Consider the following 72,089-nt stretch of genomic DNA (forward strand, 5'->3'; position numbering starts at 1 on the left):
TGACACTGAGTCCTTGATGGAGTACTTCCTCATTCCATTCCACATTCTGCTGGAAGTTTTTATGGCGTCGTAAATTAGTTAAATTAGCCTCCCCGCATAAAGCGGTATCTAAATTTTCTACTTGACAGATGCAACTGTCTTTTGAGCTGCTTAGGTCAACAGTGAGCTAGGCTATTAAATGGTTGGGATCTCAATCCGACCTGGGCTTTGATCTCATCATTAAATTGGGGACGATGTTTAAGCCTTCTCCTTGGTGTTTGCAATCCATTCCCTATCTCCCAGTCACAGATGATGTGGCCTCCAGGGCCTTCAGGGCCAAAGGAGATTTGGATTTCTGCCCTACAGTACCTGAAGAAGTGCTGGAAGAAGCAAAGACCACCGCATTGAAGCAATGCTCCTATGCCATGGACTCGGCTGGACTGGCCATGTTGTACAAATGCCTGATCACTGTCTCCCAAAGCAGTTACTATACTCCCAACTGAAGAATGGAAAATTGAATGTTGGCAGACAGGAAAAGAGATTTAAAGATGGGCTTAAAACTAACCTGAAAAACTGTGGCATAGACACCGAAACTGGGAAGCCCTGGCCCTTAAGTGTTATAACTGGAGGTCAGCTGTGACCAGTAGTGCTGTGGAATTTGAAGAGGCACGAATAGAGGGCAAAACGGAGAAACGTGCCAAGAGGAAGGTGCATCAAGTCAACCCTGACCAGGACCACCTTCCACTTAGAAACCGATGCCCTCACTGTGGAAGAACATGTGGGTCAATAATAGGGTTCCACAGTCACCTACATATCTACTGCCAAGACGTAGTGTAGTACTTGGAAGGCCATCATACTCGGACAACCAGGGATCGCCTAAGTTCAGTGCCTGAATTCTCAGTACTTTAAAACACGTCTTCTGGAAGTCTCTTTCTTCAACCCCTTAGGGCCTTTTCGAGATTCTTTGGTGGTATGACAAGCAGCTACCAGAATCAATATCTTTGCGTATGTGTGGAATGCCATCAGATACTAGTGTAATCTGGGGGATCAAATATAAGTATTTCAGCATCCCATGATTGCTGCAAAGAGGACCTTTGGGTTATAGTGAAAGGCTTGATGAAAAGGTGAACTTGGTGTATGGCTGCTGTAAAATTATAAGACACTAGCTGTGCCCGGCCACACGTTGCTGTGGTGTTGTCTGGTGGTGTTGGTGAGAAATTGTTGAGGTAGTGGTGGTACTGAATGTGTGTTGTATGGTTGTCTTTATGTTTAGTATGCATTTGGTTGTTTGTGTACTGTAAAAGTGGTGACGATAGAGGGGGTCTATATATAGATTGCTGTGCTTAGAAAAGGTTTCTGCAGATAACAATGCCCACAGTTCCTTAGCTACTATGGCTGCATTTCATAAGTCTACAAAAAGAACATTTCCAAGTCCAACACTCTCCTGGAATCCCTATTACGCGTAAATAAACAATAATTAATGCAACACCAGATTTTTTTCTCTCTGTATGGAATGAGACTGATTCTATGAAATACACACTATTATTCTCACAATACCCAGTCATTTGAAAAATTCAGTGTTACTTACAGTAATGCTTGCTGCATTATAAGTTTTCTTTTTGAGACAGAAAAGATTTAGTCTATGATGCTCTCTCCCCCCTCCTATTATTTCTTTGTTGAGAGTGCAACTGAACTGGTTTTATATATGGTAGTTTAAAATGGACTTGGTGATATTTACTTTGTTTTATAGGAAAAATAATTGTGGGAGTATTTGTCTGGTTTTCTTTGTTGATCTTAGGTGAAAGCTGATAGCTTGAAATAAATATAATCAAATAGTAAATAATAAATTTTACTTGCTACCTTCATCTCCTATAGTGTCAGCTCACTACAGCCGCTCCTGAATGAACACACGAGACTCTCTGTGATATCACCAGAAACTTTACTGCAGGAAACATAAACATCAGAAAAGCCAAGAATGGGAGTCTCCGGCCAACCATCCTTTATATACCCTCCCCCTCATTTGAAAAGTCTCTTCCCGCTCAGCGAAACCCCGCGCAGATTCCCCGCCAAGTCCAGCAGCCGTTTCTTCTCCGAGTCCTGAGACGCAGGTGTCTTATCAATGTCAGTGACCCTGAAACTCAGAGCCACATCCAGGCTCTAGTAGCAGGGTTCTGACATGGCGTCCTCCTCCCCTTCGTCCTGGAAGGAAAAGATTTAACACAACTATTGTTCTCCGCTGTCCAGAGTTCCTTTATACTTTTTTAACAGGCTGCAATGGAATACCGGGTGTACCTTTCCTAGGTCCTTGGGTAGCCTCAGCTGATAGGTCACTTCGTTTATTCTTTTCGCCACCCTGAACGGCCCTATATAGCGTGGAGCCAATTTCTTAGATGGGAACCCCAATTTCAGGTTTTTTGTGCTCAGCCAAACCAGATCTCCTTCGCCCAATTTGTCCCCCTCTCGGCGCCTACGATCTGCAAAGAGCTTGTACTTCTTTTGTGTTTCCCGCAATGCCTCCACCACGTTCTGCCACCCTTGCTTAATTTTAGCCGGCCATTCCTTGTCGGTCTGGCCCTCTCCTTCCTTCCACTCGGGTAGCCTGGGGAAAGGTGCCACCTCCTGTCCGTATACTATTTCGAATGGGGCACGACCTGTGGCCGAATGTACGGCCCCGTTAAAAGCCATCTCAGCAAACGGTAGAAGGTCCGCCCAATCGTCCTGTCTATAATTGGTGTACATCCTCAAGAATTGGCACAGTGTCTGTTGGGTACGTTCGACCTCCCCGTTGGTCGCGGGATGAAAGGCCGAGCTCAGGTTCCTTTCTGCTCCTAACAGCTGTAAGAATTTTCCCCAAAATTTTGCAGTGAATTGGACTCCCCGGTCGCTAATTATTTTGTCGGGGCACCCATGTAGGCGATATACATGCTTTACATACAAATCCGCGAGCTTTTCAGCCGAGGGGAGTTTTGGCAGGGCCACAAAGTGTGCCTGTTTTGAGAATAGGTCCAATATTGTCCAAATGTATCTGTGGCCTCTGCTGGGGGGTAGTTCGCCTACAAAATCCATTGCCACGCATTCCCATGGCCTCATGGGCTCCACCACCTTCTGCAATAGCCCCTGGGGCTTCCCAGGTGGTGTTTTTCCCTCTGCACATAATTCACACTGCGTGACGTACCCCCTGGCGTCTTTCCTCATTCCGGGCCACCAGCATTGTTTGGCCAACAGTTTAATAGTCCTGGTAGGGCCTAGATGACCTGCACCCTTGTTATCGTGGCATTTCCTTAACATTTCTTGTCTCAAACATTCAGGAATATACAATTTCTTATTAACAAACACCAAATCCCCACACAGTTCTCCCTGTTCTTTGTTCGTTTGTAACCATTCGTCCATTCCATATGCTCGCTTCAACTCTTCCTCCCATATTTCTCCTCCCCCCGTGGAAATGGCAGTACGTTTGTTTTCTTTGGCCGCTTGTGCTCAAGTCAGTACTGCCAGGCCCCATTGCTTATCTAGGAAAAGGCTCCCCTCAGATTCCTGAATTCCTCCCCCGTGCTGAGGCATCCGAGAGAGAGCGTCAGCGAGTATGTTGTGTTTCCCCTGGAAGAACTTGAGTCTGAAATCAAAACGGCTGAAATATTGGGCCCATCTAATCTGCTTCGCTGACAGTTTGCGAGGGGATCTCAGATATTGTAAATTTTTATGATCAGACCACACCTCAAACGGTATTCCACTCCCTTCCAGAAAGTGTCTCCAGCACTCTAGTGCTTTCAGAATCGCTAAGGCTTCCCTCTCCCAAATCGGCCAGTTTTTTTCTGTATCGCTAAACTTTTTCGACAGATAGCCACATGGCTTCAGGTTCCCCCCTCGTCTTTCTGCAGCAGGACTGCCCCATATGCCCGGTCTGACGCATCGCAATGTATTACAAAGGTCTTAGACATATCAGGGTGCTGTAGGACAGGCTCCTCAGTAAAACGCTTTTTTAGGGCTTCGAAAGCTTCCTGGCATTCTATTGTCCAGGTCAGTTTGGCCCCAGGGGCCTTCACTTTGGCTGTTTCTCCCCTGCCTTTAGTCTTTAACAAATCCGTTAATGGCAAAGTGAGGCGCGCAAAGTCCTTGATAAATGTTCTATAGAAGTTTGCGAACCCCAGGAAGGATTGCAGCTGCTTCTGTGTTCTGGGGGCTTCCCACCCCCTTACGTCTTCCACCTTCGCAGGGTCCATCGCCACTCCCTGGGAGGAAATCCTACACCCCAGAAAGTCTATCTGGTCTTTATTGAACTCGCACTTGGCAAGTTTCGCATACAGCTTCGCTTCCCTCAACTTTTGTAGGACTTCCCTGACTAGTTCTACGTGTTGCTCCTTGGTCCGAGACATTATCAATATATCATCTAAAAAAATAAAAACTCCCTTGTACAATAATGGATGCAACACTTCGTTGATTAATTGCATGAACGCGGCCCCTCCCCCGCATAAACCGAATGGGAGCATACAATAATTGAATAATCCGAAGGCGCAGGAGAAGGCCGTCTTCCACCTGTCCTCTGGGTTGATCTGCAATTTATGGTAAGCCTCAATTAAATCCAATTTAGTGAATATCTGCCCCTCCGATAACTGGGCGATCAAGTCCTTCACTAAGGGTAGAGGGTATTTATTTACAGTACTGATTGCATTCAGGCCTCTGTAGTCAATGCAGAGCCTCAGCGTTTGGTCCTTTTTCCGCCTAAACAACACAGGTGCCCCTAAAGGGGAATTCGAAGGTTCTATGAAACCCCTCGCTAGGTTTTTATCAATGTACTTTCTCAGTTCCTCCTTTTCCCTAGCCGACATCGGGTATATCTTTGCCTTGGGAAGCTCTGCTCCTGGGACTAGCTCTATTTTCACTTCAACTCTCCGCTTCGGTGGGAAATTGTCTGCTTCCTTCTCGTCAAACACGTCCACAAAATCCCGATACTCTGGGGGTAATTTATCTGCCAGTTCTGCTATTCTGATAGAGTCTTCCTCCCCCCTTTTTCCCGGCTCCCTCTCGACTTCCTGGCTCCCTTCTTCCAAACTCATCCCGAAAATCATGCTCTTATCCTCCCAGTTGATTTGCGGGTTGGCCTGCCCCAGCCACGGCATGCCTAGTATAACATTATAGTTGGCTATTTGTGATATCACAAATGACACCTTTCCTTCCCAACTCCCTATCTTACACTTTACATCTTCGGCACTGTGCCTAGCTAACGATCCTGATGCTGTGGATCCGTCCAACTGCGAAAATGCTATTGGGGATTCTAGGCTCGTTCTTTCGCATCCCAATCCCCCGGCTAATTCAGGGGAAATGATGTTCCTGGAACATCCACAATCCACAAACGCTTTGCAGGTTGCTTGTTTGCTGCCATTTTCAAGCTGAATGGGGACCACTATCATAGCTTTGTCCTGACTTACCAACCCCCCCGAATGGTGCCTCATCGGTGGTTCTTCCTCGGCGCGTTTTCCTGCCACGGCTCTTGGTTTGGGCGGGCCTCCGCCTTCCCCTTTTCTCTGCCAGCACTCGGCAGCCCTGTGGCCCAACCGGCCGCACACGAAGCAGCCACTCCTGCTGGCGCTCACATTCCCTGTCGGCTCCGCTCTCCTCCCGGCTGGGGCTGATCCCTCCTTCCGGCTCCCCTCTTTCATCTGCGGCCGTTGCTGTAGCCCTCCTCGGTGCCTCCTCGCCTGGGCCAGCGATGTCTCGACGCGCCCCGCCAGCTGAATCCATCCGCGCAGTGTGTCAGGCTCATCACGGTGCACAGCCCAGGAGAGGATCTCCCGCCTGAGCCCCTCTTTGAAGAGTTCCATCTTTGTCACTGCAGACCATTCCGGCACCTTTTCGGCGAGGCATTGGAATTCTTCCGCATACTCAGATACCGACCTCTGCCCCTGGGAGACGGTCTTCAACTTCTCCCTCGCCCGGATCTGCTCCAATGGATCTCGGAAACGGGTCTCCAGGGCCCCCATAAAGCGTCGGACTGACCCCAGACATGGGTCGCGCCGCGCGTGCAGCTGAACGTACCAGCTAGCCGCTCCCCTCTTCAACACTGCACCAATGGCCCAGATCCGGCTGGATTCCGTTCTAAAAGTGTGAGCATTGTCCTCCATATAGCCCCTCACCGTGGTAAGGAAAAAATCCAGTTCAGAGGACTCTCCCCCAAACTCGATCCTTAGTTCCTCTCGTCTCGGTAGGGGTCCCTGTGGCGGCAATCCCCAATCCTCCGCCCGTCGCAAGCCCCCTTGCGGACCAGTGGGCCCCGCTGCTGTTTCTCTTGGCCCTGTGCCACGCCCGGCATTCGCCAGGGGCACTAGGGTCTCAGCTGGGAGCGTAGCCGGGATTCTCGGAGGCTTTTCCCCTTCGTCGTCACTCTCCTCCACCCGCGTCAGGCTTGTTTGGGTCTTGGGCCGGGCGCCGGGCTCCTTTCGCATTTCCCTTCCCTTCGGTGCTGGGAGGTCTGCAAAGCCCTGGCTGCTTCCCACGCTCATGTCCCACATTGAGCCAGCCCGAAGTTCCCTTCCTCTCTCTGGCTCCGCCAAAAACGCCAGGCGCTCCATCGCCCTCGACATTACTGCCAGGGTGGTCTCCATCGCCGACATCCTCTCCTCCAGAAACACCATCCTTTGTGGGGCTGGGGAAGGTAAATCTTCCTCTCCTCCGGTGCTGTCTCCCTGCACCACTCCACGCCTCTGGGTTACCCCATTCGGCTGGGCATAAGCGGTGGATGACGCCAGGGCCGCCAGCTGGTGGAACTCAGCGTCCGGCTCGGGAGTGGCCCTTCCCGACCTTCCTCCTCCTGCGCCCAAGAGCTCTTCATCCTCCACTTGCATGTTGCACCTCACCGCTACAGCGGGATGGTGTCCGAATTCTTGGCTTAGTGTCAGCTCACTACAGCCGCTCCTGAATGAACACATGAGACTCTCTGTGATATCACCAGAAACTTTACTGCAGGAAACATAAACATCAGAAAAGCCAAGAATGGGAGTCTCCGGCCAACCATCCTTTATATACCCTCCCCCTCATTTGAAAAGTCTCTTCCCGCTCAGCAAAACCCCGCGCAGATTCCCCGCCAAGTCCAGCAGCCGTTTCTTCTCCGAGTCCTGAGACGCAGGTGTCTTATCAATGTCAGTGACCCTGAAACTCAGAGCCACATCCAGGCTCTAGTAGCAGGGTTCTGACACTATAGTATTCATGTTAAGCAAAGAAAAGGCATTTACTAAGCAAAATCAATCCTTGGGACTTAGAAAGAAAGAAACAGCTTTTTCTGAGCAGAAAACAATATCTTATGTATAAAGTGCTGGTTTTTTTTTTTTTTTTTTGTACAGACAAGATTTCTGTGATGAAATGTTATGGTATTTTCTGTATAGGAAACAGAACTTCATGTATAAATGAAAAATCCTGCAGCAAAATTGTGAATAGTATTGAAAAATTGTGCAATTTTCAACAATTTTCCCTAAACAGGAAAAAATGCTGTAATTACGAGTGGCTGCCTTTGAGAGCTAATTCAGAAGAATTTCATTCTAAATGTATTTATCTAATAGGACAGGGGAAAATATAGTTTTTAAAAGATACCAGCTAGCTACCTAACAATGAATTGCACCATTTTGTAATCATGGTGATACCCATTATCATTACTCAGGGCACTTTCAGACAGTACTAAACCACAAGTTTTAAACAGGGGCAAAAAATCCCAGGACTTCAGAAGAGGTCCACATACAGACCTGTTAGTCCTGGGATTTCCTGCTTTGTTCTGAGATTTAGAAGCTCCCAAGATGGTCGTCGCAGGACTTCTGCTGGAAATCTCAGAGAGTATTTTTAAAATGGCAAGATGCGGATATGTGGATATGTGGAGATTTGGATATGCGGATCACTGTAAAAGTTTCATTCTTTGTCCTGGCCAGAGAAACTGCCCCCAGATGTTTCATGAAGTAACTCCCACATAAACAAACCTCTTAGGGTAGGACCACTACTGCCCAAGTCAGCAGTACACAATCAAACAGGAACACACACTTTTAAGCCAGAACTTTGTCATTGACTATTTTTACAATCTGGCTGCCTGGCCATCTGTCCAGACAGATTTGGTTGTGTACTTGTGGCATCGAACAACAGGGTACTGTTCCTGAGCTATACATGGCTTTTCCTATTAGCCACCTGCATGATTTTGGCTCTCAGTATTTCCATTCCTCTCCAGCACATCCATGTCCCAACAGCCAGTACTAAGTTTTTGCCATTTAATAAACTGTACACATGTTGTCAGTATACACCCAATGAGGAACCACATGTATAACCCGGTAATCCATTCTGGTGGTTCCCTGGGACAAGTACACCACGAAACGTGTCTGCACAGATGGACATACAACAAAGTCTGAGTATTATAGTAATGATGACATTCTGATCCTGGTTTGAAAGTGTCTGTTCCTGTGTCATTGTGTACTATTTAATGTGAAAGTATTTGTTGAACCCCAGAAACTTTATTTTTCTGCCACAAACTTCATTAAATAGGTGAAGGATGAAGTTCCTCTTCCCAGGACAAAGTTTTTGCCTTCTACTCAAGTGTAACCTTCCTTTTAGGAACCAACCAATCAGGAACAAGCACCTAAAACCCAGGAACAAACTCAGATAAAAAAAAATCATGTGATTTCCAATTGCAGGGATATAGAGACATGCAAATATCCAGATATTTGGCTAAAAACCGCAATATTCTTGCACCTGGAAATCTCGAGTTTTTTGCCTTTTGTAGCCGTTGCTTCTGGGTTTACAGGGAATGGCTTCTGGCCATCCTCCTGTTTACTGCAGAAGCTCCTGGGATAAAGGTACTGTCTGGACGGGCCCTCAGATATTGATCCAATTTCCCTTCTGTTGCTAAAGATTCATTTGCAGAACCTTGTAGGCAACAAACAATGTTTAAAACTGTTTAAATTGCCATCAGACTGTTTATACTACTCTCCTGTACCCACTGAGAAAGAGAAAATGCTTGTGTGTCTTGGTTAATTACTTTGATTTGTGTACCTTTGTTTAAAGCCAGGCAGAGGTTACTTTGAGTTGTTCACAATGACTTTTCAGAGTGCTGTGTAAAGACAATTTAATTATGTAATCCATGAGGAACAGTCAGTAATTACTAAAAACCTCAAAGATTATGGTCATGTTACGTCAATTCATATCGCCTGAACTTTGAGGTATAATTGGGATGTTTCCATAGATAATTATGATCAGCAGTTGATGAAAATTTCTTCTTTTTCTGTTGAACAGATTTCTGGGATAAACTGCAATAAGATGCAGTTTGGAGAATATATTAGTCAGTCATAACCTACAAAACTGTTGTTGTCAAATGGGTTGCTGTGAGTTTTCTGGGCTGTATGGCCATGTTCTAGAAACATTATTTCCTGACATTTCGCCCACATCTATGGCAGGCCATTTTGATGGGCCGAAACTAACAAAATAAAGTTCAACAGGGACAAATGCAAGATATTTCACTTAGGCAGAAAAAATGAAATGCAAAGATACAGAATGGGGGACGCCTGGCTTGACAGCAGTATGTGTGAAAAAGATCTTGGAGTCCTCGTGGACAACAAGTTAAACAATGGGATTTTGGCCTGCATAAATCGGGGTATAGCATCTAGATCCAGGGAAGTCATGCTCCCCCTCTATTCTGCCTTGGTCAGACCACACCTGGAATACTGCGTCCAATTTTGGGCACCGCAGTTGAAGGGAGATGTTGACAAGCTGGAAAGCGTCCAGAGGAGGGCGACTAAAATGATTAAGGGTCTGGAGAACAAGCCATATGAGGAGCGGCTTAAAAAGCTGGGCATGTTTAGTCTGCAGAAGAGAAGGCTGAGAAGACGCATGATAGCCATGTACAAATACGTGAAGGAAAGTCATAGGAAGGAGGGAGCAAGCTTGTTTTCTGCTGCCCTAGAGACTGGAGACTAGAACTCATGAGGATCTTCAGTAAGTTGATTCCCCACCTCAGCTAGAATGAAAGAAATGGAACAATGGCTTCAAACTTCAGGAAAGGAGATTCCACCTGAACATCAGGAAGAACTTCCTCACTGTGAGAGCTGTTCAGCAGTGGAACTCTCTCCCCCGGACCGTGGTGGAGGCTCCTTCTTTGGAGGCTTTTAAGCAGAGGCTGGATGGCCATATGTTGGGGGTGCTTTGAATGAGATTTTTCTGCTTCTTGGCAGGGGGTTGGACTGGATGGCCCGTGAGGTCTCTTCCAACTCCACGATTCTGATTCTGGGCATCCTCAGAGGTTGCAAGATCTGTTGTTAAAGTCTATTCTACTAACACACTCTTTTTCATAATCACGCATTTTCATGTTAAAAGATGTTTCAGAATGAATTGTGTAGCTTACCCTCATGGTAATTTTTTGGCTTCCAAGGTATGATCTATAAAAAAGGTCATAACTAACCTTGTGGTATAGGATTCAAACTTGGGGCTCGCTGTAAGGGTTTGGTAGCAGATTCAACTCATGAGGACCTTCAGTAAGTTGATGCCCCACCTCAGCCAGAATTAAAGAAAGCCAAGAAGACACCAAGAGACAACATAAACATCACTATGAAAGAGTCAATATGTCGCTTGTAAAAGATAAGAAATGAAACACTGACTAGCTAATCACCTTTTGTGTCAAAAAATCAAATCACTATTAATCTTCTAGCAGCTGCAGAAACTTCTTGTTGTATGTAACTGCTCCTAAAACTACTAGATACTTTTGATTAGCTGGAATTCTTAAAATCTTAATTGCTTTAAATTAGTGGTTCCCAACTTTTTTTGACCAGGGCCCACTTTGACCAGGGACCACTCTCCAACATTAATACCAAAAGGGTTACGAATCAGTTTTTGGTCAACTTTAAATTGAGTTTGGTTATTTGGGGTGCTGATTCAGAAACTTGCATTGGATAGATCACATCAACTCTCGTTTCTGAAACGGAACATATGCCATCCAGTAGTCTCCATTTGCTCACCCACAAAAAAACACATTTAATAATTGAGAGCTGATGTGGTCTATCCAATGCAATGGTCAGCTCTGTGGAAAGGAGCGAAAATAAAATAAATAAAATAAAATAAATAAAGAGGAAGGAAGTTTGTGGACTGGATTTTCGTTCTCATGGCCCACTGCTGGGACGTGGCCCACAGGTTGAGAACCACTTCTTTAAGTGGTACACCTTGTATTTTGTCTCTTCTTTTCTTTCCTGTTTATATCATAACTATTTGCTTTTGGGGTTCAACTTCAGAACATTTGAAGCTTGCTATCATGACTTCCTTCAGTTTCTGGACAACATTCTCAAATATATTCTTGCCTGAAAGGGGGTGAGAGTAAATGGATTGTGTAGTCTCTTCCAACTCTTACGATTCTATGATTCAATATGTGTATGACCTGGACTAACTCTCCTATAACTATCTCACTCTAGTCTGTGTTTCCTGGAACAAAATTCAATTACAATAAAATAAACAATATGAAACACCCCCGCTGCTCAACCTGATATCTAGGGTGAATATATTTGAGGCAATCTATCATCAAAAAGTTACAGCTAATCTGAAGACAACACATTGAGACAGTGTAATGTATTGAAATCATGTATTTTGCAAGCGTGTTCTTATTTTAACTTGCCAGTCTCTGTCAACTTCTTGACCTTTGAAATGTTTCATACTGCTTATTTCTTGTAATTGAATGTTATTTGGTTTTCTGTTAGTGTGCTTAACATTTTACACTTATTATATTTTAGGTTATCTAAACTCTAAACTCTAAGTTAAAAAGGGAATTCTCATCAATATTGCATATGTGCTGCTTTCACGGCTTCTGTATCTTGTTTTTATGTAAGTTCTTCCATGAGAAATACTAAAAAACCCCTTTATACTGAATTGCCTGCAGATTGCTTACACCTGATTGGGCTCTCTAAAAATGGAGCCACAGAAACACAGATGGCTCAAGGGAAGCACAATTGGAAAGTAATTAGAACTCTCTAAAACCATTCCTTTCTTCTGATCTTTATAATATTAAACAGGCCTTGAATTTAGTGAGGAAAAAGAATAAGAAATCTGCTTGTGTGTTAATTAAGATATTTGCATGTGCACACATGAGGTCTGGCGCAGCTCCACCATTCACCCTCCATCTTGATCCGCTTCAAAGGAAGATGTGAGGACAGCAGGGGATCATTTTCTGGGACTGATAGGTCTGTGTGTGGACTTGTTGTCAGGTCCCAGGATTTTTTTTTGCCTCAGATTTAAAACTTGCATGTTGCCGATGTCTGGAAGTGCCCTAAGTTACATGGCTGACCAGATCATCCCAAAATATATTTTTTATGAATCTAGAACAAATTTTTAAACTTTTTTTTGATAATAACAAGACTGAATCTTATAACTTGATTTTCTTTTATCAACAGTGACTAGATGTTTTCTTTTATCAACAGCGATTTTCTACATTACCCTTTGCTTAAAAATACCAGTAAGACATCAAGTAATAATAGAAATAGAAATCAAGAATATATAGAGACAATTTTATCAACACTTTAAAACCTGGGTGTTACTTTGAAGGATAAGAGAGGAACTGAATAAAGCAGGAAGGGGGTTTAAGAACTGGATGTGAAAGTAAGGAGTGAGGAATGGAGGAAGAAGTTTAAAGTCTTGATGAGGCTCCAATGCGAAGGTGGAGAAGATGGAGGTTGGCACTGTTGGAATAACAGTAGTGGAAAGGTGGGGAATCAGAAAGATTAGGTTGCGGAGATGAAGCTGATTAAACAGTAGCTACGAAGCTAATGAATAATCACATTCCTGCCAACCTAGCAGTTCGAAAACATGCAATTGTCAATAGATTAATAGGTACCACTTCTGCAGGAAAAGGCAATGGAGAAAAAAAAAGCATCTCCCCGGTGTCAGAGATGAGCACCACCTCCAGAAAGCCAGAAATGAAAGGAGAAGCCTCTGCCTTTGTTTGTATGCCTCATTTGTATTTGAATGTAAAGGCATTGAACATTTGCCGATGTAAATACTTTAATTTGCTCTGAGTCTCCTAGGGGAGAAGGGTGAAATATAAATAAAGTGCATTAGTATTATGTATCCCATATAGATACGGGGTAGGGAGGTCATACTATATATTAATTAGTCTTTATGAAACCATAGTTTGTTGTTTTTGTTAAAGCAGAAACATATCTAAAGCTGGATTCCTGCACTTTGGCAAAATTCCTTTGACATGCTAGTATTGTTTGTGTTGACAAAGCTGATAGGTATCTGACAGTGTGTTGCAAAACCCATCTCCCTCATGTGTACTCAAGCTTTGTAATTAAATATTTGAGTAATTATTAGCAATAAATCACACATTCAAGGGGACATCATATTAAATATCAAATCCTCAGGATATGTGTGTGGACATTTTCCTGTCTGTCTCTCTTTCCCATCTCTCTCTTTCCTTTTGGGTGGAATTAAAAGTGTGAGAATGGATACAGTTGCATAGACCATCACTTGGCCACCACTCTAGCCATTCAAAGTGCTCAGAATATTATTTTTTTTAAAAAAGGAATTGCTAGCACTACTCATTGTATGCCAAAACGTGCAGAATTTTCATGGATTAAATACAGTAGAGTCTCACTTATCCAACACTCGCTTATCCAACGTTCTGGATTATCCAACGCATTTTTGTAGTCAATGTTTACAATACATCGTGATATTTTGGTGCTAAATTTGTAAATACAGTAATTACTACATAGCATTACTGAGTATTGAACTACTTTTTCTGTCAAATTTGTTGTATAACATGATGTTTTGGTGCTTAATTTGTAAAACCATAACCTAATTTGATGTGTAATAGGCTTTTCCTTAATCCCCCCTTATTATCCAACATATTCACTTATCCAACATTCTGCTGGCCCGTTTATGTTGGATAAGTGAGACTCTTCCGTAGGTGTTTTATAGTTGGAATTCATATTAGGATTTAGACTCATAATAATTTTTTGCTCTTTTGGAGTTCCTTTTTGGAGGTAGGAAAGCCATCCAAAGCAGTAAGGAAATAGCATAAGATTTGAAAAGAAATCCCCTCAAAATGTTTGTCCTCAAAGTAACAATAAAAATTGGCATATTTTGCATGGAGAAAGTAACAAAATTATTAGCTGTTAAAACTACTTTCAAAAGGAATGTTGCTACTCTTTTCTAACCTTCCAAAGTAATGTGTTATGAGTAACATGGTTCCAAGCTCTGGCAAAATCCTAATAGATCAAAGAATTATGCTACACCAGTAATCATCCCATCCTGTGCGTGGATGGTCAAGGTTCCAACATAGTCTGAAGGCCCTGGGACCACGTCAATTATCAACAGTTACTTGGGATGACAATGTTGGATTTCAAAATAATGAGCAGCACTGAATCATTCTCAAGCACATGACTGAATACAGAAAAAAAATCCATCAGTGTTTACATCTGTATGAACAAGATATGCTTGCTAACTTCTTCTTTACTTGAATAGAAGATTCTTTAAGGACCTTTCAGATATGCCTGAAATGAAAACTGCTTTTAGGACAATATCCCGCATACAGGAAAGAGCACAACACATGTTAATAGAAATGTTATGGATATAATTTATTGTATTAGAGCTTTTGATGACTAAGAACTTGTTTGATCTATAAAGCATTTTTTCCTCTGGATGATTAAGCCTAAGTTATTTTCATGTGCTTGTGATGCAAGCTTATAATTAAAGGTCTTTAAAATATCATCACTTCCATTTTCTGGTTTTAAAACACCTTTTTTATCGTATCAGAAGCAACCTGGGAACATACTGCAAGTTGCTTCTGATGTGAGAGAATTGGCCATCTACAGAGACGTTGCACAGGGGACACCCAGATGTGTTACCATCCTGCTGGGAGGCTTCTCTCGTGTCCCCAAAAGCTAGAGCTGACAGATGGGAGCTCACCCCGTCTCGCAGATTTGAACCTAAACCTTCAGGTCAGCAGTCCAGCCGGCACAAGTGTTTAACCCATTATGCACTTGCGACTCCTAAAACACACCTTAAATATATGTAACTATAAAAATCTTTGTGCTATAATTGAAACTATAACTATATCTTTCATGATTCTTTCAAAAGGCAGTACACCGTCCTAAAGACAGTTTCTTAAATGTTTCATGTTTTGTTAATTCTGTGTTTAAAAATACCCACTACACTTTTAGCTATCAGCCTATCAGGGATTGATAGAAACAGGCTGGCTAAGTAAAGATGGGTGATGTTTTGTTTTGGAGACTGTCCAAGTTCATGGCTCATGCCTCTATGTTAATGTATGGATAACCTATATGCTGCAGCCATGTGTGAAATACTTTTCAGATGCTAATGTTTTTTGGATATGACAATACAAACAGTTTTATGACATTGCCGTTCATTATAACCTTTGTTTCCTATTTTTGAAATTGTAGCAGCTAGGTCCAGTTTGGCTTATGGCAGCAGAACAACCTCCTAAATGTACTTCTTAGCTCTGGGCTTCGAAATGCATAAATCATTGGGTCAATCACTGCATTGCACATAATTAGCATCCCATGCACATGAAAAATAGACCCGTAGCAAATGCAGTAAGGGTTTTGTGGGCAAAATGTCATTAGAAGCATATGAAGGACAAAGGGAGACCAGCAAAAGAGGAAAACAGCAACTAAAACAGTTAAAGTAATGGCTCCTTTCATGTTAGCTCCCTGGTGCACAGAGCTAGTAGTCATCAAAGCAATCTTTTTGGCATGAGAGCGTGCAAGCAGGAACATATGGATATAAAGGCAAAGGATCAAAATGAGCATAAAACAGAATAGAACAGTAAAGGAAACTACTGTCACCGCTTCATAGGAGAAAAGGACCATTGCTATGCCACTCCCGGTACAGAAAGCCCAAATCACCCCCAGCATCACCAAAGCCCGTTTCAGCGTCATGATGTTATGATACCGGAGTGCATAGAAGATGGTTATATATCGATCAGCCGCGATGGCCGACAGGCTGAAGATAGATCCCAGCAGTGACAAAATAAACATAAAGTCCAGAATGTCATCCATGGTCTTTGCCAATTTTCCTCGACATTTTACATATTGCATTTTGCAAAAGATGATATAGAAGATATTCTCTACAGCCTTGTAGAGGCTTCCCAGCATATCGGAAACTGCTAAGCTACAAATAAAAATATACATGGGGGAATGCAGATTCTTATTCCTTCCCACTGCTATGAGCACAAGCAGGTTTTCTAGCAATCCTAGAGTGGCAATGATGAAGAAGATTTCTTCTGGCACAACTACTGGTGCACAGTCGGAGGTGTTCACTGAAAACTCACTGTTATTTTCAAATGAATGAATGCTTTCCTGCCCCAGGGGCCTTATTATTTCCGACGCTCTGTCAATCCTCATTTTTTTGACCTTTAGGAAAACAAACAAACAAATAAGCAAACACACAAACAAACAATAAAAAACATCCAATTACTTACTCTAATATCTCACAAAGGCAAATGTCTCAAGCAAAACATCTCATTGTGATGAAACAATTTCACTTACAACTGGAATAATGGTTAATCAATCAATAATAGCCAGAGCTTCAAAATGCTCCTTTTTTTGGATCGCAAAACCAGAAACCTCTTGGAGTTGTGATCCAAAAGAATAATACCTCAAATCCTACACCAGGAGGTTTCACCTCCAAAGCTATGCTTTCAGCAGTGTATCATCTGAACATGCTTATTTCTGTGCTGTGCGACAAGTGGAGATGCAGAGGATGTCTGTTACACTGCATCCACCTTCAGGAAGACTAGTAAACTATTTCTGCTCATTCTTCTGCTCCACAAAATAGAAATGGTCATGTTGGGGTAGAAAAGATTGGCTTTGGAGGGAATTTTGTTCAATGATTGTACAAATCAATTGTGATGGCATAAAGACGATTTACCACATCATAATTACTGCCAGTCAACATTTCCAAGATCTGAGATTAGTCATGTCAAGGGATTATGACTGGACAGGTAGCAGCATCGGCCAATTGGACACTATTGGCAGTGCATTCTGGCTGCACCACCAATATTTTCCCATGTACCAGTTTTCTTTACTCTTTTCTCAACTTTCCTGCATTGGACATGGAAAGCTGAAGCTGGATTCCACATTTGTTTGGCTGAACTTGTGTAGAATTTCCTAATAGGCAGGAGCACAGCTTCATCAGTATTCCTAGTTTTGGGAAGGTCCTTAATAAGTTCAGCTCAGTGAATGAATTTTTCCTATTCAACCTGGATAAACCAGGGATATAAGAGGTATGAAGAGTGATATTGTGGATGGGAAGGTGATATGTATCATTTCTCTGTTCTGGTATAATACTTCAACAGAGCTTTATGACAACCAGCATTCTACAAAATATATAGAAAAGCTGATCTGACCTCAGATATATTTTATAGTAAATAAAGCATTGTATTCTGAAAGCATAGAGGTCTTGGTGGGAAATGGAAGGTCACTAAATCCAAATGTGAGAAAAGGCAACAGACTCCAACATATGCAGTATGACCCTTGTATCTACAGAGGTTATATTCCATGGGGGAGGAAAGGGTATGTGGATATTCTAAACTACGGATAATAGAGAACCCTATTTTTTGACTGGGTACGTGAAACCATGGTTATTGAATCCACTGATAAAGGAGCTGTATTGTAGTCCTATATCTGTTCTGTGCTGAAATTGAGGTTGTTGCTGTGAAGTATCTTAAATTCTTCATGTTTTGTGAATTCTGTGTTTTAAAAGACCCACTACCCTATTAGTTATCAGTATGCCTTTGGCCACTTTTAAGTTTAGGGTACTACTTTGTGAGAAAGATAGTATATAACAAGAATAAATAAGTATATGCACATGTTTCAACTACATTTCTACCAGCTGGGTGGCCTGGTAGTATTTTTAGCCACTGTTGAATACACTCAAGTATAATCTTTGAAACCTTTCTATAACAACTGTTACTATGTCACTCACATTTATATTCCATCTTTTCCACAACAACAATCACGAGAAAGAGAGTGATTGAATATGACTAGAGAAGCCTAAGTGTCTTTATGACTGGAGAAATCACCATAGGGTGCCTTTTTTTACACTGACTTTCATTTCTGATGAAGCCATGTATTTATTTGTGATTTATATTTTAGGTATGTTTTTCTCCCATAGTTGGCCTAAGTCTGATTACAACACATAATATAAAAAGCATGAAGACAAAAACAACCATAATATTAAAGAGCAATAAAGACATTGTGCGGTTCTATTAAAACACCATAGAAATAATAACAGTTAAAGAGTATTTAAATATGACAAATGGGGTGGGGGGAGTACAACACCCCTCCACCCCCAATTGCTACAACATGTTGTTGTTCCCAAATCTATTCGAATACAAAACTCTGTATAAAGACATGGGAAAGAATTCCACATCAGAGAGTAGTCACCAAGAAAGCCCTCTTTTCAATCCTCACCAAACCTACCTGTGAAGATTCTGGGACAGAGACAAAGTCTTCCCTAAAGATTTCAAAACTCATCCAGGTTCTTACAGGCAGAAATTGTCTTTCAGATACTCCGGACTTCTCATAAATGTGATCCAAGATGATGTGACGTTGCAGTCTGATGAAACACAAAAATGATCATGCCATGGATTATAGTTCCCATTCATTTCTGCATATTATAGTGTGGTGACAAGGAATCCTATGGCTGATTGCCAGGGGAATGCCTTCTTCATTTTATGAACTCCGGTTGAGGAGAAAATCCTTATATAAACGTATGAAAAATTCATATCCTGAGACTTAAGATATTAATTGAATTGAAAGGTAAAAATGTCTGCAAGAGATAGCAGCATCAGTACAAACGGATATGTGTTTTCTCAGAAGTATGCTCGAATGAGATCCTTACTCCTAAGCAAACGTATATAACATCACAGCCTTCTGAATTTAATTGGAACCTCATTTAAAAACCACACAAACCCCAACAAGTTTTATAGGATGTTCTCCCAATGTGGAGATCTACAGCTCAAGAGACTGAAGAAATAGATCTAATTTTTACCCACAGGCTTTAGTTTTCCTGGAACCTGCTTTTCATTATTCTGACATTTCTTTTAAGGCTGTTGATAATATCTGAAACACAAAAAGGGGATGTATACTGGAACTTCTGTAAGGACTAATGCATTTTTACTGCCACATGAACCTCCAGTGTTCCTTATGTGTATGTACAAAATCCCCAAATATTAAATGCTGCTGCTTGCAATTTAGATATGAGCCCCTCTCGTCTGAGCCTCCGTGCAATCCGAGCGGGTGAACAGGGAGGGCCACAAAGGCCCTCCCCGTTCACCTGCTTGCTGGCGTGTGTGTTGCTAGGTAGATAGCAAGCTACATAGCAACACGCACAGGGCGCTCGCCCCTTGGGAGGTGCCCCCTGCGTGTTGCTAGGTAGCTTGCTATCTACCTAGGAACACGCACGGCCAGCTCCTTCGCCACGCCGGGTGCCGGTGCTGCTGGCCCCCGGCATGACGAAGGAGCCGAGGCACGGGCGGGCGGGTAAATGGGGAGGGCTTTTGTGGCCCCCCCCCTTCACCCACTCAATGGCTGGTCCAAACGCCCACCGAAGGGAGAAGTTTCCTCTCCATTCGGCGGGTGCTTGGACCCAGAGAAGCAGCAAGCTCCCCTGGATCCAAACCGCGGCCATGGAGGCTTCCCCTCCGTTCGGCCGCAGCTTGGATTCAGGGAAGCTTGCACCTCACCAGGTGTTGTTCATTCATATAGTGCTATGATTCCATTTTTAATGTTTTAATTCCACTTTATGGAATCATGGGACTTATAGTTTGGTGAGGTGAAGAGCTCTCTGGATGGGGATTCTAAATACCTCCTTCCTAAACTTCAAATCCCAGGATTTGATAGGACTGAACTGTGACAGTTGAGGTGGAATACATGTAGAGCAGGGGTAACACATTTTAATTTGATAGCTCTGGTTTGAAGGCAACCATAAGGATACATCAACCTTGTGGTTGCCTTCAAAGAGATGATGAATCCATTGATGGCGAACTAGTGGATACAGAGACCCAACTGTATTTTTATTACATATTGGCCGGTGCTCTTTATTTTTGATACAGTTTTGGTCCCCAGATATTACTGAACACAAATCCCATCACTTTGTTGAACAACTCCCATCACTTTTGATTACAATGTGGACTGGGGATAATGGGAATTCTAACTCAACACCTCTTGTGGTTCTGAGGGAAAGGTTAAAGGACATTTTAAAATTAGACATTGCATCTACAAACCTTGCATCTAAAACCCCACTATCCTGACTCTGGCTATATATACACACAGCTAGATACAATCTCACATTATCTGATTTGAACCAGGTTATATAGCAGATGGACTCAGATAACCCAGTTCAAAGCAGTTATTGTGAATTATCGGCCTTGATGTTCTGGGTTAAATGTCTGTGTGGAAGGGCCCTAAGCAGAACAAACTCCAGTCTTCCAGATAGTACTCTATCACAGCTCCCATCAGCTCTAGTCTAGGAGTTGTAGTTCAGCATCTAGGAGGGGCACATAAAATGATGTGGTGGGACAGATTTGGCCATGGGCCTTGAGTTTGACACCTATGGCATAGAGTGAATGGTTTCCACAGAAAGTAAGAAGCAAAAGGCTTGAGTACAATGGATCAAAGGGCACTTCCACACAGCTGTATACAATCCAAATTGAACTGGATTATACGGCAGTGTGGACTCAGATATTCCAGTTCAAAACAGATATTGTGGATTATCTACCTTGATATTCTGTATTATATGGCTGTGTGGAAGAGTCCTTAGAGTTTGGGAATCAATAGGCGATACTTGTAGACCTTGTGCCCTTGCAGTATATAGGATAAAACTTCTCCAGAGTCTGGATGTAAAGGCCAGTTTATCATATAGAACTGGAGAGAACATCCACATTTCCTGATGCTAGAAAATGTACACCGGTTCATCTTAGAAATGATTTTATAGATGCATTTATGATGTTCTTTTTCTCAAATGTAAAGTGCCTCACCTCAAATCAGCAAACTAAAATAATAAAAAGACCACATTCTATAAATAAGAGCTATGCCTAAACCAGCAGTAAAAGCTATTGAAAAAAAGATTTTTCAGTAAAGTTTAAGATTTTGTAGTCATGACAACATGGCAACAGGACGTAGTAAGGTTTGTTCATTAGTTCACACAAAATCACACATCATTATTTTGCTAAACTGTGTTTCTAATTCCTAAAAGAGCACACAAATATTGAGACTTGATTCTTGTTATGCTAAAAACAACAGAACTAGTAGAACTAGTAAAGGTCTAGTTGAGTCCTACTCTGGGGGGTTGGGCGCATCTCCATTTCTAAGCCGAGGAGCTGGCATTGTCCTTAAACGCCTTCTAGATCATGTGGCTGGCATGACTGCATGGAGCACCGTTACCTTCCCGCCGATGCCATACCTATTGATTTACTCACATTTGCAGAAGCTGGGGTTAACAACAGGAGCTCACCTCGTTCTATGGATTTGAACCTCTGACCTTCTGGTCAGCAAGTTCTGCAGTTTAACCCACTGCGCCACTGTGACCCCATATAGAAGTAGTCCTCTGGGAATAACCATATAGGGCAGTGGTTCTCAACCTGTGGGTCCCCAGATGTTTTGGCCTTCAACTCCTAAAAATCTTAACAGCTGGTAAACTGGCTGGGATTTCTGGGAGTTGTAGGCCAAAACACTTGGGGATCCACAGGTTGAGAACCATTGATATAGGGCATGTCATTTATGCCATTTATTGATTTAATTCAATTTAGTTTGAACTTCTACCTAAGAGAGTGGTTGTCAATGGGTTCAGACATTACTCAGCAAGGCAATGGTGCAGATAAGCAAAGTCAATAAATTAAGAATAAAGAAATAAACCAGATTCCTAAACCGTGCCAATCCAATATCAAGAAAACAGGAACTCTGTGAAGTACTGCAAACAAATTGCCAAAAAGGATGGTTAAAAGCAACAAGGCTGCCTAAGAGTGGCTGGGAAGTTTATAGGCACTTCACCATGTCTAAAGGCTTTACCACAAAAGAGACAGTAGCCAATCAGAATATTGACACCTGGCACGCTTAGCCAATCAGCTGCTGACACATGTCTTTTCATTCAGCCCATTACATCATGGTGCCTTTTACAAATCCGCACAGATGGGATATGGGAGTGTGCAGAAGTATATTCAAATTATTGAATCAACTCAACTGCTCTAATGAAGACGGGTGCAAGATCAAAGTTACCCAAACATTAAAACGATGACGCGATTATGGTGGAATAGTGGTTTTTTGGAAAGGATTCTTATTTAATAATCTATGAGATTGACATTTCTTTGCCGCTCCAGAAATAATGAGGGTGTGGCTTCAGCATTTTTAGCACCTGCCAGCTATTGCTAAGGAGCAGCCTCCATTCCTTGCCTCAGTCTCCAAACTCTTCAGGCTCAGTGGGATTTTCCTTATCAGGACCTACAGATTCCTGGCAATCTGCCTTCTCTTCTTCACCCAACTCCATAGGATGAGTTATGACAGTAGGTGGTTGTGAGTTTTTCGGGCTGTATGGCCATGTTCCAGAAGCATTCTCTCCTGACATTTTGCCCACATCTATGGCCGGCATCCTCAGAGGTTGTGAGGTATATTGGTAAACTACACAAGGGAGGTTTATATATCTGTGAAATGTCCAGGGTGGGGGAAAGAACTCTGCCTGTTGGAGGCCAGGGTGAATGTAGTAAGTAATCACCTTAATAGGCACTTAATGGCTGCTTCCTGCCTGGGGGAATCCTTTGTTCAGAGTCATTAGCTGGCCCTGATTGATTCATGTCTGGAATTCCTCTGTTTTCAGAGTGTTGTTCTTTATTCACTATTCTGATTTTAGAAGTTTTTTTTAATACTGGTAAACAGACTTTGCTCATTTTCATAGTTTCCTCCTTTCTGTTGAAATTGTCCATATGCTTGTGGATTTCAATGGCTTCTCTCTGTTGTCTGACATGGTGGTTGTGAGAGTGGTCCAGCATTTCTGTGTTCTCAAATAATATGCTGTGTCCAGGTTGGTTCATCAAGTGCTCTGCTGTGGCTGACTTCTCTGGTTGAGTTAGTCTGCAGTGCCTTTCATGTTCCTTGATTCATGTCTGGGCAATGCTGCATTTGGTGGTCCCTATCTAAACTTGTCCACAGCTGCATGGTATACGGTAGACTCCTGCAGAGGTGAGAAGATCCCTCTTGTTCTTCGCTGATTGTAGCATTTGTTGGATTTTCTTAGTGGGTCTGTAGATAGTTTGTAGGTTGTGTTTTTTCATCAGCTCACCTATGCGGTCAGTGGTTCCCTTGATATATGGTAAGAACACTTTTCCTCAGGGTAGATCTTTGTCTTTACTCTCATGGCTTGTTCTTGGTCTTGCAGCTCTTCTGATGTCTGTGGTGGAGTATCCATTCACACTGGCCTCCAACAGACAAGAGTTCTTTCTCCCACCCTGGATCTTCCATAGATATATAAACCCCCCTTTGCTTAGTTTTCCAATATACCTCACAACCTCTAAGGATGCCTGCCATAGATGTGGGTGAAAAGTCAGGAGAGAATGCTTCTGGAACATGGCCATGCAGCCTGAAAAACTCACAACCCAGTGATTCCAGCCATGAAAGCCTTCGGCAACAAAGTTATGACAGTAGTTAAGCAGTGACATTTGCTCTCTGCTGAACTCACATCAGATTCTTCGCCTCCTTGCTTCTTTCCAGGTTCAACATAAATGAAATAGGTTCTAGATCAAATAAAGTGGTTTGTATTCAAACCAATGTTCTGTGTCTAGTCTTGTTCCATGGTCGGTTAAAGTGCTACAGTACTTTAGCAGTATTACAGTAGTTAAATATTAGGATCATTTTATTTTTGTGCTGGCATTCTTCTTTTCCTCATTTACCACTTCATTACACAGAGAGAAATTCGCATCCTAGTACGCTGCCAGGACACTTCCTCCATGGCGCCCTCCAGATGCCAACACACAACATAAGGCAACTTCCAGAGTGGCTCCATGGTGGAATTGTCCTGGCAGTGTGCTAGTATATGAAGATAGAATAAAAAGGATTGGCTGAAAGGCCTAAGATGGTGGTCCAGAGTTTAATGCACAGGAGTTGAAAGAGCAAAACCTGCCATATCATACAGGATGTAATATTTAGAAGTCTTTGCAGATCATTCTTATTTTTGAAAGGGCACCATTGAAGCTCTTCTGAACGATTCCCAAAAGCAATAATAAAGATGACCTGGTAATTCTCCTTTCTTGTGGCCCCATTTTACTTTCTGTTCTGTTACTAATCACTGCATTTTGAAGCGTCCTGTTGCCTGATCTCTGTGTTTAATTACATTATTGTAGCTTTAAACAACATCAAACAGTTTTAGATTCTTAGTTGATTTGAGTGTTTCCATGATAGGGCAACCATACATATAACACTCAAAGGAAACAATCAATTACTCCATAGGTTTACCTGAAATTATAGCCTGACTTGACTTTCATTATAATTGCACTATTGGGCCTAATCACCCTTAAATCATCAGCTCTGATCTAATTTGGGAAACTGAGCGGGATCTGCTCTAGATATTGCTTGGATTGGAGGCTGTCAATGAATACTGTAGGCTGTATTTCAGAGGCAGGATCTGGCAAAACAATCTTTGAGCATTCCTTGCCTGATTCATGGGGTTGTCATGAGCCAACAGGCAGCCCTAGACTCCACCCTGGCCACCAGATGGGTCCCTGCCTTGCACTTTACCCACTTCCACGGCCCTTCGACATGTCATTGCACTAGCTTAGCTGCCCTATAGCTACTCAGCAGGTCTGAAGTTGAGTAACCCAGGCTCTGTTCCTTGCCATCAGTTGCACTTTATTTCACCCTGGCTCTATGTTACTTCGCTGCATGAGCCCTAGCCCAGTTCCTACAGTTGTCTTGACTCATCCTGGAATTATGTGCATTGGTAGCCCAATATCACCCAATTGAATAGTTTTGAAACTGTTTTTATATTTTAAATGGGTATATTTGTTTTTAATTGTTATTATGTTTATGTTTTATTACAGGGCTGTTGTATGTTCTATGTGGTATTGAATGCTTACCTATGTGTAAACCACCCTGAGCCCCTTCCGGGAGATAGAGCGGTATATAAATAAAGTTTTGTTGTTGTTGAAGGCATGTGCACATGCTTGTACCATGAGCAATATCAGTGGAGTCCTTGGAAACTTTATCTAAAATGGCTAATATGCTACCATTAGTCATTACAACATTGTGCCTTAATATTTTAGAGCAGTTTTTAGAGGGAGGGGGAATGTATTAGTGACATATTACTAATATATATTTTAAATACAGTATTATTTTTCACCTTCAAACTGCACATTGTTAGCATTAATGTTAAATTGTAGAAAGGGCATTATTATCCACTCATTACCTTTCAACATGATATGACTAACACCATTATTCTCTTTAACAGTGACCCAATAACAAACTGGAAGATTTCTCTCTGAACAACTCTAAACCAAACAATAAGCTTTTCAGGCAGAACTGCTATAACCAGATGGTGAAGTCATCACTATGCTGGTTTTAGTATTATGATTGACAGACCCACCTTTGTCACAATATTCTAGTAAGAAAGCAGCTACCTTTCAAGCAATATGAAAAATAAGCATTGTAAGTTGCTTGCCAGATAATGTATGAACCTTGTAGATAATAGCTACAAGCTAGAAGTGACAATTAGGGTGCATCTCCATTGTGGAATGAATGCAGTTTGACTACCATGGCTCAGTAGTAGTCAGACGCTAAACATTTATAAGTTCTTAGATTTTCCTACGAAAGTGTTGGTGCCTCACCAAACTACAAATCCAAGGATTCCATAGTATTGAGCCATGGCAATTAAAGTGGTGTCAAGCAGCACTCATTTTACAGTGTAGATGTACCTGCTGTGTATGTAAATTCTACTTAATACTATATGTAGTATTTGAAAGGTTTTTATTGCTTTTTTCATGTCAGGAGTGACTTGAGAAATTGCAAGTAGCTTCTGGTGTGAAAGAATTGGCTGTCTGCAAGGATGTTGCCCAGGGGATATTTCTACCATCCTTGTGGGAGGCTTCTCTCATGTCCCCGCATGGAGCTGGAGCTGATAGAGGGAACTCATCCACACACTCCCCAGGTTGGATTCAAACCGACAACCTTCAGGTCAGCAACCCAACTTTCAAGTCATCAGTCCTGCAAGCACAAAGGTTTAACCTACTGTGCTACGGGGGGCTCTTATTGCCAGTTATCTTGCAGCTGTGAAAGAGTTATAGGTGGATAGACACAAGCAAGGAAGCCACATGGCCATGAGTGGAGGAGGGCAACTTGGAGGTCTTGTTCACAGGGTTGCCATAAGTTAAATTGACTTGATGGCATTTAGCAATGATGAAAGAGTTAGAAAATATGTACAGAAACTAAAGTGTGGCAAGACAACTTTTGTGAGTACTTTGCTTTAGCTTGGTTACTATAAATGAAAATCCATTACTGGCAAGATATATGTCAAACTACTTAGAAGTATACTGCAGTTAAGAGTATGATGCTTACATGTTTTTTATTGTTGTATGTGTAGGGTATGTTTATTAGGAGCACTGTGTAAGTTTATAGTGGTTAAGATGTTTTAGATTGAGTTTTGTTAGTTGTTGTAGGTTAGTATTATTAAGAAAAAATGTTTGTTCTGTGAGGGGGATTTTGTCCTTTTTTGGTATTGTTTGTTTCTCTTTATATGTCTTTCCATGATTGTAGGTTGTTCCTTTGAATAAAAATGATCCAGAAAGAAGTGTATTGTACTTAACTATATTGCTGAATTAACACATTTCTCAACAGCACTGTTTAATCTTTTTCTTCAAAGATGTTCTAAAATTACACATGATGTTTTTTGTGAAATACCAACCAAATATGTCTCTATTATCTTTTGCTATTACCTAAACAAGAGTTGTCTTCTTTCATCTGCCTGCTGCCATGGATATCAGAAACGGACAAAGAGAGGTGCAATGTGATCATTAGCGATCATTGTGACCATGTTAATGATCATTAGTGATCATTGTGATTATGATTCTAATGTAAAGCTTCCTTATCTTGCAAATGCCAAACATTGATGTTTGTGATTCAGTTCAGATGCCATGGCAACATCCTATGCCACCTTGGAAAGTACATCTTAGGGAGGTAGTTAGAATCCTGCCTCACCAAGTTACACATCCAAGGATTCCACAGAATGTAGTTGCAGAAGTTAAAGTAAAATCATAGTCCTATAACTGTGTGGGGTGAAAGAGCCCCCTGAATCTATTGGCTTTGAAAATTCATAGATTATTGGCAGACACATATTTATGATGTATTATATTATATTACAAACATATTTATGATATTTTATACAATCCAAATGAAATCAAAGACATGACTGCTGTCCTTCTAATAGTTTTGTAGAAGAAGGAGTTTCCCCAAGCGTTGTGTGCATGATAATCAACCTTTTGCTGAAATATCACCTTCTACACAGCTATTAAAAGCACTTGAGCCCTCTTCTTCATTCCACCTGGAGATCTTTTTCACAGTCCACAGTCATAGCACTTGATACCACTTTAACTATCATTGCTCCAACATATTGAACTTTAGGATTTATAGTTCTGTGAGATACAGGCTGAGTGTCTCTTGTCTGAAATGCTTGGGGACCAGAAGTGTTTCGGATTCTGAATTTTGAAATACTTATATTTGCATAGACATATATAATGAGATGAGACCCAAGTTTAAACATGAAATTCATTCATGTTTCATATACATATTCATACACACACACACACACACACACACACACATATATCTTAGGCATATAGACTGGAAGTAATTTTATTGCCAATTGAAACATTCACATAGGAGGGATATATGGTATATTTATTACAGGATTGGAGGAAGTGTGCTTCTGTCTATCAATTGCTAGGGAGAACAAGAGAGCAGATGCTGCTCTACACATATCCTACTTAAGGGCATCTCAATGGCCTTTGAGTGACAGAATTCTGGTATAAATAGGCTTTTGATGGGATCGAGCATGGCTTGTTTCATGTTCACATAAAGTCTGTTCTAACTTTGCCCAAGAGAGAAGTGTCTCTTGTGTTTATTATCAAAATTGGTCAAGACTTCTTCTTTTGACTGAATGTTCTACTCTCCTTGCCTTTCCATTAAATACTGAATTAGAGCATCTGATACTAACCTGTTGGCGTAAACATATTTCAAAACCTCCGTCAGAAAGAATGTGTTCAGTTAAGTGGCTCCCTAGTTATTCTTTGAGTATTGCTTTTAATGCTTTGAATCAGTGAGTAACGTGAAGTAACCAGTTTAGCATTGAGCATTATAAAGTGTTCTCTTGTGAAAAGCACATGCAACGAGAAGGTATCTAGTATCTACATTCTTATTAATAGTAGTTAAAGGTAAAGGTTTTCCCCTGACATTATGTCCAGTTGAGTCCGACTCTGGGGGTTGGTGTTCATCTCCATTTCTAAGCTGAAGAGCCGGCATTGTCTGTAAACACCTCCAAGGTCATGTGGCCAGCATGACTGCATGGGGAGCCGTTACCTTCCTGCCGGAGTAGTACCTATTGATCTATTCACATTGGCATGCTTTTGAACTGCTAGGTTGGCAGAAGCTGGGGTTAACAACGGGAGCTCACTCCGCTCCCCGGATTCGAACCACTGACCTTTCAGTCGGAAAGTTCAGCAGCTCAGCGGTGTAATCCGCTGTGCCGCTGGGGGATATATATATATATATATATATATGGGTTATCCAGAAAGTAGATTATGTTTTGCATTTAAAAATAAACAAAGCAGCGTTGTGGTAACGATGCGCAGCTGCGGAAAGGGGTGACCAACTGGTTGAGGACACAAGTGGCAGAGTTTTGTGGGGAAGGAGTTGCCAAGCTCATTCATCGCTATGATAAGTGCCTAGATTTGAATGGCGACTATGTTGAGAAGTGGTATTTGGGTGTGGCTTTCAACTGCATATGGTAAATGTTTTCTCTTATACTTTGTTCATTTTTAATTCCAAAATGTAATCTACTTTCTGGATAACCCTCGCATATATAGATAGATATATAGATAGATAAAAACATACACACAATAAATGCATACACTGTGTACTACTTTTGTATTTGACACTGTTGTTATGCCACACTTTGAATACAAATAATAAGTAGCAGAAGAAGCTACTCTCTTAATGTGCTTCATTGGCATGAAATTATTTAGAGCTTGTACCACAGAAAGAAACAAGAGAAATGCACATGGAGTCTAGATATCTAATAGCTCTGGAAATAGTTAACTGACTAAAATATCACACCCTTACGCACTGACATTGTGCACATCTGATAAATTGTTAGTGAGGCTCGAGAGACTGCCTTGCTCTGCTAACTGCCTCCCCCCGCATTGTTTCTCTCTCCTCGGTGTCATCTCTCTGGCATTGTGACAGGCAACCATCACAGTTGGAGCTGGAGGAATAGCTCTTTCATTTTTCTCTTTAGTTCAGTAAACAGAAAACAGGCACTGCAATATGGGGTTGCAAAAGCTCTATGAAAGGAAACATGGGAAGGTAGAAACATGGACATTGTTTTGTTGAATAACTATTGATTTTGGCTTAATGCAGATGTTATTCATTCATTTGTTTAGGAGTTTCACATCCAGCACCTCTAAGAATCAATAAAGATAGTGTTGCAGCCATGCTTAAAGGAATATAAAGGTGGATGCCTGAGCTATTATTAAAGAAACTGCACATTATTAATTCACTGTATCCAGGGCCGTAGCCAGAAAAAAAAAATTCGGGAAGGGTTTTGAAAATTTCGGGGAGGGTTGAACCCCTAGCACATAACCCTCCCCACTACAAACCTGTCAATATCTGCTTGAGATAGTGCCTGGAGGGACTCTTAATGTTTTGCATCTCATAGACTTAGCATGGGGATTTGGTTAACCAGTTAAAATTCATGAGTAAACGAGATTTTTTTTATAACTTGAAAAATTTCGGGGGGGGGGGGGGGTTGAACCCCGAACCCCCCCCCCTCGCTACAGGCCTGACTGTATCTGAATATAACACAAACAGAAGCACTCCTGATATCTTCATGGGCTGTAAAGCAAGTAGATGGAGAATGAACAGAGATTATTTGGATTACACCAATAAGGTGATATGTAATATCTTAGCAGAAGAAGCAGTATCTCCTTGCAGTGGCATGGGGTGACTTGCCTTAGAAACTTATTCTGCTAGGAGGAGAGTAAAAAATTGTATGTGAAAAAGCTATAGTTTAGCACAATATTTTTGCTCTCGCTAAAATATATAAAAGCATGCTATAACTTTTCCGAACTGATTTGATTCCATCCAGGAAATAACCAGTAATGAGCAGAATCATGTAGCAAAAGACAGTATATCACTTTATATCACTGTGTATATTTGCTTGTTGCAGATGTCTTCATAGTGAAAAAAAAAAGAAAGGAAGAAAGGAAGAAAAGAAGGAAGAAAGGAAGGAAGGAAGGGAGGGAGGGAGAGATCTTATTGCTCTCCCACCAGTGAAATCACAAGACAACACAACATTGCGGGCTATGCGCACAAGCGTTTAATGAATACATTTTTCACGGCGTCGACACGACCTGGTTCATGGATTATGCGCAAGGTTTTTGGACAAATGGATTTAGGTACTTTATATGTCCTAAGTTTTGTATATTTTTCATGTGTTTTAATGCCTGATTGTTTTAGTTGCTCTGTGTTTTTTATCTACTGTATTGTTTTTATTGGCTTTGAATCTTTGCCAGATCTGCAAACCGCCTTGAGTCCCCTTGGGTGAGAAAGGCAGGACAGAAATGACGTAAATAAATAAATTAACAATGGGCAACTTTTATTATATGTTACCACTCAATCTCTTTATGATCTGCCAACCAAATTCAAGGGCATGAACAAAAACTTGTACTTGAACTTAAATTTGAACTTGAATTCATTATGTAATAAAATGAGGCAGTGGCCCTCAAAGACCAACTCATCCCCAAACAATGGGAAGACACCACAGTCCATGGATTCAGCCCACATGTTGCTCCCAAAGGGACCCACCAGGTAAATGGGTGGAGACATCAACATCAATCTCCCTCCTCCTGTGGTGCACACTGATGTGTGCCTTTTACACATGTGAAGCCTAGTTAGCACCCCTTTTCCCAATTTGGCATGGATTAAACAGTGTAGGGTAGGCAACCCCCCCCAAGCACGTGGGGGGGGGGGGATTCCTACCTGGTCCCATTGGTGACCTTTGCAGAGTACACCGTAGAGGAAGCGGGTTGGTGGTTCAACATCTTCAAAGGATTGACCTGGGCAGGGAATGCTCTTCCACTGACCCCGTCCACAACAAGTCCTGGCCGGGACTCTTTCTTGCCTCTCCCTTCACTTGAAAGGAGCAAAGCGCTTCCCTGCCCTCATGCTGAGGGCGGGAAATACATTGTGCTAGAGAGATTAGATTGATCCTTTTCTGGTGGCTCAGGATTAGGAAAGACTAAATCCAACTAGGAGCTCAGAAATATGCAACTCTAGATTTGAGCAAAAAAATGTCAACTTCTATTCTCATACTCCAGGATTCTTTCCAGCCACCGATTCCCTAACTGCCAAAATATTTTCATCCTCAAATTGCAAATTGTATTCACAGGAGTGTTGGGGTGATTTACATGTACTTTTGCCTCCTCAAGACCCACTGTAGGATTGCAAAAGCAATTTCATTAACAAGGACTTGACTAACAGTTAGCCTATGCTCTCTTGAATGTGCAGAGTCTAATGTAGGTCTTTTGAAGCCAAATGGGCCCTTTTGTTCATAAATGCTACAATACTCAGTGTTGTTTCTGTTACAACCTAATAAAACAGCTCACCTTCTGTAATAATGATGATGATGATGATGATAATAAATCAGAAACTCCTCAAAGCACAGCAGACAAAAAACCAGTACAAGAAAACCGCACTACAAACTAGAGCTGACAGCTGGCACAACAAAACATTACATGGAAAGTTCTTTGACAAAATTGAAGGAAAAGCTGATAAGGAGAAGATCTGGCTATGGCTCACGAATGGGACCCTGAAGAAGGAGACAGAAGGCCTGATCCTTGCAGCCCAGGAGCAAGCCATCAGAACAAATGCAATTAAGGCCAAGATCGAAAAATCAGCTGATGATCCAAAATTAAGACTGTGCAAGGAAACTGACAAAACCATTGATCATATCCTCATCTGCTGTAAGAAAATCGCACAGACAGACTACAAACAGAGGCACAACTATGTGGCCCAAATGATTCATTGGAACTTATGCCTCAAGCACCACCTCCCAGCAGTAAAGAACTGGTGGGATCACAAACCTGCAAAAGTATTGGAAAATGAGCACGCAAAGATACTGTGGGACTTCCGAATCCAGACTGACAACACACCAGACATCACAGTTGTGGAAAAGAAAAAGGTCTGGATCATTGATGTCACCATCCCAGGTGACAGTCGCATTGACGAAAAACAACAGGAAAAACTCAGCCGCTATCAGGACCTCAAGATTGAACTTCAAAGACTCTGGCAGAAACCAGTACAGGTGGTCCTGGTGGTGATGGGCACACTGGGTGCCATGCCAAAAGATCTCAGCCAGCATTTGGAAACAATAGATATTGACAAAATTACGATCTGCCAGCTGCAAAAGGCCACCCTACTGGGATCTGCGCGCATCATCCAAAAATACATCACACAGTCCTAGACACTTGGGAAGTGTTTGACTTGTGATTTTGTGAAACGAAATCCAGCATATCTATCTTGTTTGCTGTGTCATACTTATAAATAATAATAATAATATAATAACAACAACAACTTTATTTTTGTATCCCGCCTCCATCTCCTCGAAGGGACTCAGGGTGGCTCACATGGGGACGAGTCCAGTATCAACATAAGTTAAAACACAATCCGTACATTAAAACAGTATAACAATATAAAATAAACAAGATAAAAACATAAAACAACATAAAACATATCAGGTACTTTAAAACCTGGGCATGAGTACAGTATGTGCAGGAGTGAGCTTACACAGGACTCTGAGTCAGGCTCAAGAATAGTATGGGGGCGATCAGGAGAAAGGCAGAAAATCTCATTAAAAACAGTTAGCAAACCTACAAGTCTGAGGGGCAAGGATAAAGTGCAGCGATTGTAAACACGTTGGGTAACTGGCTTGACTATTCAATAAAAAGCGCAATGGAACAGCCACGTTTTGAGGTCCTCTGATTGCAACCCAAAGTGGTACAATCCAGATAGTGAGGGGGTTTGTTTGCTTCTAGGAGCAAAGTCTTACACTACTACAAATAAAGGAACAAGAAAGAAAGAAAAGAAAAGAAAAGAAAAGAAAAGAAAAGAAAAAAAAGAAGGGAAAGACTCTTACACTGCATATCGGAGAGTCTTTTTGTTGTTGGGATTTTCTGCGTCACTAGGGGAAATTAGGTGCTTATTAATATGCTGGTTTCACTAGAAAAAGGATTTTGGTATTGCAACAGGCATTTGGCAACTACTCCCCTAAAGAAGACACAAAATATCTCACGAATGCCATAGAACATAAACACAAGATAATCCCATCACTGCGCCACACATTTTCAGCCTCTGTGCCTTTAAAATAGAGTGATCTGGCAGCTTGAAGTCTAAAGTGCTGAAAACTCAGGTGTATCTCCATATTTCTGAAGAGAAATGCGTTTTCCGGAACCTCATGCATTTCATTTCTAGTCTGCTTGAGACAAAAAAGCTTATGTATCTTGGAAGCTCTGTAAGGACTAAAAGGGCTATTGGAGTGAATTGTGGAGAGGAGATTGCCTGCAATGGTTTGAAAAAACAAAATATCTGCACAGCTAAGAGAATATTGACACTGCTGGATAGATAAGAGAAAAGAATGAGAATGATTTTCTGGCTTTTTTAGTAATTTTTCCAGCTGCAATCACAGAGGAAGCATATAAGCCACTATACACTTGATAGGATTCAGTTCCACACCGAGAAAGTTAAATGGCCATTCAGAAGCACTGACAAATACTATTTGGAAATGATCTCATGGGGAAACAATGATAAAATATAAGGAAATGATAGATTAAAAGATGTATGATCATTGAGAAGAAAAGGGGAGTAGGGAAGAAAAACTAGATACCTGCATGTACATACCTATTGTAGGAAGTCTAGTCAGAATGAGAAAACCGTGAAGTATTTATAGAAATGATTGGTCCTTACTCCAACCTTCCCTTTGAAAGTGGTGACTTCTCACCATGTCTTCTGCCCATGCAAAACAAACTGGATGATAGCAATCGCTAGGAGGGAGACAGTATAAAGATCTGAAACAAATTGCGTAAGAAACAGACTAAAACATCTAAATCAGAAAGAAAGACAATGGCTATGTTATTGCAACCTTGCAGAACTGTCACTTTAAAATAAATGATCAGTTTTGTTTGCACCAAGTAACTCCTTTGAGGAGAAGGAAAAAGCAACAACCAGGGAAATACCTAATAAGTAAAAGAGCATCTGGGATATGTTCTCTATTTCTGCTTTTTAGAGTTGCTCAGTTTCTGCTTTGTGTGTGCCTATCTACTTAGTTTCTGTATTTCAGTATGACATTAAAATTACAGAAGGCAACTAATTAGAATAGATGACAACCCTAAATTACACCCGTGATTCAGATACATTTCAAAATACAGCTATCCAAAACACAGGAAAATGGAATGGAGTGAATGGAAGCACATATTTCCAAGCAACAGTTGCTTTTTTTCCATTAGAAAGATGATTCCACCTTCTGTTTTGCAGCATTTTGCCTCTGATGCTTTTGTGTCTCTCTAGTACAAAGATTCAGTTGTTAAATCAGAAAATACCTTAATAGTTTTCAATAGTCCAACCTTTTCTTCCCTGCTTTTTAAATGCTATGCTTTTGTTAAATGGAACCAAAGACAGCTTTCTTCTTTTGCTGGACAGAAGATAAACAACCCCAACTCACAATAATAAGCTTTTCACCTGCATATGAGGAAACAGCTTTAGGACTACCACATGAGGCCAATGAACCAGTATTCTAGTTGGACTGTCACCTTTCATGACACCTTTCGTGATGCTATGTGCATGCTGTTACCAGTTTGTATTCCCTCTCCCATCCCTAGCTATTAACAGGTAAATCCCATCAATAGCTCCCAATCCCACAACATTCCCAAAAACTATATTGGTGTGACTGGCCCTTCCACTTCTGTATCGACATGATGGCAACAAAGTAATGTCAGAGGGCAGAATTCTCCTCCTCTCCACTGCGCTATTCCCAAGGCGGCTGTTTTTCTTTTCTATTCTAGTTTTTATTTGCCCCATAAAAACATTTTTAGATGTTGGAATTACACATTTGTGTGATACTTTTGGGCCGGGCTATGGCGCAGCTGGCTAGTAACCAGCTGCAATAAATCACTACTGACCGAGAGGTCATGAGTTCGAAGCCCGGGTTGGGTTAAGCCCCCAATCATTAAATAGCCCGGCTTGCTGTTGACCTATGCAGCCCGAAAGACAGTTGCATCTGTCAAGTAGGGAAATTTAGGTACGCTTTATGCGGGAGGCTAATTTAACTAATTACAACATCATAAAACTGCCAGCAAAACACGAGGAAAGGAATGAGGAAGTACAGCCACTAGTGGACAGTGAAGCAACAGCTCCCCCTGTGGCCGGAATCGTGAAGCTGGAAAAATGTTAAAAATGCCTCTGAGTTTGTCTAATGTATGTTGTTTGTCTGTTGGCATTGAATGTTTGCCATATATGTGTTCATTGTAATCCGCCCTGAGTCCCCTTCGGGGTGAGAAGGGCGGAATATAAATACTGTAAATAAATAATTAATAATAATAATAATAATAATAATAATAATAATAATAATAATAATAATAATCCACAGTAGAGCAGGAAGGGCAGTGTTACAATGGTATAGTTGCATAACAATGGTGAGACAGTGCCTAACTTTTTTTGGGCAAGGTGATTGAGAAGGCTGCTTCATGCAGTCTTGGATGACACTTACTTCCTTGACCCATTTCAAACTGGCTTCAGAGCAGGATATGGAATTCAGAGTGCTTTTTATTTATTTATTTCGTGTCAAAAGCATTGTACATTTCAAATAATGGAAATAAAAATAAAATAAAATAAAAAAAAGAAATCACAAGCAACTAAATAGTTTTGGACCAAAAGCGGGCAACAGCAACCGCATTGTCTGTAGCTTTAAACAACTCCTCCTCCGTACATGAGGCAGGGCATTGTGGGCAAGCATACATATGCTGAGTTGTTTGTTCAGCTCCACAGTCACACAAGGTGGAGGATTCCTCCAGGTAGTGCCTTCTTGCCAAGTTGTCTTTAGATCTGCCCACTCTGCTTCTGAGTCTGTTCAGGGACTTCCAAGTTGCCCATTCTTGGTTTGCCCCTGGAGGAAGACCCTCTTGGGGGGCCATCCAGTTAGAATTGCCAGGTTTAGCTGCCCAGAGAGACACCCTTGCTGCTGCTGGAGGAACATCAAGAGGAGTGGTGGTTCTCATGAAGCCCTTCCTTGATTTGAGTCTGGTGGGAGGAGGCTGATAGTCATGCAGTGGGTGGCTTTCACAATGTTCGACCTTTTTTCTCTCACCATTAGCAGCAACTTCCCGTTGCACGTCAGGAGGGGCAATGCCAGCTAACTTGTAGAGTTTATCAACAGGTATAGGTTTAAGGCATCCCGTGATGATTCTGCATGTTTCATTCAGTGCTATGTCCACCTGCTTTGCATGGGCAGACTTTTGCCAGACAGGACAGGCATACTCTGCAGTTGAGAAAGACAAGGCCAGGGCTGATGTTCTTACTACTTGTGGGTCTGCACCCCATGCGCTGCAAGTCAGTTTCCGCAGGATGTTATTGCGTGCAGCTACTTTGTGCTTGGTGTTCATGCAGTGTTTCCTATATGTTAGTGTTCGATCTAAGGTGACACCAAGGTATTTAGGATGGAAACAAATCCAAACCAAATCCAAATCCAAACCCAAAAGCATTGGATTCAGAGTGCTATGGTGACCTTAGTGGAGGATCTCCGTCTCAACATCGAGAGGGGGAGTGTGTCCCTGTTGGTGTTTGTAGGCCTCTCAGTAGCTTTTGATACTATCCACTATGGTATTCCTCTGGAACACCAGGAGGGGCTGGGAATCAGAGGCACTTGTGCTGCAGTGGTTTCGGTCATACCTCTCAGGCAGGTTCCAGATAGTGGAGCTTGGGGATAGTGCTTCTCAAAAAAGAACCTGTTATGTGGTATCCCAAAATGTGCCATTTTATCCCCAATGCTCTTTAATATTTACATGAAGACTCAGGGAGAGATCATCCATAGGCATGGGGCAGGGTTAAGAAGCAGGGTTCTAGACAATCCTCATATAAGAATAGAATCCATCCTCTGTGTGTGTGTGTGTGTGTGTGTGAGAGAGAGAGAGAGAGAGAGAGAGAGAGAGAGAGAGAGAAGCAGACAGGCAAAGAAAGAAAAAAAATGTGACTTTCCAATGCCATCTAAGCATTCTCAAAATTTACTCTTGAGGATTGGATAATCTCTGCTGTATGTTTATTTTTAGTAGTTGTTGAAGGTTGGAGGGAAGAGGGGGAAGGATTGAACGGCTGAAATTGTGCCAGTATGACATTAGAGTTTAGCCAAAGTCAACAAGAATGATGAAAAGATTGAAGTTGAGTATAGATAGCCTACTTCTAGTCCTGTTAGGTATTATAGGATTACTCCATGATTCTTTACTTAATGGGTTTTGTGCAGGCCCTGCGGAAGATGGTGGGTACACTCACTCTAGTACTACCTCTAGTGCTACCTCTTGTGCCAGTGCTAGTGCTAGTTGTAGCTTTAGCTCTAGAGCAAGAGAATGGCACTCTCGTAAGAGGTAGCGCTAGCGAGGCGTGAAGCCTCCTTCTCCTGCCGTGGCTTGTAACTTGGATCTCCACTCGTAAATCAGAAAATTGAATGAGTTGAAGACCAGCAACTCGTATCCTGGATTGCTTGTAAGTTGGGATGCCTGTTAGTTGAGGTTCTACTGTAGACTGGACCTAGAAATTTGTTCTTTCTAGTTGGTCTCAAAGGTGACACTAAATTATATGCATCAATATTGCAGTGAATATGGCACTGGCGGCACAGACAATGAAAGGATTATTATGGTCATGAGGAGGTGGTAGCTTTCTCCACTGTCTTTTTGCTGTCATTATCTCTTACTCCTAAATTGCTTTTCAATGGGCTACAGCATCAGTTTAAGCCCATCAACAGGATTCCGTCCTAGACCTTCCTACCAATAAACATTTTGTAGGAATGCAGCTTAAATCAATCTTTTGTATTTCTGGGTTGGTGTCTTAAATAATTATTTAGTCATCTAAATTAATCTATGAATACAGTTGGCCTCTGTACCTATGGATTACATATCCACTCATTCAACCACACATGACTTGAAAATATTTTTTTTAAATCCAAAAGCAAACTGCGGTTTTGCCACTTTAAATAAGAGACACCATTTACATAGTACTGGTATATACCAAGACTTTGGTATCTACAGTTTTTAATATCCATAGGCTTCCTGGAACTAAACCCCTGTGGATACCAAGGACCCGCTGTAATTGAAATAAATGATTTAACTTGCCTTAGTATTAAGGGTTATTAATATACATTGGAATTATGTTTTGGTTCCATGCAAAATAGAGAAGGGTTCATTACCAGTATCTATATTCCTCTTTCTGTGGGATCTGTCTTTTCTCTTTGTAAAGCTGCTTAAAACTTGAGTATTTTGTAAGCTTACTGGGAACTAACAATTTCAAAAGGCAACTTTTGGTAATCAAGAAAGTAGTGCTTATCACTATTAATTGTCAGGTGTGATTACTCTCCTAAAGCTTTGCAAAATTATATCCTTGCTATGTGATAGATCATTCACTCTTTCTATGAATCATACATGATACAATAGGATTCGTATTAAGGGTTATTAAATTGCATAAATAATGTGTGTTGTCAAGGGGAAGTCATTGTCAAAAATTAAGGAAAAATGAATATTTGATTCTACAGTAAACACATTTTGAGAGATGAGGAATTTACTGGGGATAACTGAACATTTTGAACAAAATGGGAATCTCAGTTATTACCCTTGCTAGCATAGCCAACGGTGAGAGATCTTTGGAACTATAGTCTAACAACAGCCAGCTTTGGAGGCCCACTTAATTCCTGCTCTAATGTAAATATCCCCATCTCATTCCCAATTACTGTTAATGTGAGCATACTGGTTGTTTCTACAGGGAAATTATTGTATTAGCAGAGCCCCATTTCTACATCAAATTATAATATACAGGCATATTTCAAACCTGAAATCATAACTATGTGAATCTCAATCAGACTATGTGTTATGAATGCTCATTCTTGGTTTTTCAATGGATTGACTAGGCCAGTTGTTCCCAACCTTTGGTTCTCCAGTTGTTTTGGATTTCACTTCTCATAAATCCCAACTATCTTACCAGCTGTTAGGAATTATTGGACCTGAAGTCCAAAACACCTGGATGATCAAAGGCTGGGAACGATTGGACTAGATAATGGATGAGGGCCACCTGGCACTACTGATGTTGCTGGTCTTCAACTCCCATCCTGTTTAATCATTAGTAATGTGACTATTAATAAATGATAAAGTACCGCAATCAGATGTTGGATTTCAATTCCCAACTATCTTAGACAGCATTTTAACAACACCAGGTAGGCAAAACCTTTGCTTTAGTGGACTAAACTTTATACTTTTATTTAGTGTCATTCTTAATTTTGCTCCTATGCAGCCATTTGATGTGACTTTGATTTCAGTTTGTGTTGTTTATTTTGTATACAAGTAGTCTTGATTCTTTACCTTTTCCCCTTGTATCTCTCTTTACTTTGTGTGTATAACACATACACATCCATCACATATGTCATGTAATGCCGGAAACTAATACACATTATATTAATTATATAAATGTTAAACAAAATGTAGAAGCTGAGTAGTAAAAAAATCCTGAACCCACTGGTTCACAATGCTACAACTAATCTAGTGCTTCTGAAGGCTGCCATGTCTCCAAAGTTCATCCAGTTGTATGAGGAAAGAATAAAGTTGGAATAGGTCATAATTAGGTCAATACGAGAGGGGAATGGTGGTTTTTCTGTTATTGGTTCAGTGAATTTGCTTTGGGTAGTAATTGAGCTATCGAAAGTGCTGAACCTGTTGCACCCCAAGACAGCGCGAGCACCCAAAAACCAGGCAGGAGCCAATATCACACACAAGCTGTTTATTGAAGCAGAGTATATATATGTCTATGCGCATTTAAGGTGGAAAGTCAGAGTAAAAAATAGTCCATAATATATAGTCTATTGTAATTCAGAAAGGGTTCATCAATGTCAAATTTGTAATCCACAAGTGAAGCTCGATAGCTTCCTTTAAGAAATCAAAGTTTGTCCATGAAACAATAGCAGGAACAAAGCGCTGCAAATCCACTTGAAAAGTCCTGTAGCAAAATCAAGGAAGCAAGGTAAACAAGGCAAAGTCAATCTCGATTCAGGAACAAGGAAGTCGCGGTAACAAAGCAAGGTCTACTTGGGAGCCCCGGCTCGATGCGGCTCGTCTGGAACTGGGAACTTGACACGGATTCAGGAGACAAGGCAAGGAGCTGGAAATTGGAACCTCTTCCGAGGAAAGGCAAAGTTGACACCGCCATGAGAATAGAGTGAGGAGTACTTTTAACAGAATTGCAAGTCTGCAAGAATTAGGGAGTACAGGACCCACAGATTTCTCATGGGAAAATTAATCATTATCCAATTTGAGGGTGAGTCTCCAACTTCTTCTCACTCCCTGTTTCTTGCTCCTATCTTTTGTAACAAAATCTCTTTGGTTAATAGTTCCATTCTCCCCCAAGTCTGTACCATCTGGTATGTTAACACTGGAGAGATTTCGGAATGTTCGTCAATTAGCGGATCCTGTGATTCCACAATATCAGGCACCTGCAAGGCCATTGGGCCTGGAACTGAAGCAGGAATGTCCTCGAATTCCATCGCCTCATCTGTTTCTAACTCTAAGTCTTGATGAAACCTGGGCCATGATGGCTGAGCCACAACAGAACCACATCCCCAACATCATTATGCAGCTCTTTGGACAGTTCGAATGAAATATGCAGTGGGTTAACCACTCTACTGATATGGAAGCTACTAGCTTTCACTGATTTATTACCCTCTCTTCTTCTCTCCTGTGTTGGTGATTTCCACCAAAAATAAAATATTTTAAGCACTAAAGTATCAGCCCTTCCAAAGTCCAAATCTGAATGAAGCATCACTGAATCTATATTTACACCCTCTTCTTTTTGTGGGAAGCCTATTGGATATACTCAGACTACCTTGTTGGGTCTACTTCTGCTTGGACTTGAACTCTGATAGAATTCTTTGCATATATTTAATACACCTATATGTACAAACTCATTCTGAATTCTAGATAAATGTTGGAAGAAATTTTCGAACAGAAGTAATTTGCAACTGGAGGAAAATACATAAGAAGATGTTGGGTTCTACTTTGCTTGATTAATTTAATTAGGCTGAAGAGCCAGCTATTGAGGGTACATTTTTAATTACAGGAACTCTATTCAACAGGAGGTGAGAGAGTACTGTGAGAGACTCATAATGAAATACAAAATACAATTCATTACCAGAAGCTGAGCAGTTACATTGTACCAAGGATATTTTACTTATGTAAACAAAAAAAGTGAGTGCCTGCTCCCTGGATCATATTTCCCCCCCCAATAATGCAGGAAAGCATCCAAAGGATATATGAACATAGAATGGGGATGAGGGGTTTAAATATTATGGGTTTAAATCCTATTTCTAATCCCAATTAGAGTAGTCTCTTTGAATCAGTAGGATTCATATAAAGCTTGATTTACTGTTTAGCTATGGATCCAATGGATCTTTTCAATATGGGATCAGCAGCTAGATTTAGGCTAATATGATCCAATTATCAAAGGACTGGAAATTATGCTGTATGGAGAGCAGCTTAAAGAACTGGCTATGTTTAGTCTGCCCAAGAAAAAGTTGAGATGAGACATGATAGCCATGTATAAACATTTGAAAGGATGTCATAAGGAAGAGGAAGCAGGCTTGTTTTCTGGAGCCCTGGAAATTAGGATTTCGAGCAATGGGTACAAATTACATGAAAAGAAATTCCACCTGAACATTAGGATGAACCTCCTGATGTTAAGAGGTGTTCAACAGTGGATCTCTTTGTGTTGGAATGTGATAGAAGCTCCTTCCTTGGAGACTTTTAAACAGAGGCTGAATTATTATTATTATTATTATTATTATTATTATTATTATTATTATTATTATTATTATTATTTTATTATGACACAGCAAACAAGATAGACATGCTGGATTTCGTATCACAAAATCACAAGTCGAACACTTCCCAAGTGTCTAGGACTGTGTGATGTATTTTCGGATGATGCGTGCAGATCCCAGTAGGGTGGCCTTTTGCAGTTGGCATATTGTAATTTTGTCAATGTCTATTGTTTCCAAATGCCAGCTGAGATATTTTGGCACAGCACCCAGTGTGTCCATCACCATCAGGATCACCTGCACTGGTTTCTGCCAGAGTCTTTGAAGTTCAATCTTGAGGTTCTGATAGCGGCTGAGTTTTTCCTGTTGTTTTTCATCAATGCGACTGTCACCTGGGATGGCAACATCAATGATCCAAACCTTTTTCTTTTCCACAACTGTGATGTCTGGTGTGTTGTGTTCCAGAACTTTGTCAGTCTGGATTGAGAAGTCCCACAGTATCTTTGCGTGCTCATTTTCCAATACTTTTGCAGGTTTGTGATCCCACCAGTTCTTTGCTGCTGGCAGGTGGTACTTGAGGCATAAGTTCCAATTAATCATTTGGGCCACATAGTTGTGCCTCTGTTTGTAGTCTGTCTGTGCGATTTTCTTACAGCAGCTGAGGATATGATCAATGGTTTCGTCGGTTTCCTTGCACAGTCTGCATTTTGGGTCATCAGCTGATTTTTCGATCTTGGCCTTAATTGCATATTATTATTATTATTATTATTATTATTATTATTATTATTATTATTCATGTCAGGAGCAACCTGAGTTGCTTCTGTTGTGAGAGAATTGGCCGTCTGCAAGGACGTTGCCCAGGGGACGCCCGGATGTTTTGTTGTTTTTTACCATCCTTGTGGGAGGCTCCTCTCATGTCCCCGCATGGAGCTGGAGCTGATAGAGCTCATTCGCGCTCTCCCTGGGTGGGATTCGAACATGGCAGCCTTCAGGTCAGCTACCCAACCTTCAAGTCACAAGGCTTTAATCCACTACGCCATCAGGGGCTCCTGCATCATCATCATCATCATCATCATCATCATCATCATCATCATCATCATCTCATTTCTATCACACTTTTCTCCTGTGGGTGGGATTCAAAGCAGCGTACAACATATAAAATTCATACTAATACATCCAACCACAATTCATAATCAGTTAAAACATCATATCCCGATATTAAAACCCAATTAAGGTATCAAATAAAACAATTAAAAACCTTACAGCAAGCACCATTTAAAGATATCCATAACCTCCGGCCACTGAAGTTATTTGTCAAGTATTATCAAAATATTTATCAGACTGGCAGTGCCTATTATCATTCATCTGGGATGGTCTGGCTCTACAGAAAGGTTTTAAGTTGTGAACGAAAGGCCAGTAAGGAGGGGGCTGATCGTGCCTCAGTAGGGAGGGAGTTCCAGAGCCATGGGGCCACCACCTAAAAGGCCCTCTCTCTCGTTCCCATCAAATGTGCTTGCAACGATGGTGGGACCGAGAGAAGGGCCTCTTTTGAGGATCCCAGGGCTCAAGTGGGTTGGTAGAACGAGATACGGTCCCCCAAGTAGGCTGGGCCCAAACCAGCACCTTGAATTGTGCCCGGAAATAAACCGGAAGCCAGTGTAACTGCTTCAGGAGCAGAGTAGTTCTTTCTCTATATCCTGCTCCCGTAAGCAGTCTAGCAGCTGACCTTTGAACCAGTTGAAGTTTCTGAATGCTCTTTTGGGGCAGCCCCACATAGAGCACATTACCATTTGTCGGGGTTACTTTGATTGGGCTTTTCCTGCATGGCAGGGGATTGGACTGGATGGCCCATGCAATTTCTTCAAATGCTATAATTCTATGAATATCTAAAGCATTGTTACAGTTGGTAATTATGAGGCCTTTAGGAAAAACGGAGAAATCTTTTCTGCCAAAAGAAAGTTTGCTACTGAGATTTATGTTCTTCTCATAGCCACTAGAAAAAAAATCCAAGCTCATATTTGAATTTGAATATATTTTTGTATAAGTGGGAACAAGAGTCATTCTCTTTGGGGGATTCGGTAGCTAAGTGTTCCATATGATTATACTCAAGAGACCAATTTTGGATAGAAAATCCTATAAAATAGCTCATAAAAATCCCACGTGTCTTCTGAAAGTGTGACTGTGGGATTCTTTTACAGCAAGTGCCACAAAGTCATTAACAAAAAAACCTCTATTAAAGAGAACAGAGTGATTTATTTAAAAATGAGATTATAGTTTTCTCCTTAGAAGAGATTTGAAAGGCATTCGTTAGGATTATTTTACAAAGATCATTTGCAATCACATTGTTCCTACCTGTACATAACATGACTAAGCAGCAGCTAAGGCATCAGAAAACATATGAATGAATTATTATAGCTTTGCAAGAACACTGTGTTAATTAGCAGATACTTTATTCAGCACCATGTATGCATGTACATGAACAGTGTGTTAGTGACATTCACTGCCAACTTTACAGTATGAATACAATTTTATAAGAATACTGGCAAAATGTTCTTTCACACAAAAACAGTGTACTATGCCAGCCCAATCTCTCAATGACCATGTTAGTGGAGGATCAAGGACATGGCTAGAAGATCATGTTCTCCAAACTGCACAGATGTAAACAAGGGCACATGTATTCAAATAACATCAGAGTTTGGCCAAGATGGCAAAAGTTGTTAATGGGAAGAACAGGAGGGGCTGCATTACTTAGCTTTTGCTCGAGACTCCTGGGAAATGCATGATTCCCTTCCCCTCTCTTCTCAAAACCATTTAATTCAGGGGTTATCAAACTTTGGTTCTCTAGATGTTTTGGACTTCAGTTCTCAGAATTCCTTGTTGAAGCCTGGAGGACCAAAATTTAGGAACCACTTAGTTCAATGGATCTCAACCTGTGGGTCCCCAGATGTTTTGGCTTTCAATTCCCAGAAATCCTAACAGCTGGTAAATTGGCTGGGATTTCTGAGAGTTGTAGGCCAAAACATCTGGGGAACCACAAATTGAGAACCTCTGACTTAGTTGAATGCAAATTATTTTTGCACTTTGATTTCAGTTGACAGCAATTTAAGTAAGCAGGAGAGAGAAACTGACATTTTTAAAGCTGCTGAAAAAGTAGGAATTTCAGGAATTAATAAGGACTGGGACTGGGAGGATGAGAACTCGCAGTTATGGTAAGCTAAAGGCAAATGCAAGTTTCTTCAAGGTCTTGGGAAACAGATTGGTGCTATAAGAAGAGTGGCTATCCTGGTATGCTTCAGCACAAATTCTGGATAGGTTTGCAACATCAGACACATTTTTAGAAACTCAGGTGATAATATTCAGTTTGAATCAATATTTGATATCTATTTCTCTTATTAGTGAATATTCTTATTTTTTTTAAATAAATAGTATTGTTGTTTTTAATTGTTGTAGCAATTCACATGAGTCATAGGAAACATTCCCTTTGTTACCACAATGTCAAAAAACTACGCGTAATTGTTTCAAAGAGGGAGTATTTAAAGGTGTCAATAATCTTGAGTGATTACCTTGTGGGTTTGCCACTAACCACACAGCCTGATGTAATTCTTCTTATTTAAGATAAAGCTTGCTTTTTTCTGTATTATTGAAGGTTTTCATGGCCGGAATCACTGGGTGTTGTGTGGTTTCTGGGTCATATTCTAGCAGCATTTTCTCCTGATGTTTTGCCTGCATCTGTGGTTGGCATCTTCAGAGGATCTGAAGATTTTTTTTCTGTTTGAAGTTTTAAAAGCTTATTTTTCAATTAATTCTGGATTTCAAGCCTTTCTGACTTATGGCCACTATAAAGTGATCCTTTCTTGGCAAGATTTGTTCAGAAGAGGTTTGCCATTGTCTTCCTTTGGGGTTGAGGGAGTGTGACTTGCTGAGTGTTACCCAGTGGGTATTATTGCCTTGTGTGGATTTGAATCCTCCAGTTGTAGTCCAGCACTCAAACCATGCTAGCTCATATTTGTATATACATATCTAATCAGAAGTAAGTCACATTGACTTCAGTGGAAGCCGTTCCTTCTTGCACTCAGAACTCTATGGTGAGAAAACAATTCATTCCCTCATTTTGCAAATGGAAACTTTCACCAGTAGTTTCCAAAAAGAAGCAAAATGCATCCTTTCTTGTCAAATAGCACTGACCCTGATGTAAAGTGTGGGTAGGCCAGGGAGAAATGTTTTGTGTAATCACTGAAGGTGGTGTGTGATGAAATGCTTGATTCAGCAATGAAGGAAAGGGGGAGGGAAGGAAGGAGAAAGGAGATACAGAGAATAAGTATGAGAGAACGTTACACTGGAAAGAACCCTGAGCTACATTTACTAGGACTGCTTGTAGCAATCAGGCCAGAAATGTGTTCTTCTTTAGCTTTACTCTTAGTTTTGATATTAACAATTAATGGTCTGTGCCACAATCAGCTCTAAGTCTTGTTTTGTAGAGAGAATGGAGCTTCTTCATCTTATGTTTCCAATTATATAGTCTATTTGATTTATTTATTGGACATCAGGCGATGTCCATGAATGTAGATACTTTTTGAAAAAATGTGTTTGTGATGAACAAATTGTGGGCTTTACAAAATTCAAAGTTGTCCTCTTGTTTCATTTCCAGATCCCGGGTTGAATTCTATGACATGTTTGGTTCCACTTTTTCTTACTTTGATGGGCAGATCTGCTCACAAAAGTCAGCCAATTATGAATTTTCAAAACATTGCAATGCATGTTTGTGTGATAAGTAAATTATTACCTTTAGCAATTTAAACAAACAAATTTGAATTCCCTTAGGGTTCATTGATAGTTATAAACACACAGCAACTTGATGCACAAATTATATATTCCACATGAGAGAAGAAAGCGTCTAATTTTCTTGTTTTCTATGTCCTATTTAATATCAAATTGACATGATGCCCAGATGCAAATAGAAACATATTTTTGTGTGTTAATGAAGACATTTCTCATAACAGTGCCAGAGTAAAATGTTCTCAGTAATGAACTGGAATTTACGATTATCTAACTCAATTTCTAACTTGTCTGGGTAATGAGCCTTTATCTGGATTTTTAGAATTCCTGTCTATTTGAAAAGCTGTAATGTAGAAAACTCTTAATATGCAGTCATTACTATTAACGGACCGTAGTATATCAATGAAAGTTGTATTCATTGCAAGCCAGGTAAGTTCAGAAACCTGAGCAGGGACCAGAATCCACTTTCCTTCCTGGAGTTTAGTTGTACTACACCAGCAGATTAATGTTCCTCTGCAGTTTTCACTTAATCAGTCATAGAAACAGAATCCCATAAATTCTAGCTAATTGAATAAAATCAAGTGGGTTTCCTCATTGTGCTTTTCAGGTTTTTTGTGTGTGTCAGGAGCGACTTGAGAAACTGCAAGTTGTTTCTGGTATGAGAAAATTGGCCGTCTGCAAGGACGTTGTCTAGGGAACACCCAGATGTTTGATGTTTTACCATCCTTGTGGGAGGCTTCTCTCATGTTCCCGCATGGGGAGCTGGAGCTGACAGAGGGAGCTCACCCTGCTCTTCCCGGATTTGAACTGCCGACCTGTCGGTAAGCAGTCCTGTCGGCACAAGGGTTTAAACCATTGTGCCACGGGGGGCTTTTCAGGTTACAATCAGGAAGCAATGCTTGGAATTTGACTATGAGTTAAATACAGTTGCTAGTATCCTATATTTCCCACCTAGTTATACATTCAAAACTAATGTAGGTTTGGCCTGATCTTGTCAAATATCCCCTGCCCAACTTTGGGTGCCTTCTTCTTCCTGGGGAGCTATGTGTCGTGTGCACTGCTCAGTATGCGAAAAATCCCTCAGTCTATCAGGACAGACTTCTGGGTCAGTCACTCAGATCTGCCGCTCAGGTATATATCTAGGTCTATATCTCACCTTTGGTTTGCTATTGGCTACTGTCTTTTGTTTTTGCATTTCTTTGTCACAATTTGGAGGAGGTTGGCATGGGCCCTGGATCCATTGATGGCTTGTTTTCCCCCATGGGATGGGTCATTAGATGGTGTATTGGGGGCATGGCATTGCAGGGAGCCCAGAGCGGTGTTGGATGGGAGCCTGGGCTATGCCCCTTCTTGTTGGGTGCCATTTCCAGCAAGGTTGATCAAATTGCATCCTGGCCAGAGGCTCATCCCCTTGTGTCATTGGACCAGCAGTTGGGCTATCCGATATGGACAACCCTACTTCAGCTGGAATCAATAAACATGTTGTGGCCTTTGCTTTCCAAACCCCTGTATGGCGTGTGTTCTGCCTTTGAGCGGGGAGGAGTTGTCGCCTTGTGCACATTGAACAGGGTGCAGGAGGAGGATGTTTCCGGCCTCTTCCTGCCAACAACTAAGACTACATTGTGATGGTGTCCTGTTTCTGATTGTTGAAACCTTGCTGGTGGAAACATCTTCCTCCTTGCACCTGATAGTCAGACGATAGACCTCCCAATGCAGTTGCTAGTAACTGGTTGCTTTGCTGATTTATTTTTGATTTTTAACCATTTTTAACCAAAAGTCTGACTTGTCTTTCACACTATCATCTTCTTATGACTTCATATCATCATCCTTTCCAGTCTTTTAATGCAATGTTTAAGGCATTGGTCCAATAGAATTTTTTCCAGTCAGACTTCCTGTTTCATTTCACTCCACAAATATTTCTCTCACATATTTTTTCAATGAGCTTTTCTCAGCTGGATGTCTTCAGAATGTTTGACTGTTGATAGGTCATGTCTCCCACTAGAATCACCTGTTTCCTTTTAGACTCTGAATTCTTTACGCCTGGCTAAGCATAGTCAGCTTGACAAGCCATTCTTCTCCAATTTTTTTCTACTCTACTTTTGAGACATATCAACATATGCTTATACACTCCCCACTTTCCCAAGCAGTGAGAAGTCCTAGAAGAGAGTTACAAAATTTGAAACAAGATATCATTTTCTCATAGAGATACACTGTCTGTAATTTGCTGCCTTTACACATATGCAACAAAGAGAGACAACTACATTCCCTTTAAGCACATGTGTTAACCCTGTATTCATTTCGTGGGGTGGGGTGCAGGGTCAGTTGTACTTTGAACCTGTTTCAGCATCAGCCGACTTGTTGTAGTATGTTTAAAATGCAAGTGGTAAAACTCTTCCACATCTTCTCACATCTGTTGAAACCAGCATGGATATTGGTCAACCATCATGAGAGCAGTAGTTAAATATATCTCAAGAGCTCTGCATTGGAAAAGTTGAGAGAAGACATGAAATCAATTGTTTAAAGCAGTTATAAAGACCTGCAAATAGCAGCATTTGTTACATACTACATTGTGCTGCTTAGTCACATTTAAATGCTTTACAAGATGAAAAGGAAGCTTATGCAGTGCCTGCAGCTCTGAGAATTTCTTGCTGTAACATTGCAGGAGTTCAGCACAATGACTTGTTGAAAGACAGAATGATAATTTAATTCTGGTCAGGTTGGCATGGGAGGGATAATTAGGAATTGGAATCCTGAAGAGCAGACAGAACAGAATTTGATCATTTATTTCATTTAAACTTATGTTGTGAAAATAAGTTGAAGGCTACTCATAGGTAATACCTCAGCTGCAGCAGACTTTGATATTTCCATAGCCCCACTAAGGTGGAGAGGATGTAAAAGGAGAGGATCCTTAATATACTCATTGCTTGAATGTCTTACATTGGGGTTGGACATGGAGCACACTGAAGGTGGTGTGTGAAAAATTGCTTAATTTAGCAATGATGGAAAGGGGGAGGGAAGAAAAGGGAAAGGAGATACCGAGAATAAGTGTGAGAGAATGTTATACTGGGAAGAACCCTGAGGTGCCTCTACTAGGACTGCACATAAAGATCAGGCCAGAAATGTTTTGTTCTTTAGCTTTACTCTTAGTTCTGATATTAACAATTAATGGTCTGTGCCACAATCAAGTCTAAGTCTTGTTTTGCAAAGAAGATGGAGCTTCTTCATCTTATGTTTCCAATTATATAGTCTATTTAATTTCTTTATTGGACATCAGGTAATTCAAGTTTCTGAATGCAGAAATGTTTGGAAAAATGTGTTTGTGATTAACAAATTGTGAGCTTTACAAAATTCAATAAGTTGTTCTCTTGTTTCATTTCTATATCCGGGGGCCAATTCTCTAACATGTTTGGTCCCACTCTTTCCTACTTCAGACTGGGGAGGTGCCTCTGGACCCAGGTTTTGTGTGTCCTGAAGTCCACCAATCTTCCAAAGGCTGCTCCCAACCCTAGTTTTGTAGAAATGGTGCAATCTTTGGTTAGTTTTGCCCCCAAACCTCACAGAAAGCTCCATATATGTGTAAAAACATGAAAAAATAAAGAAATATCCAAACAAGCATCTCAGAAACCTTTGGAAACTTTGATGAGTTTGCCTTTTTTTCCTGGCCATGCATTTTTATTTTGTCCAACTAGAGATGAACCAATCCTAATACCGTGTTTCTCCGAAAATAAGACAGTGTCTTATATTAATTTTCATAGAATCATAGAATCATAGAATAGTAGAGTTGGAAGAGACCACATGGGCCATCTAGTCCAACCCCCTGCTAAGAAGCAGGAAATCGCATTCAAAGCACCCCCGACAGATGGCCATCCAGCCTCTGCTTAAAAGCCTCCAAGGAAGGAGCCTCCACCACGGCCCCGGGGAGAGAGTTCCACTGTCGAACAGCTCTCACAGTGAGGAAGTTCTTCCTGATGTTCAGGTGGAATCTCCTTTCCTGTAGTTTGAAGCCATTGTTCCGTGTCCTAGTCTGCAGGGCAGCAGAAAACAAGCTTGCTCCCTCTTCCCTATGACTTCCCTTCACGTATTTGTACATGGCTATCATGTCTCCTCTCAGCCTTCTCTTCTGCAGGCTAAACATGCCCAGCTCTTTAAGCCGCTCCTCATAGGGCTTGTTCTCCAGGCCCTTAATCATTTTAGTCGCCCTCCTCTGGACGCTTTCCAGCTTGTCAACATCTCCCTTCAACTGTGGTGCCCAAAATTGGACACAGTATTCCAGGTGTGGTCTGACCAAGGCAGAATAGAGGGGGAGCATAACTTCCCTGGATCTAGACGCTCCCAGTACCCTAAAGTACCCTAAAGCCAATTTTTGCTCCCAAAGATGTGCTAGATCTTATTTTCAGGTGATGTCTTAGTTTTCCATGAAGAAGAATTAACATTTAATGTTGAACAAAAAATGAACATTTATTATATACTGTACAGTAGTTGTCATCACAAACCAGCATAACCAGACAAACTGTGAATCCTATTAATAATTCCTTGTTACTACCATTATTTCCATGTATAACACTCTATGATATGTACATTTACCAATCCTGCATGCTCTGGTGTTCTGTTCGGCGGGCATGCTTCCAAACAAAAACTTTGCTAGGTCTTACTTTTGGGGGAGGCCTTATATTTAGCAATTCAGCAAAACCTCTACTAGGTCTTATTTTCTGAGATGTCTTATTTTAGGGGAAACAGGGTAGCTACATCTGCCTCTATAATTTCCTATTTTCAGTGTTGGCTTTGTGTTTTGGAAATCTTTTTATCTGAAAGTAACCCAGACTCCTTCTAAACTGACATATAAAATCCAGATTATCTGCTTTGAACTGGATTATATGGCAGTGTACACTCATATAATCCAGTTCAAAGCAGATAATGTGGAGTATCTGCTTTGATAATCTGGATTATATGGCAGTGTAGAAGGGGTCCCAGTTTCCAACCTCTATGAAGCAACTGATCATTGATCTGTACTTCACTGGTTCCTGAATTTTTAAACTAGGCATTCTCAAACTGCAGCTCTCCAGCTGTTTGGGTCTCCAGCTCCCAGAACCACTGGAAAAGGATGTTACTCATTAAGATATATAAACATAGCAGGAATAAATGAAGTCGCTAAGATTGTAAAACTGGCATGCTGAATTGCTTTGCCACAGAATAGCAGTTATTCTAAAGTTATTTGCCTTTTGTCAAATCTCTATGAACTCTGTTTTAGAACTGTGCTTGATTTTTCATCCTCATCAAGGAAAAAAGTCTTTTCCCATTGTTGGAACTGATCTCTTCACAGCACAGCTAATATGGGGACGAGAAAAGACTGTCAATCATTGCAAATCCTTTGATATTTTTAGAGTTTTTTAAATTCACCTCTCAAGCTGTATAATCAAATTATGGAGGCTAGATGCCTGAGACATTTTATATAGCTGACATTGGTAAGTTACTAATGTGTGATGATCATTCAGTTTCACCTCCTTTGAACAAAGTGGTACGGAGTCACATATCTCTGTTACTTAGGCAGCCAAGTAATAAGAGGATTCAAAGATTCATTCAGACTGTTAGTTTTAAAAATACTGTCAAAGCTACTGTCTTCATTAGGATTTTACATCAGTTCACTGGGTCATTTTTTAAAAGCCGCCACACTTGGCATGACAAAGAATTGCCCTATCCACATGATGAGTCATGGGAGATCAATAAAGGGATTGGAAGCAGAATCTTCACAGCATTTCCTTTGCAGTGAATGTATTTCTTATTGGAAGAACAGAATAGCATATCTGCAGCTGTTTGATGAGGAAGTTTGAGGGATGGGAAGCTGTGATTCCCTTATAATGTGAGTTGTTTTAGAGCAGTGGTTCCCAACCTTTGGGCCTCCAGGTATTTTGGACTTCAACTTCCAGAAATCACAGCCAGCTTAGGAAGTGTGGGAGCTGAAGTCTAAAACACCTGGAGGCCCAAAGGTTTGGGAATCACTGTAGAGGAAAGAAAAAAGTTTGCTTTGATAGAATATCATCATAAATTCTCCACCAGACTCCATAATATCTAAAAAGGTTTTTTGAAAGAATGCACACGATGCTATTGCAGCACTTGGATGTCACTTTAACTATCATGGGCGCATATACAATTTCATGAGGTATTTAGAATTTAGGATATTAGTATTTAGGATATTAGAAGCAAAGATGAAGTATTTTGGCCACATCATGAGAAGACAGGAAAGTTTGGAAAAGATCATGATGCTGGGGAAAATGGAAGGAAAAAGGAAGAGAGGCCGACCAAGGGTGAGATGGATGGATGGTATCCTTGAAGTGACTGGCTTGACCCTGAAGGAAACTGGGGGCGGCAGTTACACACCCAAGGATACCAAAATATGAAGCTACAGACGTTCAAGGACTATCAAGCACTTTGGGTTAGGCACTGAACATACAACTTTTGGCTACAAATAGTGCATTTCTCCATCTTCTCGTGCTCATTTACAGTGTTTAGATCAGTGGTTCTCAGCCTGTGAGTCCCCAGGTGTTTTGGCCTAGACCTCCCAGAAATCCCAGCCAGTGTACCAGCTGTTAGGATTTCTGGGAGTTGAAGGCCAAAACATCTGGGGATCAACAGGTTGAGAACCACTGGTTTAGATATTTCTATTCCATCCTTTTTGGACCTATGTGCCATTCACATTACAATTAGTGTTTTATAAATAAACAGTAAATACATTGAAAAATATGTTTGAATGTATGAAAGGACCACAAAGAAAAACATAACTTTTTTCATAAAAGAGCAGAAAGCAAAACTAGGTTGGAAAAATGCCTTTCTGATAAAAGCCAGTTATGGAAGAGATCACTGATGGATCATAGACCAAAGTGTTCCCTAGTATTCACTCAACTAATGGGAAGGCTGTGACTCTCATTACTATGTGTCCTAAGAAAGGCCGATCCTTTTGAAACTAAAGAAGGAAAAGAATAATCCAAATGGAGGCAACAATTCTGGTATCATGGTCACAGTTCTTGGCTGGAAGAAAAGCGACAGCAGTGGTTCTCAACCTGTGGGTCCCTAGGTGTTTTGGCCCACAGCTCCCAGAAACCCCAGCCAGTTTACCAGCTGTTAGGATTTTTGAGAGTTGAAGGCCAAAACACCTGGGGACCCACAAGTTGAGAACCACTGAGCTACAGTGACCTTTTAATCCTTTTCCTTCCTATAATTTTAGAGATAACACAGAGAAGGTAGTATCCTTACGTATGGAAGGATTGCATTATTTAGATCTCTATGAAATCCAAGAGCAGCACGCTAAAAATTTCATCACATGACATTCTTCTTTTCTTCACTGTTGTGAAGGTTTCCATCCTCTCATTCTTTTTTTTATTCAATTCTAGCTATTTTAGCTGTGTGTATGTGTAAATTGTTCCCATCTCTTCTGAAGTTAGAGATGATTTGAAGGCTTTAATTTGAAGAATTGACAGGTATATCAAAGCTGCAATTATCTTTTCAGCAGCAAATGAATCATATTCTATTGAGATTCTAGTGGAGCTGGATAGACTATAAGTTTATAGGATTTGCTTTGTTTTTATATTAGAACCCTCAGCTTCTCCAACTGGAGGGAGAAGCAAGAGACATATGTTTTGGATTAAATACATAATTATTTGCAACTCTAGATCAGCATTCATGACTTCAGTATAGTCTGTAAGTGATGAGAGAAATGTAACCCCCCTTGTCATTTAAAGAAAGAAAAACAGCCTGAAATCCTGGGTTACAAAGTTTTTAAAAGGAGAGGAAACACTTTAGTGATACCTATGGATTTTTTTTTAAAAAACATCCATATGGAGTCACATATGCAGGGGCGGTTCAACCATAAGGCAATTTAGGCAGTTGCTGAAGGCGTCATCATCTTGGGGCACAGTTGAGGTGCCTCTTGAGGCGCCTTCAAGTACCCTAAAGCCAAAGGGAAGAGGGAGGTGAGGGACATGCAAAGGGAAGAGGGAGGCGAGGGGTACGAGCGCCAGCGGCATCAACTTTCTGTTCTTGCAGTGTTCGCGCCTCACCTCCCTCTTCCCTTTGTGCGAGAAGGAGAGAGACGAGTGCACATCGGACTCTCACCGGCCTCACCGGCCTCTCGCTGGCCTCCGCGGCCTCTCACCAGCCTCCTCGGCCTCTCACTGGCCTCTTGCCGGCCTCTTACTGGCCTCGCTGGCTTCTCCCTTGATCAAGGTTGTTGTGTTATTATTGCTTATCTAATTGTATAGTTTTTGCCTTGTTTTAATATTATGCTTATTATGTTGTTATGTAATATACTTGTTGTTTTTATGATTGGAAACCACACTGAGTCCCTTTTGGGAGATAGGGCGGTATATAAATAAAGATTATTATTATTATTATTATTAATATTATTTATGTCCAGGGTGGGAGAAAGGAAGAACTCTTGTCTGCTGGAGACAGGTGTGGATTTTGCCATTGGCCACCTTGATTAGCATGTAATGGCCTTGCAGCTTCAAAGCCTGGTTGCTTCCTCCCTGGGGGTATCCTTGGATGGGAGGTGTTAGCTGGCCCTGATTGTTTCCTGTCTGGATTTCCCCTGTTTTCAGAGTGTTGTTCTTTATTGTCCTGTTGTCCTGATTTTTTGAGTTTTTTTAAATACCAGGGGCCTTTCAGTGGCCTTTTAATTTCTATGGATTCCTAAGGACCCTCAGGGCTCTTCCATACAGCCATATAACCCAGAATATCAAAGCAGAATAACCCACAATATCTGCTTTGAACTGGGTTATCTGAGTCCACACTGCCCTATATCCCAGTTCAATGTTTGGTGCTAAATTCACAAATATAGTAATTCCTACATAACATTACCATGTATTGAACTGCTTTTTCTGTCGATTTGTTGTAAAACATGATATTTTGGTGCTTAATTTGTAAAATCATAATATAATTTGATGTTTAATAGGCTTTTCCTTAATCCCTCCTTATTATCCAACATTTTCGCTTATCCAACACTTTTATTTTTAAGTGATTAGTTTTTGGGGGGGGGGCAAAATTCTGTTCGCTTACACTTGAAAATTACCTTGGGCCGGCCCTGCATATATGAATGTTTAAGTAGCAAGGGAAACCATCCCCATCAAGGTGAGATTATGATACATTCACTTACTCTTAAGTAAAGAAAAGGGAATATACAGCTCCTGCTTTCACAAAGTTGGTAGCTTAAGGCTTCCATTTAAAGATACTTGTTTTGAGAATCAGAGCAAAATGGAGTATAGTCCATTTCACACAATAATGTAGTCTTGGTTTTATTAAGTGCTCTTCATTCATTTATCTGATTTAGGGTAGGAAATAGTCATGGTATATTTGTTTAAATGTTGAACTATAATACTGGGAAACAAGGATTCGAATCCTTACTCAGACATGTAGACCCACTCATTGACCTTGACCAAGCCATACACACTCCGCTTCAAATGGATTCAAGAAAATCCCACGGTAGGTCCCCATTAGGATTGCCATACATTGGAAACAACTGAGAAGCACACAAGAATAACATCACTGAACGTTTGGGAGCTAGAATTGAACTCATCTAGGCCAAGCTGTAGCACAGCTGGTTAATTGCCAGCAGCAATAGATCACTGCTGACCAGAAGGTGGCAAGTTTGAAGCCTGAAGTCGGATTGAGCTCCCGACTGTTAGCCTAGCTCACTGTCTATCTAAGCAGTTCAAAAACAGCTGAGCTGTGAGCAGAGAAATTAGACACCACTTAAGCGGGGAGGTATTTTACTACACCATTAAAATGCCAGTGATAAAAGAGGGAAAATTCTGCAATCAAAAAGGTCTCGTTGTCATAGCGGATGGAATGACACCAACCCCCTGTTGCCGGAATCGAGCATAACCTCCAGGTGCCATTGGAAAACGCCAAAATATCTCTATCTGTCTGTCCTGCATGTCTAAAAAGGAATTGAATGTTTGCTGTATATATGTGCATTGTGATCCGCCCTGAGTCCCCTTCGGGGTGAGAAGGGTGGAATATAAGTACTGTAAATAAATAAATAAATAAAGATCATGCAGAAATGTACCAGCTTATCACAATCGACTCCCTGCCCACTCTGTCACAGGATACTGAAGAGGACAGTAGATAGTTCTGCCTAATATCTACTTAAGGTAACTGCCATTATCAAAGGAAATGACTCTATGTGGCATTCAGGTGATCACTGATCCCAACAACTTACTGGGAAAGTCATCTTTGTTACTGCATATCTCAGGGTAAAGGGGAGGGAACCATTTTCTTTCATTTCCTATCATGCCTTTCCATCTTCAGGGATGACAGCCATCCCATGTCATTTCCCTGCATTTCCCTGCTTCTATCCGGCATCTTTCTGGCTTCTGTAGATAGCACTCAACTTTTGAATATGTAGTCTTCCCTCCGTTTCCGTGCACTGCTGCTACAGAGTGCCACGGGCTACTACTGGAAGTGGCCTTGCATCTGTGGGACTCCATTTTGGCAGTGCAGAGAAATGAAGAGAAGATGGAGGGAAGACTGCGTGGGACGAAGTTCTATGATGCTTTGCTGCTTCACAGTCTCACAGCCAGATTTTTTGTTAGAGGGAAAACTCTGCCCTCCTACAGGTCCATAGCTGTGTAATGAATGAGAAAGGGAGTGGGGGAGAGGGTAATTCTGCTGCCACAGAAGTAGCTAGGGACCACCACACAGATAAATCATGCCATAATCAAAGGTTACAGTCCTATGTGATAAAGTTATAAATGCAGTCTCAGTCACTATATTTGCATCTTCTTTGGCAAGAAAATAACTTGGAAATCAACACATCATTTGAAGGCTCAAACTAATTTTATTGTTTCTTTATGTACCATGTGTACTTACACAAGTCTTACCATCCTGATCATGGCAGACCTTGCCTGATTTTGGAAGCTAAGTAGGGCTGGGCCTGGTTAATATTGGGATAAAGCCAACATGGATAACCTGGGATCTTCAAATATGGTAAGGAAAGAATTCTGCTTGATTATTAGGAGAACTGTTGACAGGCCAAGTTGACAACTTTGCATTAGATCAGTGGTGGCTGGTAGAGCTAAGTGCAAACTTGAAGAAAATGTAGATATCTTATTGCAGACTTGTGGGAGAATTGGATTCTGATCTTGGTAATTCTTCTGTGGATGTTTACATCGGGCAGCCAAGGGAATCAGCTACCTAATGTACCGAAGCGCAAAATATAAAGAAAAAGGGAAAGCAGATTAGCCTGTTTCATTTGCTACACTAGCACACTGAACAAGACTAGATCAATACGTTTTGCTGCCAAAATTGAAATTACAAGAAAAATGGAAGCTGTTGCAAGAAAAAAAAAAATCCCCAAATGCATTTTGGAAGAATGTTTCATGTGGCCTCTGGAGTTTTAAATATGTTTTTGTTTACTTAAGCAAAGCTTACCTGATTTGCTTGTTTCATTTCATAAGCGCATAATGTCAGTTTTGAATAAAATATTTGTTGAAATCTCCTCTTTTTTGTGATGTAGGAACTTATCACCATTCTTTCAATTTTATTTATCCCTCTGGTACAAAGTTTTCCTTATAGAAGTGAAGCCCAGGAACATATCTAACTGAATATATATTTATTTTTTCTCCTCTCAATTGTTATAAGAGCACCTACTAGTTTCTGCACAACTTTCCAGCTGTTCTACCTTCAGGTATAAAATATTGTTATATTAGAATGTTCCAATCAATTTTTATTGTTTAAAACTGTCAATCATATAATTAGAGTGCTTTAATGAGACGTTATTTTCCCAGCTTAAATGAACTCTGGAAAAAGTGCCTGAAATCTATCTTAAGCAGCTAATGATGCCCTTATTATGTTAAAACACAGGCTATACAATATGAAATGCACATATTTTGTAAAACATTCTTTTTTAAAACGTGTGAGTTTATTGATTTTGTATGTTGATTAACAATTCCTTTCAAAACATTTTCAATCAAGTACAATAATGCATAAAAATAACATTAATACAGCACAGTTTGTCACAACAGATTACTCCCTCCACCCCTGCATGTTTTGAATGCTCTCCTCTCAGAAAGCATTGTTTATTTATTCCTCCTGGTTCATTTCCCCATTTGTTTGTCTAATAAAACCATATTCATTATCTCTGCTGTTGTCTTTCCTGTGTTGTAATTCTTTGTAAAAGCCATGATTTTGTCAATAGCATGAACAATGGTGATATTAAGGATAAAGATAATAACAGCAGGTAAGGAAAAGAGATGGACTTTGGCAGAGCCCTGATATTGTGCTAGAAACAAAGAGAGGGAGAGAGCTTGAAATTAGTTCGTCGAGAGCAAAATAAAATGGGTAAAACAAATGAGAGAAAGGAAAATAATGCATTTTGATGATTACCAAGAGAGTCAATTTCTAGCACTGCTGATGTTTGCATGTTCATTTGGACATGCACACTGTTATCCTTGTTGTAGTAATGGCCCTGATATTTAGAGACACATCAGAGTGCCAATGGTTTCCAGTAGAATATTATCCAGGTAAAAATATAGATATTATGCTTCATTATTTTACTTATCTAGATTTTTAAGAAGAGCTTTTCAGACTAGTGGTGTGGGACCAACATGGAAATGAGTAAAGAAATATGATTGCCTTTGATTCTTAAGAATCTGAGGTGTAGCTAGGGGAGGGGGTCGTGATGGGGAACAAAATGTAGCCATTGTCCCTCAGTGTGATTTTCTTTCTGTTCCTAACTGCCTAATGTAGAAAGTGAGATTGAAAATTGGTTACATCTAGAACTGTTAGAATCATTGAGTTGGAAGAAACCGCAGGGGCCACCCAGTCATCCACCTGCCATGCAGAAATTTATGATCAAAGAACTTCTGACAGATGGCCATCCAGACACTTCTCTAAATCATCCAAAGGAGACTCTATCACACTTTGGATGACATCACATTAGCATTATAAAGTGGATGCACCTGTTTTTCTATCACATGACTGCCTCCTGGAGAATTCTGGGAAATGTAGTTTAGGGAAGCCAAAGACCTCTCTGGTGGAGAATTCCAAAGTCCCCACCCTAAACTACATTTCCCAAAATTCTGCAAGAGACAACCACATGACAGGAAAGTGGACACCCCACTTTAGAGTGCTAATGTCATATGTCCTATGAGGTACTGCTTTCCACTGTTACTAATTCTTACCATCAGGATGTTTTTCCTAATATTCTAGTGTAATCTCTGCTCCATGTCTTAGGATGTCATCACACAAGTCTTCTAAAATAGGTTCTTATGTGGGGAGCAAGTCCTCATTTAATAATAATAATAATATAATAATAATAATTTTATTTTTATACGCCGCCCCATCTCCCCGAAGGGACTCGGGGTGGCTTACATGGGGCCCAGGTTACAAACAATATAAAAACATAACAATAAAACAATCAATCAACAATAAAACAAGTCATGAAACGAATGAGGTCAACATACAATAAATATACTATGATAAAATATACCATGATAAAATTTTGCCCCTCCTTGCCTTAACTTCATCCATGACTTGTATCCTGACTATTAAGAGTAAAGAAATTGGAGTAGTGGGAGTTCTGTAATTAAGGGTTGCCAGTGAGGAGTCCCCCTCTCTGATATAAGTCGTCATATTGACAGGATTCAGTCTTACTTCAGAATTACTTTCATGCACAGATGATTGCTCTTATTATTTTGTTCACCTTGTTCTTTCCAGCTCTGGTATATAAAATGAGTTTTGAATAAGGACTTTCATATTATAGCAAAAAGCAACATATTAAAAATATGTCATGCTGTATTCAAGGATCACTGAAATACTTTGACAGTTTCCTTATCAATGTGTATGAAATACTGAAAATTGTTTAAAAAATAGAACTGTAATTTTTCAACCCAGCTCTTATGGCTAATACACTATCTATTACAGAAATACTATGTTTGTGTGTAGGGGAGGTAGTCCCTTGAACATTTATTTATCCTGGACACTTAACAGAGTGTTCCTCCTATCCCATTTTTCATGCCATCTACAACCACATCAGAAACTTATACTAATGTTCCTTTATGATTCCCCATTGGGAGATAGGGCAGGATAGAAATTAAGTTTGACTTACTTACTTTGTACTTATAGTTTAAAAATGCTATGCAGTAGAGTCTCACTTATCCAACACTTGCTTATCCAACGTTCTGGATTATCCAACACATTTTTGTAGTCAATGTTTTCAATTTTGGTGCTAAATTCATAAATACAGTAATTACTACATAGCATTACTGCATATTGAACTACTTTTTCTGTCAAATTTGTTGTATAACATGATGTTTTTGTGCTTAATTTGTAAAATCATAACCTAATTTGATGTGTAATAGGCTTTTCCTTAATCCTTCCTTATTATCCAACATATTCACTTATCCAACGTTCTGCCGGCCCGTTTATGTTGGATAAGTGAGACTCTACTATACTTGAACTGCAGGCAAAAGAGCAATCAGACTGCTGTTCACAGTCACTCCATGGGAGATTTTGCATAGAAGGTTTATTGATTCAAAGCTACTTCAAGTGTATCTACTCTTACTGGAAAACTCCAATTTAAAGCGTTCTTGAGCTGCTCTGATGCAGCCTCAGGAGCCCTTTAACTGTTGACATGGTCGGCTGAGCAGAATGCCTATTGAGGCTGCCACCACCATCATTGCCTCATTCCCAGCACGCCACCATCTCTGAGGAGTTTGTTGGTAACTTGCATTTTGTTTACATGGCTCTGCATCCAAGCTTACGCCAGAAATGTGACATTGTCAGTAAGCCTTTCAGAAAGAGCAGCTTGCTGACAGTGATGCAGTGATGGGCCTATTGGTGATATGGACAGCTGGAACTGTCCTCGGAGCTGTCCACACATTCAACACTACAGGATCACCCTATAACTGGGTTCCCCTGGGGAAGAAGAGTGGTATATAAATAAATAAAAGACTTCCAGAAAGCTCCAGAATAAACTCCATGTTCCACTATGGGCACTTCCAGATAGGGCTTAAATCCAGGACGAAGTGGGTTTAAGAAACCCGCTTTATCATGGGTTTAAGTTCCCAGATCCTTCCCAAAAACTTGGGTTTTCCTGGGGTTACTTCAACTTCCTTCCAAAAGCCCTTAAAATAAAAGAAAACTTACTGGGCCACCATTATGTCTCTCCAGCAGATCTGCTGGCACGTAGAAATGATGCATTAGGAGGCCGGGGGAGGGGGGAGAAGAGATTTGTCTTCTTGCTTCTCTGACCTCATGATGCCCAAAGAAGTGAGATAGCAAGTAGGGACTGACCCCATTAGATTTAGGACTTTCAGAAAGGTCCGGATTTAATGCGATATCAAATTAATTATGGACAAAGCAGGATTTACTTTCTCACTCTTTGGGGTGAGAAGAGCAGGGTATAAATATAGTAAATAAATAAATAATAAAATACTTGCTTTGTCCCAAATTAATTCTATTTTACTGGATGTGTTATTTGGACGCCTCTGGTAAAAGTCCGACAGAGTCCCTATTTTGGGTCCTGTTTAGAAGGGCCCTTTGGCAATGGTTGTGCTGAACAATCACATTTAACCCATGTGTCATGTGGATTTACCATGGCAACAAAACAGTGAATCCCCATAATTTTTGCTGTGCAGATACGGCCTTCGTTTCCATCAGCATAGCTCCACAGCTATTCCAGCTTGTTATAGGTAGTTTATGTTTTTGCCTTTAGTAGAAGAATGGATTAAAAATTCAACCAACAGGAAAGACAAAGTATTACCCTTGTCTGTTATACTGCATTTGAACCCCCACCCCAAATGAACAAACTACAACAGACAATAGCAATAATATGTTTGTTTTAAGCATACACTATTGGTAATTCTAACATGTGTTGGTTTTTCTATGGTTGTGCTTAATAATTAATGGATCAGAGAGTTTCGTTCAGGCTGGCGGGGAGTTTTACTATTCTCTTTGCCATTCCTCCGCTCTTTATTGTTTCAGCCTTGAACTACAAGAAAAAATGAAAAAATCAAACGGAAATATTTGCATCTTCACAAAGATTGCTGACTTGTTTTTCAGTATGGCTACAGTAGACACCGACAAAGGGAAACTTGCCATTGCTAATGGGATGACCTCTTATGAAAGTGAAAGTTGTTTTTTGCTAATCACACAATTAATTTTTTCTCCAATGAGCAAAATCTAGAAATTCAGCATGTGATACAGAGGAAATAGATCGATAAAATACATAATGTAGCAGATCATCCTCAGAACTAATGCTACTTTTTCAAAACAAACAACAAGGTGAACTCAACCACCTAAACTGGGCTCTACAGGCCAATGGATACTCCACCACAGACATCAGAAGAGCTGCAAGGCCAAGAACAAGCCATGAGAGTCAAGACAAAGATCCACCCAGAGGAAAGGTGTTCTTACCATACATCAAGGGAACTACTGACCGCATAGGCAAATTGATGAAAAAGCACAACCTACAAACTATCTAAAGACCCACGAAGAAAATCCAACAAATGCTACGGTCAGCGAAGGACAAGAGGGATCCTTTCTCCTCTGCAGGAGTCTACCGGATACCATGCAGCTGTGGACAAGTCTACATAGGGACCACCAAACGCAGCGCCCAAACAAGAGTCAAAGAACATGAAAGGCACTGCAGACTAATTCAACCAGAGAAATCAGCCATAGCAGAGCATTTGATGAACCAGCCTGGACACAGAATACTATTTGAGAACACAAAAATGCTGGACCATTCTAACAACTATCATGTCAGACTACACAGAGAAGCCATTGAAATCCACAAGCATGTGGACAATTTCAACAGAAAGGAAGAAACCATGAAAATGAACAAAATCTGGCTACCAGTATTAAAAAACTCAAAAATCAGAACAGTAAATAAAAAGCAATACTCTGAAAACAGAGAATTTCCAGACATGAATCAACCAAGGGCAGTTAATGACTCTAAACAAAGGATGCCCCAGAGGCAGGAAGAAGACAGCAGATAAGCTTTTCAATGCTAATTAAAGTGATTAACTACACAACATTCACACTGACCTCTCTCACCCTAGACTTTCCACAGATATATATTAACCTCTTTGCTTAGTTTTCTCCATACCTCACAACCTCTGAGGATGCCTGCCATAGATGTGGGCGAAACGTCAGGAGAGAATGCTTCTGGAACATGACCACACAGCCCGAAAGACATACAACAACCCCAAACAATTGATCCCTTTTTCCCAATATTTCATGATGTTCTCTTTTGGGGTGTTGTTCAGCTGGCTGCTTGTTGTGGGAAAAATACTCCCTTTTCTGCAAAATACAATTAATTTTATCTTTCACTAGTCTTATTTCCTCCTCCTCCCGACTCAAAGACACCTAAGACCTATTAAAGCAGTAGCCTTTTCATTTAGTATATTATATCATTGCGACAAAACATATTTATACAACTATATGCTGTTTTTCATCCTTACACTTGTTCACTTAAAATTACATATACGTTTATCTGCAAATACATTCCACTAAAAGTCAATAGAATTTAGTTTAAGTTAAAGGAACTTGATTTGTTGCTGATTAAATATCTGTTTATGTGCTTATTAAGAAAATAATTGTTAGAGCACCAGCATTGCTTTCGTTTCCTAGATACAAAGTTCCCTTGTATAAGGTGGACTTGATTTTGTGAGTCAGTCAAAGGTGTATCAAAACAAGTCTCTTGAACCTGAACAGAAAAATCAGTACTGCTAGAAGCTTGAAGATAGTGAAGTATAATAATCGACTTACGGCTCATTTAGGTTGGTATCTTCTTTTATGAAGGCTATTTCAATTAGGATTATCTGTGTGTCTAGATGTTTTCCCCCTCACTGAGGAAGCAATTATACCTACAGCTGTCCTCTGATAGAGAATCATAATGAAGGTCTTTCAAACAAAGCATTCACTATCACTGAAGTTTTGACTTGTTAGAACTTGAAATGAGAATACTTACCGTACTTTGAATAGTGTGTGGTTAGATATTTCAATAAGGCTTACATGTCTGGGATGGAAAAGCCATAGTAGATATGACATTGCTTTTGAACAAATCATACCACTTACACAACCTTTTCTCCTGCTCGATACTCTGCCATTTTTTGTTTGCTTTTACTATAAATTTTCTTTGTTCAGAAATGGCTTGCTTCTCGATCTTGCTGGAACAACAGAATGAGCCATAAAACAACGGGAGCAGGAACAGGACTATGGAAACAAGTAGGAGCCACAGCATATGGGCAGAAGGTACCACAAGTTGGATGCAGAGAGTATTGGGTTTAGTTTATGGAATACTTTGTTTAAAATACCCTTACTAAACAGGAAAGTGTGCTTGTAACTGTGGACTTATTGTAAGGGAGTGAAAGTGTGGCCTCATTAGCTCTTGCTAGTAAGACCACAAGACCAGATATGCCAATATCTCTCTTAAACCAGATAACACCTGCTAAAAGATAAAGGTAAAGGTTTCCCCTGACGTTAAGTCCAGTCATGTCTGACTCTGGGGTGTGGTGCTCATCTCCATTTCTAAGCCGAAGAGCCGGCGTTGTCCGTAGACACCTCCAAGGTCATGTGGCTGGCATGACTGCATGGAGCGCCTAGATCACTATAAAGAGAAGTGCTACCCTGTTTCCCCTAAAATAAGACATCCCCAGAAAATAAGACCTAGTAGAGGTTTTGCTGAATTGCTAAATATAAGGCCTCCCCCGAAAGTAAGACCTAGCAAAGTTTTTGTTTGAAAGCATGCCTGTTGATCAGAACACCAGAGCATGCAGGATTGGTAAATGTACGTACCATAGAGTGTTGTACATGGAAATAATGGTAGTAACAAGAAATTCTTGATAGGATTCAGTTTGTCTGGTTATGCTGGTTTGTGATGACAGCTACTGTACAGTATATAATGTTCATTTTTTTTGTTCAACAATAAATGTGAATTCTTCTTCATGGAAAAATAAGACATCCCCTGAAAATAAGACCTAGTGCATCTTTGGGAGAAAAAATTAATATAAGACACTGTCTTATTTTCGGGGAAACACGGTAGGTGTAATACTTATTTTGAAAATAAGATTAACTTTCTCACCTGAAGTTTATAGAGTTAAGGACAAAACACAGAATTTTGAGCAAGAAAGAGATAAATAAAAAAGAACTCCAAATCAAACAACAATTCAGGGTCCAATGAAAACAGCAAGCAAGGATTGTCTATAGCAGCAGCTTAATAACAAAGAGATTCTGACTAACTTGTAACACACACACACACACACACACAAACACACAATGTGCCAATGAATCTAATGCACACATCAATTTTCAAAACCCTGAAACCAAAAAAAGAATTGTGTAGTGGCAAAAAGTGCACTCGTTGTAATTCAGCCAAAAAAGGTGCACATTACAGTGGCTGCATGCTTAGAACTCCTTTTTAAAAAACAAATATGTTAGAACACCAAAGCTTTCAGTAATGGAAAAGAAAACCTTGGGGTGCATCTATGCCTTAGAATGAACCCACTTTAACTGCCCTGGTTCAATGCTATGAGGTCATGGGGAACTCTATTTTGGGATCATGGGGACTGTCAAAGAATGCTGATGCTTTATCAAACTAGATTTTCCAGCATTGCATAGCACTGAGCCATGGCAAATATGAGCTCCCTCAAATATGAGCTCCAGGTGCTCCTGAAGTAGCCTCTCCTTTTGTTTTGGCTTAGCACTAAGATTACTGTATTATGTGAACCTAATGCACACCCTAATTTTGAGAAGGCAATTTAGCCAAAAAGGTGAGCATTAGATTCAAGTAAATATGTTATGTTATTGTCATTGAAAGGATAATCATAAAACTTATGCCATCCGCCAAAATCATATTAACATAATTACATAATATTGTAGCAATTATATCTCCTTCATTTTAGGAAGTCTCAAAGAGGTCATAATTATTAGGGCATTATATTATCTGTTTTGTCGAATGGTATCACTCTAATGGAAGACTAAATAGTGCTAAGCCATTCTGAATAGTAAGCTGCTTAAATGTAATGCAAGTATAAAAAGATAAGGATAATGGTGTTAAATTGAAGATTTTCTTTAATAATTAAAGAAAGACAAGCTAAAACCATCCACAAGCAAGCCATGGTAGGATGCTCTGGAACACTGAGATGGATTCAGCATGCCATTATAATGAAAAGGCAAATTTACATGCACACATCTTTAGGATAATAAGTGCCATAAATGACTGTAAAACTTATTTATAAATGAAATGCTACTAAAGAAAATTACATTTATTTCTGAGCTGTCTCAAAACATATAGATTTTCAGCTAGAATTGTAGGGACCTTGAGATTTGATATTAAAAGGCAATTTACAAATATTCAAATTGGAGCCACTAATGGCACTAATTGGCATCTCTCAGGGACATCTCATATTGGTAGGAAGATGAATTGGCTGTGATAAGGGGAAAGGTCATTTTCCCAAGGCGAAATTAATTGGCCCATGAATAGATAACACAAGCTATTTTAGGTATAATTTATCTCATCTTTACTGCTGATCTCGTAGTTTGCTGGAAAACATTTTACATTGTCAAAAACAAATTATTACCTTGCTCTCATACCAGCGTTGACCAACTGATGACCAATAGGGAAAAAATCTTAGGAGCATTAAGTTTTTAAAGTTTTGATTTGAACTGGCAGAGACTTGAAAAAGTGACGTAGTTGTATTTGGAAATTCAACATCTGATCTCTGAATTTTAAGCAATATTTGCATTTGCGTTTCGTTACTCCTTTTGTTTTCTTTCATTGCTCCTTTTCTGTTGTTGCTTCAGGACTTGAATGTAGAAGACAACCAGGATGATGGTTATTGGCTGTTCAGTTTTTTTAAAGTTAATAAATTAAATTCCTGAAGTGCATTTTTTCAGTAAGGACTTATTATTTATAACACCCATCTTCATTAGCCCAATTACAGCAATGTGCCCTGCAACTATCCTTTCTTTCTTTTTTCTTCTGCACACCCACATAACCCTTCCTGGACTACTATTGCTCCTTATTACTATTATTATTATTATTTAGTGCAATTGCACAATTCTGGCAGTGAAAACCAAAACCAGGCAAATATAAATGTAACAAATAAAAGGAAAGGAAAGGGAAACAGCCAGCTTGGGAATAGCGAGGTTGAAGCCAGATATGAAGTCAGTTTCATCCTCTGAAGTCCCTGCACTGTTGGTATGCCGACACAGAAATGGAAGGAACCCATCAGACCAAGGTAGGTAACAAGAATGTTGCTGAATTGGAAGCTATTGATGGGGTCTACCTGTTAATGACTAGGGATGGGAGAACTGTGGAAAGAAAGGGGTAGACTGGCACATGGGGTTGTGCTGCAATGCCGATTTGCATGCCTTGTGCAATAAAGTCCTAAGAAGGAAATCAAGAGGTTATCCCTGCTTTTGAGCATAAAAAGAAGCATGAAAGAGCAGTATTTTGGAGAATGTGCTATGAGCAGGCAATAAAATGTAATAGGGGAAATGAAATAAGAAAATGTTGCTTGTATAGAAAGTAGCTGAATAATAGCAATCATGTTGAGATAATAGCAGCAGCTTTGAACAAGGATGTAAACCAGCCAAATATATTGTCTCACACAACAATTCGGAAACACTCTGTTTTGCCACTGCTTCTGATCCAAAACAAAAATCTGGTAACACAAAAGTTCATTCCTCGAATTACATAGAACTGGAAAAGAACAACAAATTATGTTTGTCAGAATTGAACGACATTGGAAAAGCAACTGTTATATTGTACACAGAGATGAAAATATTATTGCTCCACTGCCTTCCAAGTTTGATTTAAAAACAAGACTACAATACTAACAAATATGTGTATGGTATAAGATTTTACAATGCCTTGAATTAAATATTTATTTGCTTTTGATTTGTCCATTTTTGTTGTATGTAGCCTGAATGGGAATTATTATTATTATTATTATTATTATTATTATTATTATTATTATTAACATTATGTTTATTTATATCCTTCTTTTTTCTCTCCATAAGGCGACTCAACGCGGCTAACATTAAAAACATTACAATACAATTTAAAATATACAAATATTAAAACAGTATTAGACATCAGCAGTATTAAAAACAATGATGTTTAATACTGTTTTAATATTTGTATATTTGTATATTTTACAAATGGATATAATTGGCTTGTTGCACTTGATAAAGGAAAGATATCCAACAGTGTGAAAGCACAAAATACTTGTGTTGTGGCATTCTGGCTCCAGAATAGACAAATAATGCAGCTTTTCATGTAAGTCACACCTAATTACTTGATATGTTAGCCCATCTACACAACAAGAACGCAAGAAGATGTAACTCATCTGGTCTTGGAAGTTAAATAGGATCAGTTCTGGTTAGTATTTGGATGGGAGACCATCAATGAATACCAGGTGCTGTAGGGTTTATTTCAGAGGAAGGAAATGGCAACATTTGAGTATTCCTTGCTTAAGAAAACTTGCTGAAATTCATGGCATCACCATAGGTCAATAAGCAACTAAAAGACATGCATATAATCATAGGAAATGATTGGCCAAATTTCGGTTGGAAATTTCAGGTGGAGGTGATAGCAGCAGGAACAGTGGCAGCAATATAAACCTAGTGGTGGAGGAAGAAAAGCAGAGAAAGCTGTGGCTGTTGAATAAAACTGCAATGCCAGTGTACATGGGACGGGAGCTATCAGGGTAGCTTTATCCTCAGACTTGCAGCAACTTCCTCTGCTTTCCCTCTGCCGCTATTGTGTGCCTGTGCCAAAAGATCAATCAATACATTCTAGACAGAGAAAATCATTTAATCTCTTGGTATTGTGCATTTCAGTTTATTGCTGAGCACAAAAGCTTTTTATGTTTCTTTATAATGAAGGTATACAATTTTTTCCTTTTGTGACTGCATAACTATCAAGTCAAGACTTACTTTTATTCATCCAGACTTTATCACCACCACCATCATTTTTATTAGCATTACTGTTCAGAAATGTTGAATGGTGTTTCTGCTTTTTTATCGCATTTTTTTATTCTAGGCTTTGTATTTTTAACTGCTTATTACGTTGTTCCTACACCATCATTATTGTCATTGCCATCATCGTGATTATTTTCTTGCAAATTGATTTTTTGATTGGGGAAATTTTAAAAAATTAAAAGTCAGGTGGAAAATACTCAAGATAAATACATGACATAAATAAGAATATATTGCAATACTTTTGTGGCTGCATTTTTATAAAGGTAACAAGTCCTGACGGGATTTTGAGGATTGTCAATTTTAAAAAAGAAGGGCTCTTAATGAAGGTGGTATTTTGTTCTATTGTTTTAATGGTATTGCTCTTTTTCCATTGCTTATTAGTTTTAACTGTATGTTTTCAAATTACTTTTAAATGTTCTTGGTAGTTTATTCAGTTTTAATATCTTTTGCTTATATTAACTGTATTGTATTTTAATCTGTAAGCTCCCAAGAGTCCTAGTTTTTGGAAAATGTTAGGGTAAACAAAGTTGATAATAATAATAATAATAATTTTCCCTGGATAAGCATAAGCTATAGAGTTTGCTTCTAAGTAGATGTGAATAGTATTGCTTTTGCTGTTTGAACCAGTAGTAAGCCAAGTAATTTAAGAAGACACTATTCTGTCGAAATGCTGTTTGAAAGAGATTCAGAGGCAAATGGAAAACACTAGAACAAAGCTTGAATCTGTTACCACGTTCAAACACAACCATGCTGGCTGAGGAATATTGGGAACTGCAATGCCTCCAAGTAATTATTCCAAGTCCAGATTCTTTGAAGATTTGTATCTCCCCATATGGCCCTATTGGAGGTATAAGCCCACTAGTGGGACTACCTTTCAATGGTGATGGAACTGTGTTCTTCTGTGAGGCTACGGCTGGTGGCAGTGCTGCAGGTTAGGGTCTCTTATGTCACACAGGCTTTTGTTGAGGAGCCAGACTAAGAATGCCAAACAGTAGTAATAGTGAGGGATAATGCTGGAGAATCTAGCAGAGATAACAGCAGTTGTACCATAGATTGCACTTGCTAGTAGAATGCACAAGGAGGCATAGTAAACCACTTTCAAATGTCATTTACCATAAAAACCCTGGGATGAGACAATCCAAAATGAAACAAAAAATAGTGGCAAAAAAATGAAACTTTCACATAGGATGGCATTCAACAAGCTACTTGGTTACAGCAGAGATCAACTATGAGTAGCACTGTGGCTAAAGGCACAGCTGGAGTCAAGCCAGTTCAGCTGTTGATGTGCTTCAAGGTCAGAGGAAGGTCTGAAACTGAACAATAGACATTACAGGGACATGTATTGTAATAAGCACAAACTGGTAAGCTAGACTAGCCCTATGGTCACATGGAATACAAGAAGACTAGGTAACATGGATAAAGCTACTATACAATAATTTACTTACTTACAATAATACAACAAGTATGGTCCACTGTCCTGCAGGGATTTCACCACCCTTCAACATTATTGTCGGCATGCATCAAGGATCAGCACTCTCACAATTACTATTCATATTCTGCATGGATATTGCTACAGCAGATTTGCAGACTATGCATCCCTGGACACTCTTATATGCAAATGACATAGCACTCGGTCCCCAAAAATGTGCAGCCTCTAACAACAGCTGCAGACATGGAGTGACAGACTCAGTGAAAATGGATTTCAACTGAACATACCCAAAACAGAATATCTGGAATGTGGCCTTCAAACTGGAAAAACAATTCAAATTAATGGACAAGCACTAAAGAAGGACACTCAGTTTAAATACTTAGGATCATTGGTCTCTATAGATGGCGACATAATGCCAGATGTATGGTCATGAATAAATGCAGCCTGGTTGAAATGGTGGCAAACGACTGGCATTCTTTGTGACTCAAAAATGCCTGAACAACTTAAGGCTAACATTTACATTACAGTGGTTCACCCAGTAGCCCTCTACGGGGCAGAGTGCTGGCCAGCAATAAAGAAACACGAACAAGCCCTTAACACA

At 40.3% G+C, this 72,089-nt stretch overlaps 1 protein-coding gene across 1 annotated transcript; it reads right to left on the reverse strand.

Moving 5' to 3' along the window:
• Positions 1-8,738: 8,738 nt before the first annotated feature.
• Positions 8,739-35,321, reverse strand: mc2r (melanocortin 2 receptor). The gene is made up of 3 exons (XM_062980562.1): positions 34,149-35,321; positions 18,423-18,558; positions 8,739-16,352 (listed from the first exon to the last, which is right to left on the reverse strand). Exons 2-3 carry the CDS (start codon positions 18,474-18,476, stop codon positions 15,384-15,386), a joined length of 1,023 nt encoding a protein of 340 aa, XP_062836632.1. The 5' UTR covers positions 18,477-18,558; positions 34,149-35,321; the 3' UTR covers positions 8,739-15,383.
• Between the last annotated feature and the right edge of the window lie 36,768 nt (positions 35,322-72,089).

The sequence above is a fragment of the Anolis carolinensis genome, chromosome 4 (assembly GCF_035594765.1).
Source record: "Anolis carolinensis isolate JA03-04 chromosome 4, rAnoCar3.1.pri, whole genome shotgun sequence".
In the NCBI taxonomy this organism is placed as follows: Eukaryota; Metazoa; Chordata; class Lepidosauria; order Squamata; family Dactyloidae; genus Anolis; species Anolis carolinensis.

What these genes read in the sequence shown, in the direction of transcription:
- mc2r (XM_062980562.1), bottom strand. Translation starts at nt 18,476, where the DNA reads ATGAGTTTTGAAATCTTTAGGGAAGACTTTGTCTCTGTCCCAGAATCT. An exon ending in CTGTCCCAGAATCTTCACAG is followed by an intron (nt 16,353 to 18,422) that starts GTAGGTTTGGTG and finishes GTTTTCCTAAAG; the next exon opens with GTCAAAAAAATGAGGATTGA.